This window comes from Pistacia vera, unplaced genomic scaffold, assembly GCF_008641045.1.
Source record: "Pistacia vera cultivar Batoury unplaced genomic scaffold, PisVer_v2 Contig343, whole genome shotgun sequence".
NCBI classification, from domain to species: domain Eukaryota; kingdom Viridiplantae; phylum Streptophyta; class Magnoliopsida; order Sapindales; family Anacardiaceae; genus Pistacia; species Pistacia vera.
This window is the reverse complement of record NW_022196161.1, coordinates 1,409,885-1,478,709: the sequence shown is the minus strand read 5'-3', so window position 1 is coordinate 1,478,709 and position 68,825 is coordinate 1,409,885. Positions and strand designations below refer to the sequence as shown.

Below are 68,825 nucleotides of genomic sequence, written 5' to 3'. Positions count from 1 at the left end.
CACATCTTTCACGCCAGGATGACATAGTCAAAATAATAAACATTAAACTGTTGGTTGAATGTGCTCATTCTGCAAATGATGGGGTAACTCAGAATCATGTATTTTCACTATTATCTGGAATTGCAAAGGTTGTTCTAGACAAACTATTGGAGCATATGTAAGAAATACTCGTTGTTAGTGGAGAATCAACAGTTTCTCAGGTTCGTTGATCTCTATATTTCAGTGAAGTTGCAATCTTGGTTTTTTATGAGCAAAAAAGTGATATTTTCAGTTATTTTTTTAATTTTAACATATTTGGTACTTTGATCTTAAAGCAATTTAAAATGTTACTAAACCCTAAAAAATCTCGTTTACGGATTATATCTGTTTGGCAGAAGAGTTAGGGAGTGTTTCTTTGAGCTTATGAAAATTAGCTTATAAGTAGTTAGTTTTTATAAGCTAATTTAAGCTTATAAGCATTTAAAATTTAAATAGTTATGTGTTTGGTTAAAGTGATTTATGAGTAGTTGACACGTTTGGTAAAATGTGGTTTATAAGTACATTTTATTATTAAAATAACTAAAAATGAGTAAAATGACCTGTTTGAAATATAAAATAAGGGTATAATACGGAATTTCAAAATTAAATAANTGCTTTAGAGAGCTTACAAGAATAATAATAGAATGCTTAGAATAATTTGCTAACCTCTCTCTCATCGTTTAAGGGGATTTATATACAAGTTTGTAAACAAGGAAAGAGAAAAATTATTGGGATTGCAATTACATTCGAATTGCAATTCTGATATTCTCGTAGTAGTGCGATAAGATCGTGCCATCACTGATATTGATATGATCTCTTCTGAAATATTATGGATCTGAGCTTATCTATGATTTGTCGAACAATTGCTAAATTTGGTCACGACTAGCTTATGCTGGGCCGAGTTATAGCTCTACGAGTTTATACTGGGTCGGACAAGTGTTAAGCCAAATTGATTCTGGATCAAACTATATCCTCGCGGGATTCTGACTTTTCCGAGTTTAATAGAAAAATCACACACAACAAAAGTGTTTAGTAAACATGAGACATATTAAAATTGTTTATATATTAAAAAATAATTCTTTTGAGTATAAAATATTGAAATCATAAAAAACAAATTTTGAACACCAGAGTGTCGAAAAGCAAAGTTGGCAACGCCCGTACAGCGACACAGCTTGTGTCATTATGGTCGGCTTGCGTAGATCTATTGGATTGGATCCCAGAAAAATCGTTGGGATTCAGTCACAATGTCTTTTTTAAGATTTAATATTTCATTAATTTTATAAAAATCATTTTAAAAGTTGTTTACCAAACATTTTTGTGGTTGTAGCTTCATTTAATTTGTTAAGCTACAATAATCCCAAACTCTCAAGAACCGATTTTCATTAAAAACGAAAACACTTGACAATCTCTGTAAATCACGACGACAATTACGAAGCCGTTTGCTAGCTAAGCAAACACGAATCACATGTTTTTTCTTCATATTTTAGAAACCTAGGTTCAACTTCTTTCTTCAAAGCCCTGTGACTATGATCAATCTCTATATATGTTTGAGAGATAAACTTTTGTTATTGAAACTATGCGTTTTAACCAAACGCAGAGTTTTTAATCTTCCAAACTAACAGACCAAAATAAAAGATACTACTCCCGTTAGCAGCAATGGAACTTTACGAACTCTGTAACACTTGTCGTTTGATAATGTCGTTAACCACTTTTTAACTAGCTTTCGAAAACATTGCAACCCAGTAACTCTATTTTAGAACTGAGAGTTTCAGTACTTTTAAGTCATCTGCATTAAAATTTCATTGAAATCTTCTAAGCTCGTGTCAACGTCGCCCCTCAAGCTGAGGGACGTAGTGAGCTTTAGCTTGTTATAGAAATCAATCTAAACTGCTTTAGCTTGTTCTAAAGCGATGAATCGAAACTTGTAAGATGTTGCAGTACTTTAAACAGCTGCATTAATTCTTCATGCACTCTTCTAATAAACTCGTATCAACATCGCCTTGCAAGCTGGACAACGCAGTGAGATTCAACTTGTTACAAAGAGCAATGAATCAATCTCCATGTGCTTGGTTTTAGCATGAAACATAAGATTGGAAGCCAGGGAACCAACAATAATGTTGCCACACCATAAGCCAAGAGCTGAATTGATTGAAACCTGAAGTTCTTGCAACAAATTTCAAATCCAAACCAACTATGTGGAAGCCTGAGATAAGGCTTGATATTAAGCTTTAGTGGAGCTGAGTGCTGCCATCATTTGCTTTTGTGATGCCCAATTGATGAGATTACCTCGAAGGAAAACACAATAGCCATCGGTGGATTTTCTGTCCATCCAGTCACAAGCCCAATCTGTATCTACAATTGGCGTAGCGGAAGAGATTCGTTGGAGGAAAAATGCTATCAAACAAGATATTTGCACTAGCAAAATAATCTTAAACTATTCCAAACACTAAGTGTAGGAAAAAAAATAACAATTGTTTATTCAAATAAGGAATATTTGATTACATAACTTTTAGGGACTATTTATTATCATGACTCTAACTACTTGATAATAACAAAAATTAAAATAGTCTGCTAGATAATGATAAAAATGAAAATGATAACTTAGAATTAAAAAAAAAAAAAAAAAGTCATCCCATGCTAAGTTGATGTTTATCTGTTGGTCTATGTTTATCTCATGCTACTTTGGTGCTCAGTGTCTCCTACTATACTAGCCCATGCTACATCACAAATTCTTCAAGAACAGATGAGAACTATGCTGAAATGAAAAACCAGAATCTAAAGAACCCGTTAATATATTTTAACACTCGTTTGCAAGCTAGACCATCTATTGTAGAGTTGGTGAATCCCTAAGTGATTAAAGCTCTTTTAAGCTTTTCAAACCAAGCTCGAGGAGCTTATTTTAGACCATGTAGTGTTTTATTTAATTTACATACAACATTAGGAAATTACTAATTTATAAATTCAACTAGTTGTGTTATGTACACAGTCTCAGTCAAGTCACCATTTCAAAAGTACATTATTAACATCAATTTGTTGAATTTTCTAATTATAGCAAACAACTAAAGTGAGAATATTATAAATTGTGCAGGGTTTAACAATGGGTGAGAATGTTTCAAAATAGTTCAAACCTGGTGTTTGTTGAAATCCCATTACAACTAACCTGACTTTGTGCCTTTGAACTAATCCATCAGCATTGAACTTGACTCTAAACAACCATTGTCATCTATTGTCATATTATCATCATAAGGTATTAAAGTCCATGTGTTGTTCTTCATAAAAGTGTCATACTTAGTTTCCATAGCTAATTTTCATTCTGAAGATGTAGGATTTTGCACTAGTGTTAATCCAAGCTCTACAATTTGCCTATGCTTCATTTTAGCTCTCCCATTTTGTTGAAGGGTAAGAGGACAAAGATGCCTAATTTGAATTCCACAACCAACAAGATATGAAAAAAATCTCCTATATTACCTCCCAATCTGATTGAATGCATTTGAGTTTATAATCAAATTGTTTCTTGCTAGTTTATGAAAATGTTGAAACACAATTTTGGTGTCAGATTTAACTTTAAGAGGAAAAAGCCATGTGAATTTGTTGTGATCATCAACAAAATTTACACAGTATTAGAACCCTTCAAAGCTGGTCCCCAAAGATTTGAGTGAACAAGCTCTAGGGGTTCAGATGCCTTAGATGAATATAAAGTATGAATATCTAAAATGCTAGAACTAGAAGTCCTAAAAACAACGACATTAGGATAGACTTCAGGAACATGATAAAGTTTAGGAGGGATAACTACATCAAGGGGACCCAACAGATGCCAATTATCGTGCCATAACGAAGTAAAATCACCATTTCCCAACTTGATACCAATGTGACTATGAACCAAATCTCTCATTTTAAGCAACTTTCGCAACACCAACTAGAGTCCTATGGGATTCTAACACTCCAAAAACTCCTACCCCGTAATCTAACTATGTGAATCCATTTCACCCAAAGAGAATCCATATTTGAAACAATACTCTAATGGTGATAGACCATCAAAGTGGTGTTCCAAACTTTCAAGGAACGAATCCCAAGCCCACCGTTCACTACAAGAAAACTGGCATTCTGTGTCTAGCAAAATTAGACGCAGAAAGTCGCATTTAGACGCTAAAGCCATTTTTAGCGTCTAAATTCGGTTGTCGCCTCTAGTTGCCGTAGGCTGGTCGCAGATCATAGCGCGTCATATTGGTTTAGACGCAAAAGTTTTTTTTTTTGCGACTATCAAAATAGTCGGTAAATGCTGGTCAAATAGCCCCCAAATTAGACGCTAAAAGTTGAAGGGTAATTTGGTAAAATTATATGCGACTAATCAATTAGTTGCAAAATGTCAATTTTAGTGTCTAATAATTTGTCGCGAATCCCACACAAATTAGACGCCAAAGGTGTAAGGGTAATTTCGTAAAAGGCTTTTGCAACTATTTATTAGTCGACGAATGTATCTTTTTGTGACCAAATTTAGTGGCTAATTATAACTCTTTTAGATGCTAAATGTGAATCCAAACGGTTTTCGCGACATTTTATTAGTGGCCGAAGTATCTTTTGGTGACCAAAATTAGTAGTTAATTATAGGAATTTTAGATGCTGAATGTGGAATCCAATAGGTTTTCGCGACTATTTATTAGTGGCGCGAATGTATCTTTTGGTGACCAAAATTTAGTAGTTAATTATAGTCATTTTAGACGCTGAATGGGGATCCAATAAGTTTTGTGACTATTTATTAGTGGCCGAATGTATCTTTTAGTGACAAAAATTTAGTGGTTAATTGTTATCATTTAGACACTGAATGTGAAATCCAAAATGTTATCATGAATATTTTTAGATGCTGAATATGGAATCAATTATACTAAATTACTTTTTGCTACTAAAACATTAATTGCAGAATGTGTTTTTTTAGAGCATTTCATTGACCTCAACGGAATGCAATTATGCTAAATGACTTTTTGCTACTAAAAAATTAGTTGCAGAATGTGTTGTTTTCAGAGCATTTCGTATTGACCTACATTATCATTCAACATGAACGAAATAATGGACACAATATAAAATCTGATCACTAAATCAAAAATCATATTTTCATACAATATATATATATAGTCCATACATGGATTTTATGCATGATAAGCATAAAAAAATCCAAAAAGCACTATCACATGTGCATAACCCAAAAGAACAGCATGCACCACAATTTCCTTTTCTCTATATATTTGCATAACTAACAAAAAAATGCCACCCATGTACACCATCTAACACATATATGCAAACAATCCTAAAAAGAGGTTCTACCCCCATGTCAAAATATCTTTTGTCATACAACACAAAAATAACCATCAAACCGTTAGCATGGCAAGTGTCACCAATTCCGGTATTTGAAATAGCTGTAGCTGATGAGGATGAGTCTTCAGAGTCGAGAAGGCAAGTGCTACGAGTTAGGCTTTATCAGATTTCTCTAGTTCAAGGGCTACAGTTAGTTGCTTCATCTCAACAGGACCAATGTTGGTGTTCAAGGCTTTTTATTTTCTCTTTTTGTTGATCAAATAAGATTAGCTGGTCCTCCAACTGTTTAATCTTATTTCTTGTTGTTGTACAATGCACCTTAACTCAGCTTTGCTGCAATGGATTGATGCTCAATCTGTGAAAATGCAAAATTCTTGTTAAATCCGGAAGCTTTACCCAGAAACTTCTCACATATCTGAGCTTCTGTTTTTTCACTTTCCCCTGCTTGTGTTTCCTCTTACAGCTCTATCATTTTCCTACATCAATTGAATGCATAATCAATAAGTCAACCAACAAACTAAATATTAACATAAAAGAATACTACAACAGCAAACAAAAATAAGTCTGATGGAGTAGAAGCAAGTACTCAAACATTATCAATCTAATACTAAAAGGAAATTTCTGACATAAAGTTTTTCTTATACACATATAAGCAACAGATACATTCACATATCCATGCATAAACATGCTAAGTAATTGGAAAGATAAGGGCGTTTGCATTTTCTCTAACACCATAATTCTGCAAGAGGCATATTTTAAATTGTGTTTTAATTCTGCAAGAGGCAAAACAAAGCATATGTAAAATTTGTACATATGCATTTCCCATTTTCAAAGTGTTTTAAATTGTACTACTATCAATTGATAAATTTGTACATATTATAATTGTACATATGCACATAAAGATGTCAAGAAATGATTTTTATAACCACATAGGATAGGAGTTTCAATTTTACAGAATATTGAAGAAACAAAAGATTATAGTTCCTACTTCCTTCCTACACTTAAACACTTCAGTTTGGAGAAAGAATATAAATCAGAAGCCCTCTTGATTGAAATCATCTATTGTATTGAGCTTCCCCATGAGCTAATAGCCAAGACAGAAGTTGAATTAGATGAAACTTTTGCCTTCCTTCTAAGCTCTAAAAGTGGAAATTATAGCAAGACATCATTGATGACCAAATAAAGTATGTTCAAAGTAAAATACCCTGATGTTTCTAGATTCATGCTTTATGTTCCTCTTTCATACATCTAGATGATGTTCTCTATTTGAGGCAGAAGGGATGTTCACTATCTTCATCATCTTTCAAGTCTAGAAAAATCAAAATTCCACCCAAAATTTATTAGATAAAACCAGTCTACTCGAACCTTATTTAATTTATTTTTTGCTCTAATTTATCTACATCATTAAATCCAGATGTTAAGTTCAATCCAAACAGATTATAAACCATGAAACAAGTTTTTCCTACTAGCCAACCACAGCAAAGTTATAAAAGTTTGGTAACACTCAGGAAAACTAAATGCCAATATCAAACAAATGCAGAAGCAGCAACATAATTACAGGTGATCAAAAGATGACAGAGAAATGCAATGAGACTCAAATTAAACCAAATCCAGCATGGCAATATGGAACAAGTTACAAAAAATGATCAAATACATATAGCTCTCTTGCTGTTCATTAATTACCCTTTCTCCGCGCTCCAACGAGTGTCATGAAATAATTGTATAGGACCGACAGATTTCCAACTTGTTGCGCCTTAACAGTTCATATCGTCATTGACCATAAATGAAATAAAATTTAGTAAACAGGACAACAATGTTGTATATTTGTCAGGTGAATCATATTAAATACCTTTTCCTTTTTGTGCTAGATAAAGTTCTTGGACCACCGCGGTGGTTACACCTCATCTTCGACCAGTTCTCAGTGTAAGTTTTGACCGTGCCTAACCCCACAAATCAGGAAATAAAATACAATACATATATAACAACATTAAAAGCCATGTGACCTTACCTGAAACTTTTCACTCGAAAAAAGGTCACAAAGTATATCCAATATCAGGATCTTTAATTTCTTCTGGTCTATTCTGTAATGCTTCCTCTTAGTAGCATATGCTTTGAATTTCTTGGTAGGGCACTCCGGAAGCTTGAGATCTCTTACACAATTTGTGCTTCAGCCATTTCAGTAATGGGGCTCCGTGACATCAAGTCAAACTTGGTCTAAATTCATCAATAATGTAACATGCATTAAACTTATGGGTATTATATTATTTTCATAAGGAAGTATGACAATATGGATAATGATATTAAACAATTACTGTGATCCGAGCACATTTGTTTTTCGACATCGTAGGGAACTTTCTTCCAAGTAAGCACTCTTACGGGGGCATAGTTCCTCGCAACTATTCCTACCTCAGTACTCCACTTTGATGCATTTACTCCAGTAGGTACTCCATCTTCTTTCAAGTCTACATGCAACTTTGACTACGCTGTTCTAGGAGTCTTTCACACAAATCCTCTACTCTTCCCTCTACGTTCTTCGCCACTATATTCTCTACAAAATCAAAATAAGCACCAACAGTTATACTATGTTATCACAAGGACAGTTTACATGTTGGTAAAGTAAAATGTATTCTTAAATTTTAAACAAACATTTTACTCGATATCTAAAATCCAAGTATAGATTTCAGTATGCTTATATGGACCATAATAAACTGTACCGTGATTGTAGCAATTTCAGGTGTCGGTACAAGACTATGATTCTTTGGAACAACATTGCACATCTAGCTAGGGTCCTCTTGTACCAGGAGCCATCTTCGGAATCTGCAAACATCAACATAAGGAAAACATACCAGGAAGATATAAGTCAATTTATACAATTAATCACGACATTAGATCATTAACTATATTTACATTCAGAAAATAGTAAAGAGTACATATAACATACAAGCATACCATCAGAAGTTGTTATCAGAATCACTCATTAAATCATACTTCATTATCAGTACAATAATCCTCAATGTATCATCTTCTTCTTCAACATCAGCATTGGCATCATCCCCACTACTTCAGCTCAAACATGTGTAATTGTTGCATCAACCAAGTCAGGATCAATATCATGTCTAATGAAATGTCCCCTATCAAAATCATTCTGAACAGGAACAATATCCTCCTCTTCTTCATTTGTGTTATCCATCTCTGGTACATCCCATAGGTTTCTATGTGAGTTTTGAACCACTTTCCAATTAGTCCCTAGTTTGTATCATCAACATAGAATACTTGTTGAGCTTGAATGGCAAGTTATAAAAGATCATTTTCATACCAACAATTTCTTCCCAAATACAAGTGAGATGATAATCTTTTTGTATCTTATTTTTTGCATCAGTGGCAAACCAGTTACACTTGAATAACATAACCGAAACCATATACATAATTTAGCTCTAACACACCAATAATTCACCATAAAAATCAATTGGATCACCATCATGCTCCCCTGGCACCATCACTCCACAATTTGTATAACTCGACAATGTGATTGTCATTGTTATGGAAATGCACCTCATTGACAATACAATTGTATAACATTTAACACGAAAAATCAGGACCACAAGATAAGAAGTACAGTTCCTTAGTTGTATATTGCACCTGTCAATATGCAAGGTGTTCATCTACACAAAAACATCAATTCCAAATCATTAAGCATAACCTAAAACATATTAAAACTTGTTTGTATGTTTTATAAATGATTAAGGCATACTTACACGATCTGCAAACCATTTAGGAAATAACTGTTCTTGTGTTTTGAATATGTTATCACAATTTAGGGCCTCCAACTCTTTTAAGTGTTCTCTGTTGTTACATAAAAAGAAAAGAGACAATTATGGTTATAATGCTCAACTATATACAGTTTAAAACATTTGTTGTCAATAGGTTTCAACTAAACTAAAAAAAGGACTCACTCTAGAAAAGGTTGCAGTTCTTCACAATTGTTCAAGACGTACCAATGAGCCTTTTACAATTCACTAGGGGAAGTTCGATTAACTTCCTTGAACCCCATGGACGAGCTTTTGATAGAAAACTGATAATACTCCTTCTGGCTGTCCCCTTAAACTGCTTTAATTGCACAAACTTTATATAGAAACAAAATTTGGCCTTGTTCTTCACTATAAGCATATAATAGCAATTTCATCAACAAAGTAATGAAACCCAATGATAGTTGTATCAAAGTGATGTATCTGTATTGATAAGACTTAAATTGGCATGAGATGCGATCATGAACTGCATGTTGTTTTGGCTTAGAAAAACCAAGCTATGAATAAGAAGGCAACAAACAGGGCATAAATGAATGAAAATTGCTTTGATTGATCCCATGTTCCTGCTACCTTGTTTTAAAGTCCTTTAAAGTGCTTAGTTTGAATTTATCACCCATATCCAAATGATTGACAAATTAACTGAAGTTGTTTGCAGCAGGCCCTTTGCCCAATCAGCATAAATGTAGCATTCAAACTAACAATACTAACTCACACCTTCCCAAATACTACCTCAAGAAGCACTATCGGTAAAGCTACATGAAATTTAAAAATAATAAAGAAACAAAAGAAATCTGGAATCACATTTCTTGCCCTGAAACTTAATAGAGATAACCCTTATAAATGCAATAAATAAATGCAGGTTGTGAAGTGCAGAATTGCAGTTTGTGCAGGGTGTTAAGCTGTTGATTGATTGTAGTTTTTGTAGAAATGCAGTTTGTGAAGTGCAGTTTTTTTTTTTTTTTTTTTTTTGTTAATTGAATGTAGTTTTTTTCCTGCAGAAATGCAGTTTGTGCAGTGTGGTGAAGCTATTAATTTACTGCAATTTTTTGTAGAAATGCGAGTTTGTGCAGTGTGTGAAGCTAATTTGTGCAGTGTGTGGAGCAGTTGATTGACTGCAGTTTTTGTGAAACATTTTGATGCAATTTTTTGTGAAGAAATGCAGTTTGTGCAGTGTGGTGGAGCAGTCAATTGACTGCAGTTTTTGTGAAGAAATGCAGTTTTGTGAATTGTGTGAAGCTGATTTGTGCAGTGTGTGTAGCAGTTGATTGACTGTAGTTTTTGTGAAAACATTTGTTGCAGTTTTTGTGAAGAAATGCAGTAAAATTATTAGCATCAACAAAAACCATAAACTAATTTTAATGCTATTAAACAGAACTAAGAATGGCAATGATCATATCATAAGTCCAAGCACGCGGCATTAAAAAAATAAAAAGTCACAATCTTTAACTTTGATACGATATTTGCATCAAACCTTCCAAGTGTTTCTACATCTCATTTTAAGATATTAGACACAAATCTAAACCTATTCAGGTCCTTAACAAATTAGGCTGTGATTAACATGCACCACCAACATGAATTAAAAAAGAAAAAAGAACTATTATTATATACTTTCCTTTTAGGTAGGATTGACTCCATTTTACTTGCCCCCGCAAGATATTGGCATTGCCAACTTCAAACTTGTGCGTCCTATTGGCAAAGGACTAGTCCACAAATGATAGGGATTTATTTATCTATGATTCATCGAATTTAATGGAAATCTCTATACAGTCATAAGTAGATTGAACAGAATTATACTTCATATGCATCACCAATCACAAATATGAAGAAGTTTCCAAATCTTCATAAATAAACATTGCCAACACATAAGAAATTGATATTTGCCTTGCGCAGATTAAAATGAAAACATAGGACTAGCTACAGTTGAACATGTCTATATATAGGGGGAGAGTGACCGAGAGTGCTCACAGTTAGGAATTACGCAAGGAAGAAACTTGTACTGATTAGTGTCATCGAAGTGGTTGCTGCATCACCCAGGATCACAAACACATTCATAAAAGAAAGTGCTATTCATAGAAGGTTGGCAATCTCCCGTCCACATTCCACTTCTTTGCACACACTATTGCACCCAAAATCAAAACAAACACACAAGAATAACATCGTCTTCAAAATCAAGATTGATCCAGTTGCTAAAAAGTAGTAATTTAATCCTTCAACTTCTTATCAAAAATAACAATATTGCAGTAGCAATTAAAACACCAATACTTCAACTTCTATCATCACACCACAGACTTCAATCTTCTTATCAAAACACAAACAACTCTAAGTGAACAAAGAAAGGACTTGTATAATAAACGAAAATCAATGCAAGTCAATAAACGAAAATACATCAGCTTCTAAAAATTTGAAATCCGATTCAATATACCATGTGAGAGAACTAAAGAATCAAAAATTGATACAGGAGGTTAGGGACTGCTTCGTATTGGATGAATGAAGGAAGCCAAGAAGATCAATTGAAAGATGAAGATGCATGGAGAAGAGATGAAGTCAGGTTCTGCAGTTCAGAAATCGGCCAACAGAGATTAAGATGAAAAAGCGTTAGATCGAAGAGATGAAGATGCATGGGGAAAAGATGAAGTCAGGTTCTATAGTTGGGAAATTCAGGCAACAGCGACGGCAAACATGCATTCAGAAGAGATATGAAATTGGGTTGTGCCTTTGGGAAATTGGGGAAAAAGCTAGGGCAAACATGCGTGGAGAAGAGATGAAATTGACAAAAATGCTTGCTTATATAGGTTAGGGTATTCTGTAAATAACTTAAAAACCTAAGGGTTCTAATTAGTTATTAATTTTGAAATATATTATTAGCAAATAAGTCAATTGTAACTAAAAATTTAGTCAATAAAGAATTAATGTTAGTTGCCTAATTTAGGTCTAGCGGGAACAAATAATTTGGAGGGAATATGAATTTTTAAGTTAATTAGCAACTAAATCAAATTTAGTTGCTGTATATACTTTGGGGCCCTTGTAATTACTGCCAAATATGGGATATTTGGTTAATTTCATTTTTCTACAACTAATTAATAGTTACTAATAAATCCCTAATTATTCGCAACTAATTTAGCTACTAAGGGATAGTTGCAAAAAGTGTTTTTTGTAACAAAAAATGTAGATGCAAAATATATATTTTAAATGCAAATTATCAAATTTTGGAGGGAAAAATCATCCGAAAAAAATTGCAACTAAATTATAGTCACCTAAAGCAACCGGTTCTGTGACTAACAAAATAGTCGCAAAAAAATAACTTTAGATGCCAAATGTTGGAACATGTGGGCCCCAAAATGTAATCCTCTTTGCTCGACTAATGTCAATTTAGTTGGTAAATGTAGCCTTTTTGCAACTAATTCTGGTTGTTGCTTAAAAATGGTTGCAAAATGTCAGTTTCTGTAGTGGTTACAAGAGCACATTCTTCCAGCGATTGACTTTTACACATCAACTAGCAAAAATGAAAGAGAGTGCATCAATTTTTCCATAGCTTTAGAGACTGAGCTAGGGAGAATAAACATTGATGACCCCTTGCACTATCCACACCTCACATTCCTATGGAGGAAGGAGGGGTAGAAGTGTCACCCCTTGCGCTTAGGTGAATTTTTACTAAGGATGTACAGCCATTCTTGGAAACAACTGAGTCCCTCAGCGCTAACTTGCTTTTACCATCTTTACGAGTCACAACCTTGAAGCCATCAATTTCCTTCCAATCCCTTTTCGGAACCCTTCTCATTGCTCCTAGCACCATTTTTAACTCGGACGACAATTCTCATCAAAGTGCCCAAAAACCTTACATTCCCACAACTGAGATGGTTTCCATTGGAAATCCACCCTCACATCATGGCCTAGTTCAAATTTTCCCTGTAGGCACCCTAACCCTTACCATATCAGGCAATTTTCGCGCTGCATCACCTTGAATTAAGACTCTGGCAAAACCAATTATACCCAATTGTTGTTACAAGTGTCTTCCGTGATCATGTCCATACTCAGAGGTTTCCTACCATATAGCAGTATAACTCAAAACCGGTGGGGCTCCAAAGGTCCAAAGAGACATCATGGAACTTAACCCAATAGGAATAAAGCAAGGGGATTCTTTGGTGAGAACCATATCGGGCTGCCATTTTTGTAGGATAATCGGTTTGTTTGGAACATCCGGGATCCTCTCTAAGCATTGCATCATATCCCCCTCATCCCCAAAATTGAAGAAAATGAATCCCTTGGCGTTAGACATAACCTCTTTAAGCCCAATTGCTGCTACATTTTCATTGCGAAATGCTGGACAGCGTGGAAGACGTTTTTTTTTTCAATAAAAGATCCTATCAAACATACTTCCAAAGCCACTACGAGGGGGGGGACGAGGTGAATATTCATCCGCTCATTTGTTGGTTCAAAAAACTGCATTTTTATTTTTTCCTAAGGCGTTTCTCCATTGCCATATTTGCCCATAAGCGATTCGACAATGTGATCACTTTTCTCCAGAGAAAAATGAGGTTCCTCAATGGACATCGAAGAGGGAGAATCGGACTTATCAAGCCCTTCAGGACCGCCTACCTGAGACACTCTATTTGCCTAGAACCAAACACTTTGCCATCTTTCAAACAAACCAATGGGTTAGTGACAAACCCTACCCATCCTTTGTAGCCCAAACCAAAGAGAATCCAACGAACCTCCTCCCCCTCAGACCCTTTGAAAAACTCAAACCAGCATCCCCAGCCATACCCAACCCCAAAGTCAGCATTCCTCCACCATCACCCCCTGACAGTTCTCAAGGGAGGGCTATGGGATCGATCTCTGCCCATTCTCTACATCAATAACTGTTACCTGGGCTAGAAGACAGGTTATCTCCAAACCTAGCAACAACATCTGAATCTGGTAGCACCACCACAATTCGAGTGTGATTGCGAATAACTTCAACGACATTATTTGGCTCCCTACCCATCGGTATTGGCAACTAAAGAGGACTTTACCCCTGTCTTCCCTAAAGGTGCACTCAAATCACAAGAGGCATCATTGAAGCCATGGGAGCCATCACAATCCCAACCATAGTAGCAAAAACCATCGGGTCATCGCCTCAGGATGGACCTCGATTACCAGAACCATCATTCGACTTCCTCATTGCCCAAAAGCTGGTCATTTGACCCCAAGACATCCCCATCTTGATCAGGTTCATAAGTTGGTGCGACCCAAAGAGTACTGCGGTGGCTGTGACAGACATAGGAAAAAACAGAGAAATTTCTTTTCTATCTCTATCTTAAGGGCCAATCTTTTTTTTTCCCGAACATGTGTTCATATCTGCCGTTTTCGCTTTTCTTTTCATTCTTGAAATTTGTGTTGTCACATCTTTCACGCCAGGATGACATAGTCAAATAATAAACATTAAACTGTTGGTTGAATGTGCTCATTCTGCAAATGATGGGGTAACTCAGAATCAGTATTTCACTATTATCTGGAATTGCAAAGGTGTTCTAGACAAACTATTGGAGCAGTAAGAAATACTCGTTGTTAGTGGAGAATCAACAGTTCTCTCAGTCGTTATCTCTATATTTCAGTGAATTGCAATCTTGGTTTTTTATGAGCAAAAAAGTGATATTTTCAGTTATTTTTTAATTTTAACATATTTGGTACTTTGATCTTAAAGCAATTTAAATGTTACTAAACCCTAAAAAATCTCGTTTACGGATTATCTGTTTGGCAGAAGAGTTAGGGAGTGTTTCTTTGAGCTTATGAAAATTAGCTTATAGTAGTTAGTTTTTATAAGCTAATTTAAGCTTATAAGCATTTAAAATTTAAATAGTTATGTGTTGGTTAAAGTGATTTATGAGTAGTTGACACGTTTGGTAAAATGTGTTTATAAGTACATTATATTAAAATAACTAAAAATGAGTAAAATGACCTGTTTGAAATTAAAATAAGGGTATAATACGGAATTTCAAAATTAAATAAGGTAATTAATAATATACTTGGTTAAATTAATTATAAGCAAAGTGCTTATTAAAAAAAAAAAAAAAAAAAAAAAAAAAAAAAAAAAAAAAAAAAAGGTACCTTCCCCCAACTTTTTTTTTTTTTTTTTTTTTTTTCTTATAAGCCTAACTTATAAGCCCAAAAAATTGTAACAACATTGTCAGCTTAATTTTAGAGCTTACAAACTAGTTGACTAGCTTATAAGCTTAGACAAATACCTCCTTAACTTGAACTATGATTGGACCTCATTTACTATATGTTGGATATGGCTTCTAATATTAAAACTTGTTTTATACCCCAGTGTATTGTTTAATGTTATCTACATTGTTCATGTTTGTCTATACAGAGTGACAGCTGCCAGAGTTTGAAAGAGAAGGCAAGAGAAGCATGACTATGCTGCCAGAATATGCCTAAGAAGAGAAAAGAGAAAAGAAACGTAGAGAATTTTGTGTGTATTATATTTTGTAAATTTTTACAATAGCCAATTATACAATTGTGTAAATGTAAAAAAGGAAAACAATAAATACAAAATCCCTGTAATTTGTTCCATCAATCACATGAATTAAGGTGATTGATTGAACCTTAATTTACTCCCTAATCTCAACCAGCATAGATCAAGGGAAAAGAATCATTCCATATTTCGTCACTCTCCCTCAAGCTTGTGGTTTGTAGATATCAAAAACTCCAAGCTTGCTAAGTAGATATGAATGCTATCTGCTGCATAATTTTTTGAAGATGTCTGCTGGTTGTTCAGAAGTACGAATGTGTAGAGTCTTAATTACCCTTTCTTGTATTTTGCTCTTAACAAAGTGGCAATCAATTTCTATATATTTCGTTCTTTCATGAAATACTCGATTTGTTGCTATGTCGTTTGCAGCTTTGTTGTCACAATATAAAAGAACCAATTTACTTACTTGCACTTCTAGATCTCTCAGTAACCCCAGAATCCAGATGATCTCACATGTCATCTTTGCCATGGCTCTGTATTCGGCTTCTGCTGAAGAGAGGGATATGGTAGTTTGTTTCTTGGTTTTCCAAGAAATAAGTGCTTCCCCTAGCTTTATACAGAACCTAGTGAGTGATTTTCCTGTCATTGGACATGTAGCCTAGTCTGAATCACAATGTGCTGTGATATCTAAGCCTTGTTACGAGGAAGGAGAAGCCCCAGACCAAGACACCCTTTTAAGTATTTCAATACCTTTATTGCTGCATCCATGTGAGATTGTTTAGGTTAGTGCATGAACTGACTGAGAATGTGAACCGCATAGTTGATGTCTGATCGAGTCATTGTGAGGTAAATTAGCGGCCAACAAGTCTTTGATAGTTTGTAGGATATTCCAAAGGTGGATCATTTTCTGAGGATGATGTCCCATTGTCATATCCTTGACTGGTTAACTTGGTGTTCTGTTCTACTGGAATAACACTTGGCTTGCATCTTGATAGCCCAGAATCAGAAATGAGTTCTAAGACATATTTCCATTGACCGAGAGATATCCCTACTGAAGATCTTGCAATTTCAATTCCTAGAAAATATTTTGGCTCTCCCAGATCCTTTATTTGGAATTTTCTGTTGAGATGTTCATTCCCTATAATGAGAATGTCATTGACATAGATAATTAGAGCAATAAATGTTTTACCTTTATGCCAAGTAAACAATGCATAGTCATGTTTGGACTGGACAAATCCCATGTTAGTGAGAGATGCTGTGAATTTCTCATTCCATTGACGGGATGCTTGCTTTAAACCATAAAGGGATTTTCACAGACGACATACTTTCTGCTCCCCCTGTCTATGAATTCCCGAAGGAAGATCCGTATAGATTTCTTCATGGAGGTCCCCGTGAAGAAAAGCATTACGAACGTCCATTTGATGTAGAGACCAGTCGCGAACAAAAGCAATTTTAAGAAAGGCACGGACAGTGACATGGTTGGCGACCGGGGAAAATGTTTCCTAATAATCAAACCCCTCACGTTGAGTGAACCCCCTTAGCCACTAAACGGGTGTTTGACCGCATATGAGTAACAAGTGGGTTCTCGGTCAGCAAAGATACGACTGATACAAACTCGGTGAACAGGAGAAAGATGATCATATGTCACATAATTAGAGGTAGGATACTAAGTACCTGAAGAATGTGATATAGTAAGACACTCATAATCAGTTGTCCAAATTGGTGGTTACGTCTAACGAGTAATGCGGCGAATGGGTAAAGGTGGAACTGAATCAAGAGACTATGGAAGAGAATCGGGAGGAGAAGAGTCTATTGGAATATTGTTAGTGGCTGATGAATCAGTATCAGAATCGGTAATAGTAGGTTGCTGAGAAGCCTCAGGAATAGGTATCATAGAAAAAAGAGGATCTGAGGAAGTGACAGCATCATCATGAGAAAACAGTCGCGGAGATGAAGATGAAACCTAGTTAGTGTTGGCAAAAGGGAATATGTCTTCATGAAACACAACATCTCTAGATATTATAAAACAGGCTTTAGCTGGATCATAAAGTCTGTAACCTTTCTAGAGTGTGGGATAGCCTATAAAGATATAACGGGTGGCCCAAGAGCCGAACTTATCATGAGAGCCAAGAGTAACAGTATAACATAGACAGCCATATACTCAGAGTTGATCAATAGTTGGCTGCTTCTTGAATAATAACTCATAAGGAGTTTTCCCATGAAGAACTCTGATCGGCATGCGGTTGATCAGATATGTGGTTATGATCACATATTCACCCCAGAATGAGACAAGAATGGTGGCTTGGTGTTTTAGGGCCCGGGCTACCTCTAAGAGATGGCGGTGTTTTCTTTCAACAACTCTGTTTTGTTATGGGGTATGTGTGCAAGAACTTTCATGAAGAATGCCAAGGGATAAAAATAGAGAAGAACAACTATGGTTGAAAAATTCTCTAGCATTGTCGGTTCTAACTCATTGGACTGATGTATGGAATTGGGTATTGACCATAGAGAAAAAAGTGTTTAATGTGGGCAAGTGTTTGGGTTTTAGATTGCATGAGAAAAGTCCATGTCCCCCGGGAAAAATCATCAACAATAGTAAGAAAGAATTTGGATCCTTCATGATTGAGGGTGTGATATGGGCCCCAGATGTCGAGGTGGATCAGGGCAAAAGGTTGAGTGGCGGTGGATATGCTATGTGGAAAACTAATTCTTGCTTGTTTAGCTAAGGGACATATTTGACATTTGGGATGAGGGATAGTGGCACCGTGACCTAATCTGTTATGGAGAATAACAGAAGTTTTATTAAGCATTGTATTACAATTGGATATTTTATTAGATGTAATACAAGGAGAAATAACTTTAGAAGATGCACTAGGAACCCAGTAGTATAGACCTCTATTAGCTTTACCCAAACCCATTAGTGTCCCAGTCGAAGGGTCCTGAAATTCACAGGTATTATGACAAAATTTCACAGTGCAACTATTATCATAACATAATTTTGATACAGAGATGAGGTTAAAATGGAATGTAGGGACACATAAGACATTTGTAAGTTGTAAATGTGTAGATAATTTCACGGTCCCTATATGAGTGGCTGGGGCTATGTTTCCATTCGGCATATGAACGGAGGTGGATGAGGTAGTGGATATAGTGGTGAAAAGTTTAAGGTTGCAAATAATGTGATCACTAGCCCCTGAATCAATAATCCACATATCAGTCGTAATAAAATTTAAGCAGTAAGAAATACTTGCATAGGATGTTGTGGGCGCTGTTCGGATTTTATTCAGCATTTGGAGAAAGTGGTGATATTGATTGGAGGTGATCAGAGGTGCTATAATTGGAGGTTCTGTAGGGATAGCACGACATGATTGACTGAAGAATTTCTAGTTTTGTCTTTGTTGGGATACCCATTTAATTGCCAACAACTGTCCCAAGTATGATTCCTCCATTTACAGTATTCACAAAATAGTTTACCCTTGCCTGATTTTGAATTTTCGGGGTTGGTTGACCCTGTATGCCCATTTGACCAACTATTGGGTTTGTTTGACCCGTGATTTGACCCAGAAGCCCAACTGCTTGGCCCATTTGACCCGCCTCATGATGTGGCATCCTGTGAGCCATTGGATGAAGTGAATGACACAACATGTTTCTGATCGTCAGATCCACTTTGACTTGCATATAAAAGAACATGTTTTTCTTCCATTTGCCCTAGCTGCCCAATATCCCCATTCGACCCTTCCTTCTCCAGAAACTGATAACCTGCAAAAGCCAACCCATGAGTCTGTCGATTTCTATCATTTACCTGTCGTTGATTCTCATCTTGAACGGCGAGTTGGAAAGTCCGCCGGAGAGTGGGAGGTGGTGATGTGGCCAGAACTTGGCTGCGAAAAGCAAGGAAATCATCGTTCAAACCGAGGAGAAAATGGCTCAATCAGTCACAATCGCAAATCCTCGCCCATTGTGCAAGAGTTGCAAGTGGCCCTTCTAGGGTTTCTTCTGTCACATCAAGCTCGTTCCAAACAGCGGAGAGTCGATTAAAGAACGAGGTTACCGAAGAGCTTTGTTGCTTAATCTTGGCAAGTTGTTGCCAGAGATGGAAAATTTTGGCTAGATCAAGCTTCCCATACATTTCCCGAATATTTCCCCACATCTCAGCCATGACTTCAGTCGGAGGAAGACCAGCCGCCACCTCTGATGACAAACAATTGCTGAGCCACGATCAAACCAGCATATTGCAACGGTGCTAGTGCAATTGAAGGTGGGAGTCAGACGGTGGCTGGGAGTTTGGATCAAAGAAGTCAAGTTTATCTTTTGTTATCAAGGCTCAGTGAAAATCGCATGCCCAACTGGAATAATTTTTGAAACCTGTTAAGGTGTTCTTGATGAGAACCAATTCGGGGCCATCAGAGGGGTGTGCATAGAGCACGTTGCCTGGGACAGGGCGATTGTTGTCGTTGTCGATGGTTGGAATCAGGTGAAAGGGAAACGAGTAGGGATTTGCGTTTGAACCCAGACCCGTTGGAGGTGTAGGATCTGGGATGTACCCCGACATTCCAAATGGGTGGGTTATTGGGCTTGGATCATGTTTAGGTTGGTGGTTTGGGTTGGAATGTTGGGCTTATGTGATTGTTGGGTTTGGGCCGTCTGTAATGTTTGGGTGTGGATTGTCTATGAGGATTGGGCTTGTGTTTGGGCTGTCTGTGATATTTGGATTTGGGTTTATCTCCATTTTGGAGTTTTGAGTAGTTGTAAAATAAAGAGGAAATCAATAACCGAGTATCTGTTTGTTTGCAGGGACAGAAGAAAAAAATGGCTAGCTGATTTGAGAGAATCCGGAAGCTGGATTCAGATCAGAGGCTCTGATACCATATCAAAGTTTGAAAGAGAAGGCAAGAGAAGCAAGACTATGCTGCCAAAATATGCCTAAGAAGAGAAAAGAGAAAAGAAACGTAGAGAATTTTGAGTGTATTATATTTTGTAAATATGTACAATAGCCAATTTATACAATTGTGTAATTGTAAAAAAGGAAAACAATAAATACAAAATTCCTGTAAATTGTTCCATCAATCACATGAATTAAGGTGATTGATTGAACCTTAATTTACTCCCTAATCTCAGCCAGCAGAGATCAAGGGAAAAGAACCATTCCATATTTCGGCCACAGCCATTCCCAACGTGTTTTTGAGGATCTCATATCTGCAGTTGTCCCCTGTTGACTATTGAAATCTAACAAGAAGGACGAATTGCTTCAGGTAATTTTATCAAAAAGTTTTTTTGTTACAAGCCCCTTGCTCCAATTGTGATAGTTGTTTGTGTTCTGATCTGCTTAATTTTATCTTTAGGTTTTTGTGAATGTGTTGCCTGATGTTGCTAAGCACAGAAGGCTGTCAATTGTTGTGTACCTATTAAGGTATTATTTGGACTTACATTTTAGTATTCCTGTTGGTTCTGTATTTACTACTAAAGTTAATATGCTTTTCTTCAGGACTTTGGGAGAATGTGATAGTTCGGCTTCATTGCTTGTCCTCCTTTTCCGATCCTTAGTTTCAAGGAAAGGATCATCTTGCCTTGGTGATGCACACAGTTCAGATAACTTTACATCTTCGCACAAAGAGAGTATGCTTTTGCTGTGCAAATATGTGAGCAATATTCTTGTGTCATATGGCTTCCTTCGCTTGTTATGATGCTTCAACAAATAGGGAGTGGTAATTTGGAAGTAGTTTTTATGGAATTGCTACTTGCAATTCAATTCGTTTTGCACAAAATGCAAGATCCAGAATTTGCATTTAAGCGTGAATTAACTGAAGATTCAGATAGCATTCAGGTAAGAATTCATCTGCTTCTGAATTATTAAACCTAGCATTTGTTAGTAGAAGAAGTTATTGGATCAGTTTCTGGAATTTTGTGGGTTAGGTATTTTTTTATTTATTTTTTTTTTTTTTCACTGAGGGAATTTGGTGATCAAATGTCATGAGAAAGCTGGGGGACTTCTTTATATAGTAAGTATAAGATTTAAAACAACTAGGGAACCACAATGCCATTTGACCCCTATAGTCTTGACATGTCCTAGGCACCTTCAACCTTGTCTTGCTATCCGTAATTTGAATTACTGGGTAGCAGGCAGCAAAAGCTGAACATGGTACATACTATGATGCAGTCATTGAAGTTAGGTAGTTCCAGGATTTGGTATTACTTTATGGTGACCAATACAGCTTTTACAACCAGTCAAAAGAATTTTGATTTATACTACCAACCTCAATGAAACTTAATTTTTTTTTTTTTTTTAACGAATTTTAAATAAACATGATGGAGTATATTTTCATGGGAAGTTGCATCGCCCTGATCAACAGTTGTTTGTCATGTATTTTTTTCCGGTGGCTGTATTTTGGGTACGTGAGGAGCTTCCTGGTTTTGTGGCGTCATCAGGTTTTTATTTTTTTGAGCATGTTTTTGTTGATTGCTTGTCTACTCTTCAAACTCCTTCCTTGTAAATCAACGTTCTTTTCGTACAATAGTTTTTCTTAAAAGAAAAAAATAAAACCTTGATGGAGTAACAAAAGTATCTCTTGCATGGTGGAATACGGTTTTTTTTTTTTTTTTTTTTTTTTTTTTTTTTTGAATTTGGTAAATACTTTGCTTTTCTTTTTCTTTTTTTTAATGGGAAACACACACACAGACATATGTTAAAAAAAATATTGGGCGAAGTGGATTTGATGACTTGTTAACAGTTGACACAAATAATCAACTGGTGAGATATCCTTTGGATCTTGTGTTCAGACTTCGAGAAAGAAATCTACTGAGTCTCTGTAAGCTTGCTGTACAACTGCATGCCACATTCTGTGGTAAACAGATTTCTTCTTTTACCTTCTGGATCCATATTACAGTATTACACAGAGCATAAATTGACTTATGAACGACGGAGAGATAATCTATGTTGCTTTCTTTTAGAGTTCGTTGTCTGTCCTTTTTATAGGGGTGCAATCATCAAGGTTACATATACATATTGCTATGGCCTGTGTGTGATCAGTAGGAATGCTGCAGCATAATATCTCAGTCAACTGTAATTTCGTTTATTTCTGAGTTTTAATCTTATGGGTATTTGACTATGCAGAGTAAACTTGAAGAACTTATGGAGCAGATTGTTTTCCTCTTACAATATGTTGACAGACGAAGCAAGCAACTAAGATGCCCTCTGCATACGTTTAAAGCATCATTAATTTGCTTAGGAATGCTGATGGCAATGTGAGAAAGAAGGTATGTGGTTTGCTTAATGCATTTTGTGATCTAACTTCTGTATATAAGAAAGGCTTTAGACAAATTTTTTAACTGGTTGATATGTTAGAAACATCAATTTTCGCTGGGGAAGTGTCTTACAAATCATTGCCTTTTACATGTCTCATGCACTGAATGCTATTACTTTTGGTTACACAAGTGTATACTCTACAAGTGGATGCATACGCTTTAAGGGATTTTGTTACTATTCCTTTTGTACCTATATTTTTCATATTAGTTCATTTTCAATGTAGAAAGTTTTACTTGTGAACAGGCTCTTGGGCTTTTATGTGAAACAGTGACGGGTCATGAGTCAGTTAAACCAAAGCACAGGGGGAGAAGAGAACTGAATCCAAATTCAAATAGTCATTGGCTTCATCTGGATGAGAATGCTTTTGAATCTTTCAATAGGATGTGCTTGGAAATTGCTCAAATAGTTGATGACTCCGTTGTAGAATCAAATGTTTCATTAAAAGTGGCAGCAGTTACAACTTTAGAGGGTTTGGCCAATAGGTTTCCTTCTTATCATTCTGTCTTCAACATGTGCTTTGCATCTGTTACAAACAGCATTAGTTCTCAGAACCTGGCTATCTCTTATAGCTTGGGCCAAAGGCATTGGTGGAGCTGCCTCGTATAATGGAGAATGTGATACAGAAGTCACATGAAATCTCTACCACTATTGACTTAAAAAATGATGCTGATGTTAACGTAGCTCTGAGAGAATTTCTGACGGCATCTATTCTTATCACCTTGGAGGTGGTGATAGACAAGCTTGGTGGTTTTCTAAATCCATATCTTGGAGATATTACAGAAATTTGGTGCTTCGTCCTGAATATTTGCTGGGATCAGATCCAAAACTGAAAGTGAAAGCTGATGCAGTTCGAAGGCTCCTCACTGAGAAAATCCCTTTAGGTATCCTCACAAGAATGTTGATTATTGACTTTCAACTGAAAGTTTTTTATGCATTCTTTGCAATTAATATAAAATGCTTGGCCTTTGTTCTAAAGGTTCAACTTGCTCTGCCACCTTTGCTGAAAATATAAGTTGGTGCTGTTGATGCTGATGATGCAAGCTTGGTAATTGCTTTCGAAATGCTAGGAAATGTTGTTGTGAGAATGGATAGATCATCTATTGGTGGTTTCCATGGAAAGATTTTTGACCAGTGCTTGATTGCTCTTGATCTTCGCCGCCAACACCGTAATTCGGTTCAGAACATTGATATTGTAGAAAAGAATGTCTTCACAACAATGATTGCTCTTACAATGAAATTAACGGAGACTATGTTTAGGCCTCTTTTTATCAGAAGTGTAGAATGGGCAGAGTCAGAAGTGGAAGACATTGTCTCTATGGGAAGCAAAAGTATAGAAAGGGCAACAACTTTCTATGGCTTTGTAAATAAACTTAGTGAGAATCACCGGTAAGTCAACTAATTTTATTTGTTTCTGTCATGGCATATGTTAGCTTTCCATATTTCAATGATCCTGATATTTGTTCTGGCTTAGCCTCATGGATATAGCTGAGAATTTGTTGGTTGAATTGTTATGGCCTAAATTATATAGATTTAGACAGCATGACGTGTCAATGACTGTATGTTTCTCAAAAAAAATGAGCACATTTTATAATTGGACAGAAGGTGGGATTTTATGACCTAGGTGTGCTGGGATTAAATCTACCAAAATCATTTATCTTACTATACAATTATACAGTGTGTATGTACACGTGTGTGTGTGTGCGGGCGTAAATTTTTCCCAGCTAAGTAGTAGTTATTCTATATTTTAGAAATTTACCTATTTCTTTCAGTTTTTTAAGTAGGAGCATAGCATTTTCTCATTGATTCATGTCACTTAAATGCTGGTCTTTGTTTGTCCCTTATTTCAAGTACTTACTTGAGGGTTGTGTTCGGCATCTTACTGACACTGGAGATGTAAACACTGCTAATTTGACTCGTAAAAAAAAGAAGGCTAGGACTCTGGAAGCAGGCACTGTAAAAGAGCAGAACAGTTCATTATCAATTAATAACTGGCAGCTCAGGGCTTTGGTTATATCGTCATTACATAAATGTTTTCTCTATGATACTGGGAGCCTGAAGTTTCTTGATTCCTCAAATTTTCAGGCTAGTCAATCTCTACCTATTCTGCTACATGGAATTCATTATTAATTAGTGTATGGCAACTAGTTAGAATGGTGCTCTAACTGACAAATAAAAATCTCAGTCCTCAAGCTTTTTGTGTCAGATTTTAATTGTTTTTGGAGCAGCTACCTGTGAAGTTGGATTTGCGGCCAAACTTCTTGTTATCTCAATATTAGATATTCCCTTGATGTGCTATATATTTTACCAGTGGTACCTTGGTGAATTGCGGCTTGATCCTTCCATTGGCAATCTTAATTTTTAAATTGCCTACTTCTACAAATTTTAATCAAGGGAGTCTAGTAACTTTGCATTAAGATTTGGGTTCATAATTTTCCTAATCGTTTTACACAATTAAGGTTTATTAACTGCTAACCCTGGTTTATCTACCAAGATTAATCATGCAGTTGATACTGAAAATCTGTACTCAAATTCCTAAATCCTTATAACAATTTGGCCAGCTGATTTCATATTGTAGAACCTAATATTCTATAGTTACCTTGGGAGTTACAATCTTATTGGTTATATATATTGTTTAGGGAGTATTCTAAATACTGAACTCCAGGGAAATTAAATCTTAATTATGCTTACTAAAGGAGGATCTTTTTCCTTTGTTACAGAATATGTTTCCGCTGTAAAATTTAAAAATTTAAATGTTTCTTTTGTGGGCCGTCTTGGTTTAACTATGGTATAGTTGGAGAGAGTTTTTTTTCTGATTTGTCTCTAAAAACTTTGTACTATTAACAGTGATGATTTCATACCGAACCTCTTAATCATAGTGGAAACTTAGTGCAGTCCCTCTTCTTGATTCTTTCGCCTTTTGTTCCTTGTTTTGCTTTTATTGAATATTGAAAGTGCTTTGTGTGTTTTTGCAGGTTCTATTGAAACCTATTGTTTTGCAGCTCATTGCAGGACCAGCAGCTGATCTGGAAGAGCATGTGAATGTACCATCTGTGGAGGAAGTTGATTGACTTGTTGGTCAGATGGCTGTTACTGCAGGAACTGACCTTCTGTGGAAACCACTGAAACATGAGGTGAGTTTTTGATATCTGATGTGTCTGTGCTCCTGTAGGGAGGTTAATCCCTCGTGAATTTTAAATGCCCTGATTTGATACTCTGCAATAAGACTTTGGGACCTTAACTTTAAGTATCTAAATGTGATCCTGAAAGTTCAGGAACTAGGAAGATATAACCAGCCATTACTGTCATTTGAAGCATAAGTATTGGGGCGGTTTTCCCTTGACGGCTCAGCCTTCAATACTTTTGGAATCAATTTCTTTACTTGACGTACATATTTTGCTTAATGTAGCTCTTATTTGCATTCAAAACCCAGTTTGATTAACGTGTCAAGTTTGAATATCTGGTTTTGTTGGCTGAAACAATACCCTTCCTTGGTGAATTGCTAGAGGATGTAGAGTTACCTGTCAAATCTCTAGCTCAAGATATTATAAAGGAAATGGAGTCAATGAGCGGCGAAAGCCTTCGACAATACCTCTGATGTAGTTTGTCTTTTAGATATTCAATTTTGTCATCCAAATGCGATAGCAGAGGCAATGTATTTATCTTCCAAGTTTTTGAGGGGAAACTGTAAGTTAATAGTCAGTTGTTATAAGTTTGTAGTTCCAGGCAAAACCAACTGTGCTTCAAGCTCGGTTGGTTCCGGTGTGAAACAGGCCCAGGGTTTTTAAGTGTTTATATGTATATTGTTGTAAGGATTTATATGGTTGGGATAAGTAAATACCAAATGAGGTAAAAATATAATATAAGAGCCAAACTATCATTCTTTCCTTGCTAAAACAGCAAATATAAATATAAATTGGGTGGTCATGATGACGATGATAATAATAAATGTTCAACCCCGTTTATGCAAAGGTGGATTCGGGGTGGCTAGAGCCAGCCAAGAAGATGATGATGAAGTTGAGGAGCATCCCCTTCTCTTCTGCTCACAATCCATTAATATTTCCTTTCTTTCACCTCCCACGGTTTGCCTCATAGCAAATGAAACAGCAGTGGTGGTCGTCTCATTTTGGTTGTTGGGAACCACATCAATGGGATGCCTCTCAGGCCGTGGCTTGACTAGGGATATTGAATGCTTTCCCATTTGGGAAAGGTCGGGAGAGAGGAGGTGTGGTGGTGACGTGGAGGAAGAGGAAACCGAGGGAGGTGTTGGGACCATAATGAGATCATCAAGAGGGATTACATCTTTAACCGATATTGTCATGTCTGGCCACATAAAACTCCCCTGGGGCTTGCATATCCTGAAGCCGCTCTTCAGTCTTTTTATTTTAGCGGCTTTGTCTTCTGGTATTATTACTTTCGTTGTAACGGCAGGTGATATTGTTGACCCCATTTGTAGTAACGATGCTGGGGTTGATTTTGTTTTGTTTGTTTCCTCCACGGATGATTTTAGCTTATCCATTAAAACCTGCATGATTACCATTAATTTAAGTCAATGTATGAAATTAGTTAAATCTTTAAACAAAGGCACCGTAAATAACCGATCATCGCTAAAATATTGACTAATTAATACTAACAAATGTTTACTAATGATGTCAAGTATTCATTAGTGCAGCATTAATCAGTAATCACCACATGTTTAAAATTATCGGACAAAGATTCAAAAGCAGATAAACATACTAGAAATAAAAGGAAACTCAGTAATTGAAGGTTTAATAATTGAATACCTCCATTCCACAAAGAGAACGTGAAACTTCCATTATTTGTCCTTCAATCTTAGCTTTCTTATTCACCAAATCTGTATACATCTCCTTCCAAAACAATCCAACAAATACCGAAAGAGTTAGATTAACAACACTCTGGGGATCAAGTCCCCTGTTCACTAGTTAATCATTTACCTTCAATGGAAGCAAGAAGTTGTCATGATCAAAGTTCTGACTCGTATTACAAGAACTTGGAGTGTTCACAACAGCCACATCATCCTCTTGCTTCTTTAACAAGAGTCCCTGCATGTTCCTGTTGATTTCCAAACAAACACAGATATATATCAGTATTATTCAACATCAATTTGTTACAAGGAAATTTACAAGCCTCAGGCACGTAGTAACCTTTCCATTTTGGCCATGGCTTCCTTGAGCAGCTTGAACTCCGTGGCACAAACAGGATCCTGAATCGGGTTATCACCAAGGCTCCAACCAGGCGGTGGAATCCAATAAGGATCCTCAACTCCGGCCTCTTTGCGAATAGTAACCAAATCAGCCCTCTCCAACCAGTACTCCATGGCTCCGTCGGCGTTATGCCTCCTCCGAAACCTCTCCTGTCCCCCTGGCGCCACCTTCCCCGCCACGTGTTTCAACAAATGATCCAACAGACCGGTATCACCGATCAGTTTCCTCGCCTCCATTCTCAACGCCGGCCTCAATATCGGCTTCCCAAACACCGCTTCTTTCTCCTTCATTATCTTCAACATGTTCACTTCAGCTATTTGATACCTCTCTTTCGACCATCTAGAACTTAAGTTGTTTGTCCCTTTCTTCTTCCTCTTCCTCTTCTTCTCACAGCTAGTAATAAATACGTGCGCCGCGCTCTTTCTCTTCCGATTCTCCTTCATCTCCTCAGGTGACCGATCTAACTTCACATCTTCTTCTTCACCGTCAAGTTTCTCCGTCTCATCATTTCTGAGGAACAGAAATTTCTTCCTATTACCCCAGTTGAGCACCCCGCTACTCTTAAGCTCAGTCAAGCAGTGGCCGTTCTTGGAAGGTTCCAATGAGACGCTCTTGTTTGCAAGAATCTCAACAAGTGATAATGAGAGTTCATGACCGGCTTCCTTTTCGTCCAGTGAAGCCATATTCGTCTTCAGCTCTTCTTCAAGGTTACTGTTAGAGTGTTAGTCTGAGTGTGTGTGTATGGGGAGAGAGAGATAAATGTGATTTCACTGATTTGTGTTAGTAGATATAGATATAGTGCTTGTCTGCCCAAATGCATCGTTTTTGCGGCGTCGTTTAAATAACATGATTTTGCAGCCTCCTACAAAACGATAAATATGAATTAATGAATAAAAATGAAAATTGAGAAATAAGAGTGCGGAGAATAAAACCAAATCGCGTAATAATAATTATGTTTAAAAGTGCTCATGCGGCTGCACGTAAAACAGAATCAAAACAAAACTGATTTGGGTAAAACAAAACAGAAGACGCGCTTGTACCGCACGTGAAGAGACAGAAAAATATTTCAGTTTGATGGGGCCTTCCGGCCTCGTGTCTACAGTCTAGGGTGGAGCGCGTGGAGTTTAATGAAGTGGATGGCCGTGGTTGTTGTGGGAAAAGGGCGTAACAGAAAAGAGAAAAAAAAAAAAAAAGTTGTGAGCGCTTTGGGTTTAATACTTCTATAGTTTTCCGGTAATCCGGTGGGCACTAGTAATTTCAAATTGGGTGTGTTTGTTTAGGAAAATAGACAAACCTAATTCAACTAATAATAAAAAATTTATAAATTGATAAAAATACTCTCACTCACCCATAATTGCTAGATTCTGGCCATCATCTTCAGAATCTGGCCAAAATCTAGTGTCATTGAGCATAATCAGCCAGATTTGATCGGTCGTGCGCCGTTATGGCCTTTTCTAATCAGATTTACGACGGATTTAACTAGAAAATGTCAGATCTACAATTGGATCTGGCCATTAACAACCAAATGGCCACATCTGGCCGTCAACGACGACCAAAGATATGGTCGTTGTTGATGAACAACGACGACCATATATTAACCATCATTGATGACCAGATCTTTAGCTGTGGATCTGATCAAAAAAGACCAGATTGGCGCACTGCTGGCTAGATCTAGCCGCTAGTACTCTATTACGTTAGATTCTGGCTACCTTCTGATGGTAGTTGTCGGAATCTGACAAATGTGGGTGGGTGGGAGTGTTTTTATCAATTTATAAAACTTTTTTGTTTGAAGTGTTTAGTTAAATTAACAAACTCATGGGGGTTTAAATAGTTGAATATTATAAAATATGATTTTGAGAATAGGAAAATAAACATGCAATTTTTTTCATGATAGGAATAAAGTATTTAAAAAAAAAAAAAAGGAAACAAACACAGTAAATTTAATTTGCTACTGTCAAAAAAGTTGTCCGAACTCAGTTTTCCTTGTAAATTAATTTTAATCTTTGTAAATCATTTCCTTGTAAAGTATTATTCTGTTCGCTTGTAACAGTCTTCGCATGTAATCTTGTTCGTATAAATGTGTTATCATGATATCAGTCTTGTTCCAATACTGTAAGCAATCAGAATGTACTCGTGTATAATAAAGCGAACAGAACTTGTAAAAACAAAATGTATTTCATTAATGCAAAGAGCACAGCAGGCAAAATGGTACAACTGTTAGCCTTGATCTAACTCCTAGAGGAACTACCTCATCATCCTAAGGCTGGTCGGCTGTGGGCTTCTTCGAGGCATGTCCCGAACCCTCTGTCTGATCAGATTTTTAGGCGGCCGCCGCTGCATCATCCGCCCACACCATGGACCTAAGAGTTTCCTGCCAATCCTCCAGGAGGTCGGACATATCAATATGCGAGTTCTTCGGCCGCAAGGCATAGATAGACTCGATTGCCCACTCGGCAGCCTTCTCCTCGACCTCCTCGACCTGCCTCTGCATCTCTTCGATCAGGGAAGCGACCTTTCCCTGACTTATCTGAAGTTCGGCCTCGAGAGCTTGCCTTTGCTTCTCGAAGGCATCCTTTTCTTGTTCTGCTCACCATGCCCGTAGAGAGGTCGCTTTGAGCTCCTGATCCTTCTCTCCGACCTCCTTGGAGAGTCTGGCTATGGTCCTTTGAAGCTCCTTTATTTCCTCCCCATGCTTCTCGAGCTCCATTTTGGAAGTCCACCGTGCGAAAAGCCACGTCCCTTTCGTTCAGGTACTGGTTCGCCGACTCAGATGACAGGTTTCTCTCTGTTTCGGCATATTCTAGGCTCTGCTTGAGCGTTGCGTTCTCTTCCTTCAGAGTGACCTCTCCCTTTGCAGCTCCTAGCCGAACCTTCTCTAGGGACACTTGCATGGTAAGCAGGGCCTGTGAACAAGAAAAAATAGCAAGTTTATCAAAAGAAATTAAGGGAAGTCCTCGCCAAGGGCAATTCGTTTACCTTGCTTAAGTGCTGGACAAATGTGGACATTAGGTCCATGTCGCTGGAGCCTACAGACTGCTCAAATGCCTCCGAGAGTCTGCACTCTAGCAAAGTGTAGACTATCGGCTGTAGGTACTCCGGCAGGTTTCCCAGTGAGTCTAGCACTAGGGTATCCTCCACGCTTTTCGCAGTGGTCGTTTCGCCAGTCGGTTCCTTACCCGACCTCCTCCCAACATCTGGCTGCAACCTCCCGGGTAGATCGCCCTCAGATTTGGTCTCAGACTCTTCGACTTGAATTTGCCTTCTCTTCTTTGGTCGCTGAGCCGTTGTCTTTAGCCTCAGGCGAACTGTCGATGGCTGGGAAGCCTTCGCGGTTCGGATTGGTGCGTCAGGTTAGGGCTGGGAAGTTCCAACAGGTCGCACTGGGGGGCCCAGTGTGACACCTTCAGCCGGGGGATCGACAGGAGCCGCATCGGTCGCCTTGGCTTTCCTTGATCGAGGAAAATTGATTTGCCTTCGTCGCGACTACTCTGGCTTCTTCGGAGGCATGGTCGCTGCATGCAAGCATCATTAGCAACAATATTTCACTTCACGACCATAAAAGAACAAGTTAGCTAGACATACTCAATGGGGGCTCTAAAGACGCGTTTGCGTTGAAAAAACCGTATTTTCGTAGATTCGCGGTCGTCACGAGCTTTTTCGTGTCGCGGCTGGCTTCGGGTAGGAAGCCGAAAGATACAATCCTGTCCGGGTCGAAGAGCAGCCCTAAGTCGGTCGTCTTGTTAACTGCCAGAAAAGAAATAGGTCGTTAGAAAGAAAAACGCATTCCGAACTTAATGAGTTCGCCAAGGGAAAAAAGCCTCCTCGGGTCCTGAAAGCGGCAATGGCCATCGTAACGAAAGAAGAAAAACTTCGTTTCGTAAGCCCCCGCGTTGCTAGGGTAGCTGTGTATCCCCTCGGCAATAGTAGGTCGCCTGGACAAGTAATAAGAATCCTTGTCCTTACTCTTTTTCAAGAAATACGAGCAGTCGAGCTCCGCAGCGGTCAGTTCGCCTAGCCCGTTCTCACGACAAGCGATGTACATCGCGACAGCAATCATATACGCGTTTGGAGTGAGCTGTATCGGCACTATCCCGAAGTGATCCAATATCGACCTGACAAAAGGGTGGAAGGGGATCAACCCCCCACCCTTGATGATCTCTTCGGAGATCGTGGCCAACCTACGGGATGGATATCGCGATGAGTGTCCCACATAGCGGAAAACTTTCACCTTGATACCGTACTGTTTTATTACCCTCTCGAGCTCTTCCCCGGTAAGTACCGAGTAGACTTCGGAAGTGACACTCCGAGCATCCTGCGAGGACGAACCGGTTCCTTCCTCGGATCTGGTCGTTGAGGGGTCTATTCTATTAGTCTGCAAAAGCGACAAGCAAGGGGGGTCATTTAGCCATTGTACGCTACTCCGTACGATGACGTGGAAGGGAACTCTCTAAAAACCTAGAGAAAACCCTAACATAATGATTCGAGCCACCATTCATGGCTCGAACCCGACATGAGCGTCTTGTCTCCGATGAGTTACCGGGAGACTAACGCCATCTACCAACCACGGGAATAAGAAAACAAAAAACAGAGAAAGGTTCTTACCTCTCGGAGTACGAAAATGGCTTCTGCTTTGAATATCGGAAAAACTCTGGTTTGGAAGGCCAAGACTCCAAGCTTGCGAAAATCTCTTGCTCTCTATAAAAAAGACAGTATGGTGACATTGGCTGAGAAAGATCTGAGTTTTATAGAGCGCGAGACAACATTTTTTTTTCTCGGAATCAAAACGACGTTTAGGCGACAAATACTTCTCACCGTTGATCACTGCCACGTGTCACAGATCAGTGAGGAAGAGTGAGCGCCACGATTGAAGAAGATCAAATCTTTATCTTTTCCGTTGAAAAACTCAAACGACGGCATTCTCTCTCTCTCAGCATTAATTACGCCCCAATCTGCATTTAATGCTCAATAAGGGGCGTCGTTTCGGCATGTCACGCATTTAATGCTCTGATAAAGTGATACCGTGTTAGCATATAACGCATTTAATGCGCCTGGCTGGCGCTTATCACACGCAAGACACGTCTGTCAGAGCAGAGACTGATTCATTAAATGCACCCATACTAAAAGCACGACGGGTAACGTCTGACGAAGTCAGGTCGCTCATCCTTAGCAAGCAATGACCATGCAAGGTCATGTTCGCAAAGAGTGCTACCCCGACCTCCTTTCAAACAGGTCGGAATCGCCAGAATTTATAGATCATCCAATCGCGGCATGACTTATAGTTTCCAAGGTTCGATTTTCAAACCTTAAAAACTAGGGGACTTCTGTTATGCCTGAAAAATATAGGGCTGACGTGAGGTCCAGTCAGCCTGCAAAAATCAGAACATGGGTACACCCGTAGCCTGCTTCTATCATAATAGTGGGCGCGCGCCAGGCCAGCCAGGATCTGTGGTGATCCCACGTGTCCAATCCGTGCTCCAAATCGCGCAAATCACTCTAGAAAGTGGGTAATGTGACATAAAGAAGGATTTGCACGGATAATCGTACCAACTCACAGATCCAGTAATTATTTCCTCAAGGTATCCCACTATAAATTGAGAGTTCCTCTCTCATTCAAGGGATTCGCACATTTTTACTCTTAATTAGCTACTCTCTCTCTATAATTTATAGCATTCACTCGCTTGTACAATCATTTGTAAGTTAGTCAGCTAATGCGACCTGACCCCTATCATTAATAAAATATCAGTGGACGTAGGACTTGCTACCTTAGCATCCGAACTACTTTAAAAGTTGTCTCCATTGTATTTAATCTCATTTTCCTTTATATTCACATGTGTCTTCTAGACCAATTCAGCATTTCACACGTGCGTTTCATTGGTGTAAAAATCACGCATCAACATATTTATTTGACAATTTGAGAGTTCACCGGGCAGGCAAGGAAGCTATAATGTTTTCTGGGAATTTCATGTTCACCCCGTTAGAGAGTGTAGCATCTCGTCCATTGAGAAAGTAAAATGGAAGGCACATACTAAGAATCCATTAATGCATAATGGAGATTATGTTGAAAGCATTCTCGCAGAAGGAGAATTTATAATTGTAAAGTGGGTGCATTGTCATTTGAAATGACTACTTCATCATAAGCCTATATTCAAGTGGTTTTACGATAAAAGAGAAATATACGACACTTGAATTCTATAATAAGGTGGAAGAATGGTGCATTTAGTAATGTTATTTATTTCAAATTATAGCAGCTAACTGAAACAATGTCCAATAATCTGTTTCATTTTTTTGGTTTTTTACTCATTTTATGGTCATTGGTTCCTCTTAGATTAAATTCTTGGCAGCGAGTGGCTGAATACTGTACTCATGCATATGAATATATGTACAGCCAGGTGATGCATTTTGTGTCATTTTTCTTGCCTACAATTGTGAGCAGCTCGTTAATCAAATGGTAAAGAATCTGGTTTTCAACCTTTATTATATTTACTTACACACCGGTAAAATATACTTATGTGATGTATGGGCTGAATTATATAAACACTAATTATATCATTCATGATTTTGATCTATTATTCCTAACAAAAAAAAATTCTTACAACTATTTCAAGTTAAATAATTAAAAGAAAATTATCTATTTAGTTCCTAATTTTCAACACCATGAAAGGAAATATATAGAAAATTGGAATGATAAATGTAAAAATTCTAAATGTTATAAAAAGTAGTATAATACTTAAACACGCAATATTGAGAAACAATAATACTATAATTACAAAGTTACAAAAATTTGCATACAAAATGAGATACAAAAAACGAATGAAAGAGTGAAACAAAAAGTCAAACTCATTATATTCATTTTTTATCACATCATTTTGCATGAAGATTTTTGTAAAATTTATTTATAAGTATAATATTACCCATTAACGATGAGCTATCAATGTCTGAAGTTGTTTTGGTGATAGAGCATCAACTAATTTCTAATTCTAGAAGAGATGTTCTTCACTTTAATAAGAAGCCTTCGAAGCAATCAACCGCAATATCGTTGGTCCATATGACTAATGGATCAACTAATTAACCAATTTTATTATCTAATTTTCTGAAAGGAGATGCATGTGAATATGGTGCGAGTGTTGTTGCGCGCTTTCATAAATATTTGCAGCCCTGAATTGAAGGTAAACTTAAGTTTATGGAAACAATACATCGATTCCTTCATGGAGCCAATTTTGCAAGTGCTGATACTGATCCAGGAACGGTACGCAAGTTGTTTAAATCAGATTAAGTCTAATTGAAGCAAATTATTACGTGATTATATAATTTAGTGTATCACATTTTTCCGGTAGTAATTGGTTGACCGTGCTTGAAACTATAGATTTTCAGCTTAACCTTGGAATACAGCTTAGTTTATACAAGAATGTGACAAGTTTGTTCAAACAACAACTTGGTGCGAAAATACTAATGAACTCAGTCTACCTAGGAAATATATAAAAATTGGAGGAAGGAGGAAGGAGATTTGCATTTCAAAATCTTGCACCCTTGGGTTGCTTGCTAGAAGTGAGACAAAATTACAATCTTACCAGCATCCAATGTGAAAAAGTAAAATCAGCATTAGCAAGATCACACAACAATGATCATGGAAGTGACTGTGGAGTGTTGGGAGAATATGAATTATGCAATGATCCTAATGAGTGGTGACCATCCTACTCTCAGTTTTTCTGAACTGTTATGGAGTGGAAGAAGCACTAATGTTACATCGCCTCTTAACTTGAAGCAACTCTTTGAACTTGAACCTGAGATTCACAACTTTTTAGGAGAAGATGATTTGTTTATTGATGCATAAATTAGTTTACCATTTCTATCTTAATATAATTTGCAAGTAACAGCGTTAGCTTTGGATACCATTAAGGCAACGCTCAAATAAAGAATGGTTCATGTACTCATGATGCTTTAAGCAGCCCAGGAGATTTGAATATTCATTGGAATATTTAAATATACCCTTAAGAATAGTATTTGATAGAAATATTGATTGAGATGACACAGAAATGAATAGTAATAAATTATATTTTTCTTGCACTACTATTGATCAAAATCCCAAACAATTCTGGTAAATAACACTGAAGTCCATGGCCAAGTATATTTTTCTTCCAATCTGAAGTGGTCAAAACTCAAAACAAGAGATGTAGATTTACATACAGAACAAAACAAAAACTGGGTAATCTTTGGTTCATTTTTCAGACAGGAAGTGAGTGCTCCTCCAAAGTAGAGAGCTCCATATTTGAAAAGCCAGTCCTTGAGCTGAGGGACTGAAGTGCCTTCACAACTTCAAACATCGATGGTCGTTTTTCTGGCATCACAGAAGTGCAACGCAGAGCAATTTCTAAAGCTCCTAGCATTTCTTGTTGGAAAGAATTCGGTATTCTCGGGTCTAGAACTTGAAATACCCCATTCGTAATGTTGATTTTCCTTCGAACCCACTTCACGATATCAAGAGACTCTTCTGGTTCTGCTTTCTCAGCTTGTCGACCAGTTATGAGCTCTAATAGCACAACACCAAAGCTGTAAACATCCATCTGTTCAGTAGCTTTCTTACTGTATCCATATTCTGCAATCAAACAGAAAAGCTTGTAAGTATTTCAAGATAATAAATCACAGAACATTATCGCGACATGTATATGGTTCAGGCATGTAGCCATGTCTCATTTACCAAAATCATGACAAGTGATGGCATTGTGAGGGAGTGGCTGAGTTTCAAAGGCACTTGGAAGTAATAAAATTATGTAAGTTTGCAGTAAAAATTTATTGATGACTTCGATTAAAGTTCCAACTTCTGAACAGCAATCAATAACATTAACATGTGAAACTAGTTTGGCTACTGAAAGAATCTCCCAAGAAGAAACTAGGAAGCAATAGCCTATGCAACAAGAACCCATTTAAGTCATCTGTAACACCAGTGAGTCCAGAATTCAAAACAGCAAACGGATTTCAAATTAGAAAGTAAAAAAGAAAACTCAATTTATAAGTCAAATTCTTCTTGAGAAGTTTGTCAAGAAGGTATAGAACTCCACTCCTCTAACATACAAACATATAAAATACAGAAAATTTGCAGTAATTTGAGTAAAACCTGAGTGGACATGTTGTAAGTAGTACACAACTATGCAGGCACGCAGCTAGAAAAAAATTATGTAATGATTTCAATGAGCTTCAATCAGATCATATACCTGGTGGGTTGTAACAGGATTGTGCAGATTCTGAAGCCATGGTTGATAGAAATGCAGTTTCTCCCACAATTCGGTCGAGAGCAAAATCTGAGAGCTTTGGTTCAAAATCTGCATCCAGGAGAATGTTCTTTGACTTGATATTTCTGTGAAGTAAATGTGGAACATAATCCTTGTGAAGGTATGCCAATCCCTGAGCAATCCCAATGGCAATCCTCAATCTAACACTCCACGGCAACTGAAAATCCTGTCTGCAAATTAAATCCCCTAAGCTCCCCTTTTGTAGAAATTCATATATCAGAAAGATTGACTCATCTGAATGGAAAAACCCCAGAATTTTAATGATGTTCTTATGCCTGATCTTGGCTAATGTCTTGACCTCAGTCTTCAAGGTTTTTGAAGATTGGCACCCAAAATTTACCAGCTTCTTAACAGCAATTAGTTCACCACTTGGTAGGCTTAAAATGTAAACTCTACCAAAAGGTCCACCATTTCCTACAGCACTTTTCTCATCCATTCCAGAAACCAAATCATGTTCAGTGACTCTAAGCGGATAAAAGAACACCGAACGCCAAACACCTGCGTGAGATTTCTGTTTGGAATATCGACGAAACACAAAAAAGCCAGCAGCAACCATTAAAGTTCCAAGAGCAAATGCTATAGAAATCATGGCACATGTCAATGTAGTAAGGCCAGCACTATGGTGTTTTGGCTGGTCATCATGACAAGAATTTGGCAATCCCGGGCCACAAAGCCCTGGATTCCCTTGCAGAAACGAGGCAGGGAGACCTGAGATGAGGGAATAAGGAACTTCACCGGATAATTGGTTGAAGGAAACATTGAAGAGGGCAAGCTTCAAATTTTGAAGCCCTCGTGGGATTGGACCGGTTAGATTATTATCCGATAGATCAAGGTAAGTTAACACCGGCAATTCAGCTAGGGATGGGGGGATTTCTCCAGTAAGACTATTGTCTGCCAGTGACAATGAGACCAGCTTCCTACACTTTTTCAGCTCTGGAATGTGACCCGAAAGTGAATTTTGGGAGAGATTTATGATACTCAAAACAGGTGAATCACAAAAATTGGGTGGAAGCTCACCATAGAAACCATTCACAGAAGCAGAGAACCTATATAAGCTCTTGACCAAACCAAGACCCTGTGGAATTTTACTAGTGAAGCTGTTGTTATCTATCTGAACTTGCTCCAGCTGAGCCGCCATTGATATTGAATCTGGTAGTTCTCCAGAAAATCTATTGTTTTCAGCTCTAATGAGCTTAATTTTGGGGAATGACCATATTTTATCAGGAAAATCACCAGAAAAGACATTGTCTTGAACCTGAAACCTCTCAAGATTCAAGCAGTTACTAATAGAGGTGGGAATAGAACCATTGAAGAAATTTTTATGGAGACTAAGGTTTGTAAGGCCTTTAGCATTGCAAATACCATCTGGGAATGAACCTGAAAGCTTATTCAGTGAAACATCAAAAGACACTAATTTCTTGAGAGAAGAACCAAGTGTCCGAGGAACCTCACCAGTTAGATTGTTCTGTGAAAGGTCCAAAAGGGACAAACTTTGCAACCCCACAAAAGAACCAGGAATTTGACCATGAAAACCAGAGCCTTGCAAAAAAAGCTGCTCAAGCTTCTCAAGCTTGCCAATATCAGTAGGTATCTCACTCACCAAATATACATTTTGCGACAAATCAAGAACAACAAGCTCACTAAAATTTCCAAAAACAGAAGGAACACTACCTGAAAGTAAGTTGCTTCCCAAGTTGAAAATTTGCAGATTCACTAATGAGCCAATGCTGTCTGGGATCTTTCCTTCAATATGGTTTCTGCTTAAATCGAGAAATTTCATAGAACCAAACTGAGAAATCTGATCTGGGATGGTACCCCAAATGAGATTGTTACTTAGATTCAAATTCTCCAAAGAAGTACACTGAGACAGGTGAAGTGGTATAGGTTGGTTAAAGAGATTGTCAGCAAGGTTCAAATTAGTAAGACCAGAAAGTTTACACACTGAAGATGAGATTTCACCAGAAAGATTCAAACTTTGAAGGTTGATAGAGGTTACAGTGAGTGAAGAAGCAGAAATGCAAGTGACACCAGTCCAGTTACAGTGGTGAATACTTGAGGTATTAGACCAGCTTGAGAGAGAGTTCTTGGAATCAACAATGGAGGCCTTGAAGGAGAGAAGAATATCAGCTTCATCAGTTGAAACAGAGATAGTAGTGAAGAATGTAAAGCACAACAGAGACAAAAGAAATGAAAATGGGCAGAGTTTAGCCATTGGAGGAGACTGAGAAAGAGCTTGAGGTCTGTTCTTTTCAATCTTTTCTATATACCAGTGAAGTGAGCCTGTGAGACTGTGGGAGTGTGACTTAAAAGGCATCTATACAAAGTTACAGAAGATTCATCATGACTTTTGTTGATTTTATAGATAATTTATTCTACAATATAATATAATATAGATAGCAAAGTTACATGATGAAGAGAAGTGATTTTATCACCCAACATGCAGAAAATAAAGTAAGTACATATACTGTATAGAAATCAGTGTATCTTATATAGATTAATTTGTCCATCAACTAATTCATTTTGCTAATAATTTGTGTTCATTAATTACCAGATTCCTTGCTTCTGGCCTAAAGACAACATTCATTTATTTCTCAGTGAATACAAAATGATTTGACAAATCACCGACCAAATAAAGTCTCTACTCTTCAACTTTTTTTTATTTATTTATTAATTAAACAGAAATATATCTTTGTTTTTCGAAAAAAGAGATCAAGAACATATTTTGAATATAAGCTGGAAATTAAAGGAAAAAGAATAATGCAGAACTCAAAAAGATCTCGTGAGCTAAGTGATGACAAAAGATACTGCGAAAGACAAGACAAAGCCCGAGCCTGAGCCTGAGCCTGAGCTTCGAGAAAGGAAAACGACTTTTATTGACTCATCGTACTGTTATTGTATCATGCATTTATTATTTCCATTTTATTTTATTAAATAAATACACTATTTTGTAAAACTAAAGAGAATTAATCCTATAGTTTAAGTTGAGGACACCCGCTTTTACCGCTGATGTTCCACAGAAGTGAGGTCTACATTTGATTGGATCAGAGAGGGATGATGGTCACGGACCACTTCCCTCATTCTGACGGTGGAGATCTTGTCATCTCAAATCTCATCCCAATTGCCATTTCTTTTAGATGTGTTTTTTTATAAATAATAAATAAAAATAATAAAAGAGGTATAAAAACGACGACGTCATCATTCCAAACAAATCCAGTAAAGAGGTGGACTATTTCATATTCCAATCAGATTGCATGAGAGAGAGCAATCATAAAAAATCAACCAATTTAATATTGTATTTGTTATCTCAAATAATACACAACAATTTCACATATTTTAATTAGTTAAAAGTAATGGGATACAACCTATAAATATAATAACCCATCATTAACATATTATAATTACTTTTAACTATTATTTTATCTCTACTAACCCAGCAATCATTTTTACTGCTAAATACCCAACATTTACCCTTAAAACTATTCAAATTCTCTCTATTACTTTATATAGAAATCAATTCAAATTACAAAGATATGAACCCAGTCCCAGTTATTAAAAATATATACAGAAATATAGTTAAAGATTGGCTTTTATCAGAAATGGGTTCAGATTAGAGTGACATGACATGTGAAGGCTGTAGTCCACTGGATCCGCACAAAGTCATTGGGGTTGGGGTGAAAATGTCAATTTTGATTTTTGATACTTTTATGCCAGTTGACTTTACATTTAAATGTTTTGACTTTTACAGCCAAAGCGGGAAAGTAAAGGGCAACCATCATTGCTAACTTCTACCATCAAATATTTTACCTCTGCTTATGGTCATGGTTACTCATTTCTCTCTCTAGTTCATCCTGTACAAATTTTGGGATTCTCATATCCACTAAATACCGGGGATTAGTGGGTAGTTTACTAACCCTTGAGTTTTGTTCTTTTAGAAACCAAATTTAAGGATGAATAATATGCAATTGGTTTGTACGATATGTATTAGAGCCGGACGGAGTGACCTGAGGAGAATAGTCACCCGTAAGTGGGACCTTGGGAGAGCTACTCAAGCTGCCACACTTGAGATCTAGTTAAGAAAATGGATCACCATAGGCATCAGCGGATCTTACATCCATTCAATATGAGGGGTAGTTTACTTAACCCTTGGACTTCCTTCCCTTATAGGTTATCACATATTCATATTAACATTACTGAATCATAATTCAAGCAAACATGGCGAGCCATTAAATTATTGATCCAAGGGTATTATTCTCCTGGGTTGGAGCAACATAAAAGATCCTTTACTAGCTACAACTTTTAGGCAACACCATGCTACGACCCTGGTGATGTTACCAAGGCAAAATAGCAATTAATCCTGATAAATCTAACGGTTGTTATTGAGTGAATAATATTATTGGATCAATACATAATTATCAAACTTAAAAAGTATGTGACCTCGAAGAGTATATATATATATATAGCAAATATTAAATCACAAGCTCGTTTAGTTGATAGCTTAAGGAACTCAGAAATTGAACATGTCAACCACTTGAAAGAAGTTTTCAACCCTTTTATCGTTTAATGAATATTTTACAATTAAAAATGTCACTTTCCGAAAGTTTTGTACTCGTTCAAGAGTCAACTTTTTAGATCAAAGAGAAAATAAACAAAGTTTGGAGCATCCAAGGGAATTGTTCTTTTCCCTTTGGCAATATTCGTGGAATATTTTTTTATTCCATTGAATAGATAATGCACTGTAATTGTATACATGTGTAGAGAAGAGATAGTCATGGGTGTTTGCGCTATAATTTGTTAGCATAATTCCCTAGATAAAAGAAAGAAGTAAGCGAGTCCCAACAAAGAATTTTTAGGTAGCCCTTTTTGTCTTCGATGATGAAAATACAAGACATTAAGCAATGGCATTATCAAGTTTCACTTATTGCGTTGAAGAAAGCTAGATGAGNACATGTTATCACATATTCATATTAACATTACTGAATCATAATTCAAGCAAACATGGCGAGCCATTAAATTATTGATCCAAGGGTTATTATTCTCCTGGGTTAGAGTAACATAAAAGATCCTTTACTAGCTACAACTTTTAGGCAACACCCATGGTGATGTTACTAAGGCAAAATAGCAATCAACCCTGATAAATCTAATGGTTGATATTGAGTGAATAATATTATTGGATCAATACATAATTATCAAACTTAAAAAGTATGTGACCTCGAAGAGTATATATATATATATATATAGCAAATATCAAATCACAAGCTCGTTTAGTTGATAGCTTAAGGGACTTAAAAATTGAACATGTCAGCCACTTGAAAGAAGTGTTCAACCCTTTTGTCGTTTAATGAATATTTTAATAAGAAAATGTTACAATTAAAAATGTCACTTTCCGAAAGTTTTGTACTCGTTCAAGGGTCAACTTTTTAGATCAAAGAGAAAATAAACAAAGTTTGGAGCATCCAAGGGAATTGTTCTTTTCCCTTTGGCAATATTCGTGGAATATTTTTTTATTCCATTGAATAGATAATGCACTGTAATTGTATACATGTGTAGAGAAGAGATAGTCATGGGTGTTTGCGCTATAATTTGTTAACATAATTCCCTAGATAAAAGAAAGAAGTAAGCGAGTCCCAACAAAGAATTTTTAGGTAGCCCTTTTTGTCTTCGATGATGAAAATACAAGACATTAAGCAATGGCATTATCAAGTTTCACTTATTGCGTTGAAGAAAGCTAGATCAGTATATATATATATATATATATATATTATTCATTCACTTACTTTCAACGCAAACAACCATTTCTTTCTGGAGACGGTGCTAAGTGGGGACGCTTATTTATTGATTTTGCTACCCACCTTCCTCAACAAGTTTCAATAATCATTTCTTTTGCTTTCACTGTGTCGTTAGTTAGGGAAAATATCATCCACAAAATCACTCCCATCAGAAACAGCATGAGCTGTGAATTGTGATGACTTACCAGACAACAATGCAATGGAGGACAATTTACAAAAGTCTTCACCCATTGGCGTTGAAAAATTACCCACAATAAAAACATGTTTTCGATTTTCATATCCCATTGCCAACTAGACATTACTGCATATTTCATTGCTGGCAATAACCCAGCGTATGATGATTATATTACGCACAAAATAACCAAATCAGTACTGAAATTGATTTACTGCCAAATAATTACAGAATCAACGTCTCCCATTGTTTTCCAATTTTAAACTTTACTTGAAAGAGTTTAGAGCAATTTTGAATTATTTGCATAATTCCAGGCAATGGATTGATCGTTAGATATAATTTCGCCAACTTGGGAGAAAAAGATAAAACCACTCGGCCAAAACACCAAGTTGTTCAACTAGGCTCACCATTGTCAGTATTGTACTACTGCATGCTCAATGAATCTTAGGTGAAAATTTCACACCCTGAAACTACAGTTACTCTACCACCATCTACTCCTTAAAGTCAAACACTAGTTCATTCTCCCTTCTGCACCAATTGAAGACCCAAGGTTAAAGAGAGAAAGATTGAACTCCTATGCTTGTGGCTCAGATTATCAGAGGAGTTCAAGCCATGCCATACTAGGTGTTATAGGTCACCTTGTCTTGTGACCCATAATACCAACTTCCCTCTATCAGTTTAAGTATCAACCTCACCACAATATGGTTTGTATTGCAATAAATTGTGAACATTAGCAACTTCTTCATATTTTGGAAACTGCATTAATAAACTTTAACATATTAGTCAGTTTACGATAAGTGCACAAACCACATAAAAGCAGACCATGGACAGATGACTAACCCCTTATCCATATATAACAACTGGAAACTAATCCAACAAATCGATGAAGAGGCAACACAATGCAAGTGTAGAACACAACATAAACTTATAGAAGAAAATTGAAATGAAGAATGGCAGGATAACACAGGAAGTGCGATTGTTGCAAATACCAATATTTCATTACCACTAGAAGAAATGCATACCAACCAGAAATCACTACTATAAAGTAACCACAAAGATATCCATCAAACCAGCACAAATCGAGACTTACACGCTGGAGCCAACAACGGAATTCTCCTTGCCAATTAACAAGAAGATATAACTGCAATGATGTCCTAAAAATCATTATCTAAACAATTTATAGCAACAAAGGACACCTAACAAGACAAGCAGCCAACTTATATGGAGACGCATGCATAGGAAGAGAAGCATTGTAATTCATTACATAAACCTTAACTTCAGATCATGGCTACTAGATCTTATCAAGCTTCTCTGTCTTGACCACAGGGTTGGCTTTAGCAATTGCTTCCCTTGCAGCAGTTCGATAATCAAAAGGACATTCATGCTTGTCAGAGTATCGGTGAACAGCACAGAAGAGATTCCCACACCTGCAATTGAACCCTGTTAAACCAACCCGCTTTCTACAAGAAGCACACCTGTTAGGACCCTCCTTTGGCTTCATCTCCATATTCTGGCCAAAGGATGAATCACTGGATGGTTTTGTTGATAAGATATTAGTCTCCACAGGTCCAGCTTGTACAGCCACATTACCAGCAACAACAGGATCCTTTTCAGTCCCACCGGAGCTGCCATTCACAATGCTCCCAATGGATGATGCTGCAAGTTGAGCTTGTTCCTGCTTCAGGATCATTTCCTTGTGGCACTTGGAGCACATATTCATGGTAGCAGCACTTCCAAAGAAGCCACAGTTGTTAATGCATAGAATGGGACCTTCTGGAGCTTGGCATCCTATCTCATCATGTGAGTCCATCTTTTCTTTTCTCCTGCACGAAAATCAACTTACCATCTACATTACAATATACAACTAAATCACACAAATAATGTACCACTTAACAAATATAATCCAACTGTGGCATGCATACAAATACTATTAAGACATGCATACAGGCAACAAAGTATAAAAACTGATGCTCTCAAGTGTTCCCAGAAGAAGAAAATAATAAAAGTAAAACGAAAAAGAAATGAAGTAATCCGCATAAACCAAATTTAATTAGCAATTTATCACAATAAATCATGATTGTTTTTACCTAGGAGCGTGGGTGATCTACACAGAACAAGACTGACCAAGTGCCCTCAGGTTAAGAGTGCTCTATACAGCACCTGACTTAGCTGATATCAACCAGAATAAACGAGATAGCTTAACAGAGTGAACTTGCTAAAACACTTGGGAGCAAGAAAGCCTTAAGAATGTCAACAATAAAATGATATACTACACATATACAGTTCACACGCATCAGCAAAGTAGAAAATGTCAAACAGGAGGTCAAGGAATCATAAAAGAATAGCACAAAAGTCCTTCAGTGTGACAATTAAAGGGAATATCATCCTCAACACCGGAGATTAGTTTGAACCTACGTGAATATAACTGAAATTATGTTCATAAATATCCATGTTCATGACTTAAATTCATAGAGAGACAATTTTCGATATTGGGGAAAAACAATTTGTTACCGATTTGCAAGCTTGCAGATGATTGACCAGCCTTATATAGTCTCTAAAAAGAATCAAACCACACTTTTCAGACCAAAGACAAACAATAATATACACAAGTATTAACCATAACAAGTATATTATTCATCATATTAAACAAACCAAATCCATAACAGAAATTCCAATAACTCAAAATAAATATACAGAACACTCGAAACAAATACAAATATTCTGTTTTATATTCAAACCTCAACACTAATTCACATCATGAACAAACACCCTAACTTCCTATTTCTATCAATTCCATCTAAAATAAATCTCATCATAGTTCCAATTTTGCATCCAAAACTCACGCATCAAAATAATCAACAATAATAAGTGAATTACATAAACAAACAAACAAATAAATTCCCATAATAAACCTAAAAATAAAAAATAAAAACCCTCACCGGTTTAATTTCGTCGGATCTTGATTTACAAAAGAGAACTGGCTTATTCCCTGCACGATGAACCAAAAATCAGTAACAAATATTAAGGTTTCGTTCAAAACAACATAAGAAAAGTAAAAGACGATGTCGAATTGAAAGAGACAAGAAACGAATCCATACCTAAATCGAAGATATAATGGTAAAATATAATACAAAAGAAATCGAAACCGAAGCCGAACAAGAGGAGAGAAAGATTATTATTAGGTATCGTTTTGATTTTTTTTTTTTTTTTTCTCGATTTTGTTTGTTTTAGAGTTGTTCTCTATTTAAGACTTCACTTTTAATCTGCCAACCAACGCTCTCCATGAGTCGGTGAAGTTAAACTCACTGCCCTCAATAAACTTTCTATTTACTGTTTTGCCAGTATTGGTTCATTACATGGCGGCTTTCGGTTGGGTGGGTTACTGTTACCGACCTTGCTGTTGCGGTACAGATAGCGTTGGGCTGGGCCTCATTCAACTTGTATTTGTTTAATCATTAAGGTTTAGGATTAGGATGAATGTAGATTGGCTCAGTTACGTTACGTCTCAAATATGCTTTTCTTCTTCTCCGATAAATATCAAAAGAGCTTATAAAGATTAATACCGTATTTACTTAATAAGAAAATTATATAAGATATCACTCTTTAAAATGATAATTTAGATTGTTTTACTCAATTTTGAAAAGGCTAATATTACACATACAAATTTACTTGCATGATAATTAATTTAGTAATATTGTCTTAATTATAAAATAATTGCATCACACATACATAGAGTTTATATAAAGTCTTGTATATAAAATAACGTAATATTACTTTTGTCTTATCATATCATTTACAATCATTTAATATGATTTTTATTAACTTAATTTTTATATTAATTTATCCAATTATATCCTGTCATATTATTTTGTATATGTAAATTATTTGTTATAAAAACATAGAATAAATAAAATAATTTACCAAATTAATTGTCACATAAGTTGGTATACGAAATTGAAAACTCAATTTTGTAGACATAAATAATTAGTATGAAAATAATAAAAATAAAATTATTTTGACTTACGTTTGATAAATTCTATTTTTAAAATTGTTAAAAGTTTCAAAATTATAAATTATTTTTCATATTATTATTAATGAAAAATAAAAAAACAAAACAAAACTTATGTAAGTTGATGAAAATGATGGCCAGCAGCTGTTACCACCAGGACCAACGCGAGCAAATTTGTCAAAATATGAAAATCTAATATTCTAATGGAATCAGCGAAAAATCCATCGTCTTTTATGATCAAATGCCGCTTTAGAAGATGATGGATCATATTATTCAACAATGTTACAGACATCGGGGTTTTTACACTGAAATCTTGTATCGGTTTATATGTCCTGTGACTCACACCATTCAACACATTTTACATTATTAAATTTTTTTCTAGTGAATGGTCGTTCATCAAACATGGATTGTCGTTCACTTACATGGACCCTCGTCCACATTATATGGACGGAGGTCCATTTACTAAGGACGGACGTCTTCATTTAAACGATGTCTATCCATCAGTAAATAGAATAAAAAATATAAAAAAAAGTTAGGGACGGCCGTCCATAAATATTGGACAGGCATTCATATGTTAATGGACGCCCGTCCATAAACAATCATTTTTAAAAATTAAAAAAAATTTAGGGACGGCCATTCATTAGTTATGGACGGTTGTCTCTTAATTTTGGACGAGTGCCCGCAAATAAAGGACGCCCATCCATAATGTAAATATAAAAATTTTAAAAAAACTTGGGACGCTCGTCCATAAATTGTGGACGGGCGTCCCTAACGTGTGGACGGGCATCCGTAAGGAATGGACGCCCGTCTATAATGTGGATTTAAAAAAATTTAATAAAATCTTTGGACGCCCGTCCATAAATTGTGGACGGGCATCCCTTACATGTGGACGGGCGTCCGTAAGGAATGGACGCTCGTCCATTATGTATGGACGGCCGTCCGTAAGTAATGGACGCTCGTCCATTATATAAGGATGATCGTCCGTAAGTAATAGACGCCCATCCATAAGGAATAGACGTCCATCCATAAGGAATGGACGGCCGTCCTTTAGTTTTGGACGGGCGTTCGTACTGTAATTAAAAAACGTATTAGGTTAACAAAATTTGGGGGAAGTTTTTAAAATTAAAACAACACAGCCGCAGTCTTCATCTTCGTCTTCCATCTACGCTCTTGTTCTTCGTCTTCCTCATCTGCCATCGGTAATTAGACACTTTCGTTTTTCAATTTTTTTTTTTTTTATGTTGGATGAATGTGTTGGATTCTACATTTGTGTTGAATGGAGTTGAGTTGATAAAGAGAAATTCAATCAATTTGATGGGACTGGTTTGTGTGATTGATAAATAGAAGTATTATGTTTTGAGTGTTTTTGGCTTGGAAAAAGCTTACATTTTTGTTGGTTGTGTGATTTGCTCTCTTTGAAGGCCGTTTGTATAGGTTGTTCGAATGCTCTATCTTATGCCAATCAGAGTTATAAACAATCAGAGTTGGGAGCTTGAACTACCAATTCAGGCTTAAACATCTGTTTTTGTCAATAGACACTGTAATGCAAAACATCGGTTTTTTTTTTTTTTTGGTTGTTGTTGTTCCTAACTGATTGAGTAAGTTGGAGATTAGTTTAAGCTATTGCAGGTTTGAGATGAGCTGCAGATTCGGTGCTTCTAAATATTGGTTGATGAGTTGCAAGTTTAATGAATGAGTTGAAGTCTATTTGAACTACAGGTTAATGCAGGATTATAAAGCATTTTTGCTGAAAGTTTAATGTTCAAATTTGAAGTGGATTGAGTTGAGCTGCAAGTTTAATAAGTTGAGTTGGAGTTGATTTGAACTACAGGTTTAATGCAGATTTTATAATGCCTGATTTGAGGAGTTGATTTGAGCTGAAAGTTTAATGTGCAATTTTGAGGTTGATTTGAGGAATTGATTTAGGCTGCAAGATTAATGTGCAATTTTGAGGTTGATTTGAGGAATTGATTTAAGCAGCAAGCTTAATGTGCAATTTTGAAGTTGATTTGAGGAGTTGATTGAAGGTGCAAGTTTAATGCAGATTTTATAATGCCTGATTTGAGAAGCTGATTTGAGCTGCAAGTTTAATGTGCAAGTTCAATGCAGGTTTGAGAAGCTAATTTGGGTTGCTTCTTATTGCTTTTTTTTTTTTTTTTTTCTTTTTTACTCAGATTTAATTTTAATATATATTTTCTGAACAAAATGTATGCACCAAAATTCAGAGTCTGTTATATACTTATTTTTCAGGCTATACGAGCATGGTGCAATAGAAATATTCTTTCTCGGTTCATTTTTGCTTGACTTGTCATTTTAAAAAGACTAGTATGGGAAGAACTGGGGAGAAAATATGTTGCCATTTTGATAAATTTCTCTTTCGATTGTCTGCAATGTGATTGATTTCGATAGTATGCTTTTAAAGTAGGATACATGGTTATGTTGTATGTGCTTTAAAGTTTATGCTTAAGATTATGGTTGTGATAATTGTGAGGAAGCTTTTTGGCCTTTGGACTTTGCTAGTAACTATGCTTTTTCCTATTGCAGAGGAGGATAGATGTGTGATGTGCTTGATTTATTTGTTAGTTTTAGGAGAAAATTATGTGCATTAGAGACAATGATAAAATGTCTTTCTACTTTCTAGTTCATTCAAGTGATGCCTAAGTTGGATTGGTTGAACCACATATCTTGGATGTAATATTGGTTTAAAAGGGTACAATCTGGTGGTCTAATGTCATATATGTTTTGTCATATAACATGAATTACTTATGGATATGTTTTTTTTCCAGGAAGTTGCTGGTTATAGAAGAAAGCAAAAAATGGTAAGAGCTAAAAACACAACCACTCCAGGTGGAGGCACATCGTCATTTGGAGTCCAATTTCAAGATGTGCAACATAAAAACAATACAAAGAGATGGCGAAAAGAGATATTTGTCTTGGAAGAAGTTTGGATTTAGCATTTATAACTAGATTGGGTTTAGGTGATGAGATTAATGGTTGGATCCGTAATTTGAAATGGGACCAGTTGGTGAGTATTAGATATGACGGATATAAGCATTTGATTTATCAGTTTTTTAGTAGTTTGGAAGTTGTGGAGACAAGTACTGATGATTTTATGGCATATACAATGTTTTTTAGATTAAAGAATCAGAATTATGTAGTGAGGCCACAGGACTTAGCAAACTGAATAGGGATTGATTTTGAAGGTTTGGAAAACGTATCAAGAACGTGGGATTCCAAACAAGCTTGGACGGATGTTTCTAGAATAGGGGTTTATCATCCACATAGGTGTAAATCTACAAAGTTAAAGAATCCTGTCATGAGAGTTTTTCACAGATTTCTGACATTCACATTTAATGGCAGGAAAGAGACAAATGAAAATGTGACAGTGAAGGATTTATTGTTGATGGAAGCAGCAATAACAGGGAAGCAAGTAAATTCAGCAAAGTTATTGATTAAGAAGTTGGGAGAGATTAAACCGGAAACAGGTGACATTTATTAGGGGATGGTTGTTACGCTAATATGTGAGAAGTTGGGTTTTGAGATCACCCCTTCAGATGAAGCCAATAAAATAACATTTTCTGCAAATAATTTGTTGGGGGATGTCACATTGTCTAAAATGGGTTTGATTAAAAAGAATGTGTCAGGAGAATGGTTGCTGATTAGGGATGAAATGGAGGAAGAGGCAACGGTTCAGGAAGGTGTCCATGTTCCAGAAGGGGAAAATGAAGGACGAGTCTATGTGCGCAAAAGAAGGAAAACGAGTATTGAACCTAGATCTTCTCAGAATATAAAAGAAATGTCTTCTCAGACCTTAGACGAAATAGTAAGCAGAATTGATCGGATCGAAAGGTTTCAAGAAAAGAGTTTTTCACGTATTGAGAGGAAAATGCAGGAACAACAAGATCAGTTGTAAAGTGATTTCAACTCGTTCGCATCAAGAATAGAAGAAACAGTTGACATCCTTAGGGAATGCATGACAGAAATATCCAACATGATGAAGAAATTGTCACCAGCCTCGTCCTCCTCTAGTCAGCCTCCATCCCCTACACTAGGATGAAGAACTATTGAACAACCTCCACCTTCTCAACATCTTTGGGGAACGCACTATGAATGTTAATTGTAATTATGTGTAGTTCAAATACTAAACTGTATGTATGCAAATATGTTAATTAATAAAGTTTGATTTCACAATATGTTCTCAATTAGCTGAACTTCTCCAATATCATATGAATATTAATTCTCAGTATAAATGTTATGTACGAAGATTATATTTGCCACAGTATCATATCATTAATTATTGTTCAATACATATCTGAATGCTCATGTATATGTAATACTAAACATACCAAAAGACATATCAAAATTAAAATCTGAAATGAAATGTAGAATAATATATACTGAAATGTGACGATAATATATACTGAAAACATTCAGAATAAGGATAATATATACATTTACGTTATTATTATGAATTCAGCACCCTACAACCAACAATCTACTCTTACCCAACCAGCAACAAAAATAATAAAAATAAAACAACTGATTCAACATATAGCTCAACTGCATTCGTCAAAAATTAACCACAACGCGAATAATTTCTACCGAATACATATGTATATGCTTTAACCGGTTAACGATATCAAATCTCTCCCAACAAAACATGTTCATCATTTACAATTTTTTATTTTTAGCCTTACGTACAATTTCGTCAACCTTCGATTGCTTTCTTTTGCATGGAAGATGACCTTTGCTGCGAGCTACCAGTGGACTAATAATTAGATTATTCCCCTCTTTCGGAGGATTGTCCCCCTCTTGACTACCAAACCCTCCATCACTTTCCTTCTGCTCCAACTTATTTCTCACACCAGTCATCAATTCCATCAACATGTTACAATCTTCCTCATTGTTTGATGCCATATCAGCTACTGTCAGCATTAGATTAGACAACTTCTCAAAACGCTGTCCTTCAACGTTTGTGCTCCATCTATTATAACTTACCTTGATTTTCGTATGACATCTTTTTATGTTTTTCCTCTAANTATCCCTTATTAATAAAATTTTAGGACAATAATGCCCTTATTTTTAAATTTATTTACATGAATATGGCTTTTACTATTTCACCCCCAATTAATTAATTTTTTGGACAAAATTACCCTTGAATTCAAAACAAATTAGCTCACTCAAGCCACCACCCCTAGCCACCTGCCGTCAGCAACCACCGTGGCGGCCAGATGCCATCACCGGAATGGCGCACGGAAGGCCGAAAATGGCCGTCATGCGCCTATCTGGCCGTTGATTGCCAAATCCGTAATCAATCTGGCCGTTAATGGCCAGATTGATGGATCTGATCGGAAATGACCATATCGACGCACGACAGCCATTTTTAGCCTTCCGTGCGCCATTAGGTTGCCGGCAGCCGGTGGCCTACCGTGGTTTTTGGCGGCCGACAGTGGCTGGGTTGGTGGGGGGTGTTTTGTTGATTTTCTAAACTTTTATTATGGGGTTGTTTTTACTAAGTTTTTAAATGTAGGGGGGTTATAGTAATCCAACTAATAATAATATTTAATTAGAGGACAATTAAGTAATTTAAATAACATACCCACTAATCTATTCATTCCAACCAAATATATTAATATAACATACTCACCAATTAACTAAACACATTTTCCTAAAGATTCAAGGTAATCTATCTTTCCAATAATCTAACATTCTCTGAACCAAAGTTGTTAAGTCCAAAAAACCTCTAACAATTTTTTAACAGCAATGCTACAGACACCGGTGTTTTTACACCGAAATTTTGTACCGGCTGACGTGTGTGCTGACTCAACCATCCAAATCGTCCCACGTGTTTTGACGTTATTGAATTTGATCTAATGAACAGCCGTCCATAACATATGGACGGCCGTTCACTGATATGGACGGGCGTCCTTATTTAGAGGACGCCCGTCCATTGCTAAATAAAAATTAAAAATATTAAAAAAAATTAGGGACCGCCGTTCACAGGTCATGAACGGCCGTCCTTTAATTTTGGACGGTTTTTAAAATATAAAAAATTAAAAAAAATCTGGGACGCTCGTCCACAAATTGTGGACGGGCGTCCCTAATTTTTGGACGGCCGTCCGTATAAATGGACGCCCGTCCATAATTTTGTTTAAAAATTTATAAAAAAATATTTGGACGGTCGTCCCATTCCTTAGGGACGCCCGTCNAAAGGGTTTCTTTAGAGTTAACGACATGTTCCCACAAAAAAAATGGTCTATTACCAAATTCATACCCTCCCACTTTTAAAATACCTTTTTACTATTAGAGCGGAAATCTGTTAACAATTTTCATTGTGATAAAGGGTAGTATGGTCATAAGACATTTGTAAGTAAAGGTAAAATGGTCAGTTGACATTTTGCACATAAAATCAAAATTTCAAATTGTAATATGGGGAATGGGGCAATGAAGGTGTGCTCTACATTGATTCCCCATCCTTCATTGACCAACTCAACCCCGATTTGGTCGTTCCCATCGCCGTTGGCCTTCCCCGACTCCACCACTAACATCCCCACCCTCCATTGACCAAAACCCCCAAGGTTCCCGCCTATCTCCTCCCACCGATCGCCGGTTGCCATTACGTTAGGGCTTCAGATTTCTTAGCCAAATTCTGGCCGATTCTGACAGCCAAAACTACCCTCGCCACCACTCTTAGCATCACCAGTGCCTCCTCTTCAAAACCCCTATAATCCCACCTCCTGGTAACTCGCCGATCGACGTCTATGACAGCATCACCTGCCATCACATTTGGGTTGTTTTTCTTAGTTGTTTTGGCTTCATTTTGACTGGATTGTGGTTTGATTTGGAGTTTGTTTGTTTGTGTTGTGGATTGAGCCCTGGCCATTTTCCCGGTCGTCAGAATCACCTCATTAGTCCCCTACACAATGCTCACCAACTGTTCGACCATTTGCCCCAACTAGTCATGTGAACACAAATCTAGTGGTAGTCGGCGATTGGCTAGAAATATTTTTTAATGTAAATTGTTAACAAAATTTTTGCTAAGGGTACTAAAAGGGTATTTAAAAAGTGGGTGGGTATGAATTTGTCAATGGACCATTTTTGGGGCGGGAACATGTCATTAACTCTTTCTTTTTATAGTGACCACCTACTGGTTTTAGTGTTTGATCTTCTTTGTAGTGACTCTAGTGAGCACTCGCTGATTTCGGAAATGTTTTCAATTCAACCTTCAAATTTATTAATAATTTCATACATTTAACCTTTAAAAAAGTTAATTAAAATTTCTCAACTTTGTTAACAAATTTTGAATGTTAGATCAATTGAATTCAGGTGAATAGTAAAAATGTTATTTCCTTCAAACTTAAATAAAATAACATAACAGTCCATAAAAGATGGGGCTTAGGGTATCAACAATGCTACAGACACCGGGGTTTTTACACCGAAATCTTGTACCGGCCTATTGTCTAGTGACTCACACCATTCAACACATTTCACATTATTAAATTTTTTTCTAGTGAACGGCTGTTCATCAAATATGGACGGCCGTTCACTTACATGGACTCCTGTCCATATTATATGGATGGGGGTCCATTTACTACGGGCGTCCCCCGTCCATCAGTAAATGGAATAAAAAATATAAAAAAAAAAAATTAGGGACGGTTGTTTATAGGTTATGGACGGTCGTCCATAAATATTGGACGGGCGTTCATATGTTAATGGACTCCCGTTAATAAACAATCGTTTTTAAAAATTAAAAAAACATTTAGGGACGCCCGTTCATCAGTTATGGACAGCCGTCCCTTAATTTGGGATGGGCGCTGGCAAATAGGGGACGCCCATCCATAATGTAAATATAAAAATTTTAAAAAAAACTTGGGACCCCCGTCCATAAATTGTGGACGGGCGTCCGTAAGGAATGGACGCCCGTCCATCATTTGGTTTTAAAAATTTAATAAAATCTTTGGATGCCTATCCATAAATTATGGACGGGCGTCCATAAGGAATGGACACCCGTCCATTATGTATGGACGGCCGTCCGTAAGTAATGGATGCCCGCCCATTATGTAAGGACAATCATCTGTAAGTAATGGACACCCGTCCATAAGGAATGGACAGTCGTCCTTTAGTTTTGGACGGGCGTCCGTACTGTAATTAAAAATCGTATTAGGTTAAAAAAAATTGGGGGAAGGTTTTAAAATTAAAACAATACAGCTGCAGTCTTCTTCTTCATCTCCATCTGCGCTCTGGTTCATCGTCTTCCTCATCTCATATGCGCTCTTGTTCTTCGTCTTCCTCATCTGTGCTCTTGTTCTTCGTCTTCCTCATCTGAAATTGGTAATTAGACACTTTCGTATTTCAATTTTTTTTTTCAAATCTTTTTTTTTTTTTTTTTAATGTTGGATGAATGTGTTGGATTCTATATTTGTGTTGAATGGAGTTGAGTTAATAAAGAGAAATCCAGTCAATTTGGTGGGACTGGTTTGTGTGATTGATAAATAGAAGTGTTCTGTTTTGAGTGTTTTTGGCTTGGAAAAAGCTTACATTCTTTGTTGGTTGGCTTGGAAAAAGCTTACGATACAAATAAATTAAGCCTACAAAATACTGTCAAGTGTTATAAACAATCAGAGTTAGGAGCTTGAATTACCAATTCAGGCTTAAACATTTTAAACATTTGTTTTTGTTAGTAGACACTGTAATACAAAACATCTGTTTTTTTTTTTTTTTTTTTAGGTTGTTGTTGTTTCCAAACGATGATTGAGTAAGTGGAGATTAAGTTTAAGCTGTTGCAGTTGAGATGAGAGCCAGATTTGGTGCTTCTAAATATTGGTTGATGAGCTGACGATTTGCTGCAGGTTTAATGAATGGTTGAAGTTGAATTTAAACTACAGGTTAATGCAGGATTATAAGCATGTTTTGCTGAAACGTAATGTTCAAAATTTGAAGTGGTTGAGTTGAGTGAGGTTTAATAAGTTGAGTTGGAGTTGATTTGAACTGCAGGTTAATGCAGATTTATAATGCCTGATTGAGGAGTTTATTTGAGCTGAAAGTTTATGTCAATTGAGGTTGATTTGAGGAATTGATTAAGCTGCAAGATTAAAGTGCAATTTTGAGGTTGATTGAGGAATTGATTAAGCAGCAGCCATATGTGCATTTGAAGTGATTTGAGGAGTTGATTTGAAGTGCAAATTTAATGCAGATTTATAATGCATTGATTTGAGAAGCTGATTTGACCGCTGCAAGTTCATGCAGGGTTAAGAGAAAGATTCAAAGACTGCAACAATGGCAGTCCAGTTCAGATAGTTGAAAAGTAAACACAGTTTGCTTAAGGGGTCATTTGACTTTTACTGAACCAAAAAGTGATGTCGGTTACATTGCTACTTAACATCCCACCAGTCTGTTTGGTATGTAACATTTTTTTAATCTATTGCTTTCTATGCTTTTCTTGTTGGGCTGCTGCTTCTTATGGTTTTTTTTTTTTTTCCCTTTTTACTCAGATTTAATTTTTGAATATTATTTTCTAAACAAAATGTATGCACCAAATTCAGAGTCTATGTATATACTTATTTTTCAGGTACTACGACAGGGCAATAGAAATATTCTTTCTGGTTTATTTTGCTTGACGTCTATTTTAAAAGACTACTATGGGAAGAACTGAGGAGAAAATATGTACCCATTTTGATTTATTTCCTCTTTCGATTGTCGCAATGGGATTGATTTGATAGTATGCTGTAACGTGGGATACATGGTATGTTGTATGTGCTTAAAGTTTATGCTAAGATTATGGTTGTGATAATGTGAGGGAAGCTTTTTGGTTTGGGACTTTGCTAGTAACTGTGCTTGTTCTTATTGCAGGAGGATAGATGTGTGATGTGCTTGATTTATTGTTAGTTCTAGGAGAAAATTATGTGCATTAGAAGACAATGATAAAGGTCTTTCTACTTTCTAGTTCATTCAAGTGATGCCTAAGTTGGATTGGTTGACCACATATCTTGAATGTAATATTGGTTAAAAGGGTACAATTTGATGGTCTATGTCATATATGTTTTTGTCATAACAGAATTACTTTGGATATGTTTTTTCCAAGGAGTTGCTGGTTTTAGAAGAAAGTGCAAAAATGGTAAAAGCAAAAAACACAACCACTCTGGGTGGAGGCACATCGTCATCTGGAGTCCAATTCGAGACCGCAACATAAAAAGCAATACAAAGAGATTGCAAAAAGAGATATTGTCTTAGAAGAAGTTTGGATTTAGGATATATAACTAGTTTGGGTTTAGGTGAGAGATATGGTTGGTCCGTAATTGAAATGGGACCAGTGGTGAGTATTAGAAATTTAGGGGTGAGCGGTTCGGGTACCCTCCATTTTCCAGGGGAACCGGAACCAGAACCGCAAGTGCAGGTTCCTAAAAAAAGGAATCGGAACCGGAACCGCACAGTGCAGGTTCTTAATCAAGGAACCGGAACCTAAAATGCAGGTTGGTCCTTTCCGGGGTACCCTGTAAAAAATCAATTACCCTATTAGTTTAAAAAATGACAAAAATACCTTAAAAGTTTACAATACACCCCTAACAATTACTATTGGGGTAGGGTTAATTATAATTAATTAAATGTAAATCATTTAATTAAGTATTTTAATATTGTTTATAATAGAATGTTATAATAAATAAGTAAATCCATAAATAATTTAAGTAATGTTATAATTAATAAATTCTCACATTTAATTAAGTATGTGTGAAATTAGTAAATTAATTACTAATATTTATAATATGTCATAATTAATTAAGTAATCATTTAATTATGTAATGTTTATAATTATATGATCATAACTATAATGTATAATGTAATGGTATAAGAATAAGTATCATACTATAAATCTATAATTAATATTATAATTAATAAATTCAAATCATTTAATTAATATACTAATGTTTATAAGGGAATGTTATAATTGATTAAGTAATCATATTATAAAATAAGTAATGTTTAATTAATTAAAGTTTAATCGTAATTAAATAATGTAATAATATAGTAAATTACTAATGTTTATAATAAATATTATAATCATATATATGTAATAATTAACTATATAATGCTATAATTAGTAAGTGATTATATAAGTAATATATAATATTATAATTAATTGAGTAATTATAATTATAATGTAATGCTTAATTAATGGTATAATGAAATGTTTATAAGGTAATATTATAATTAATTAAATTTCTAATCATTTTAAGTATTGTACTAATGTTTATGTAAATAGTTATACTAATGTTTAAAACATAATCTCATAATTTATAATATAAGTATATCATTAATTAGTATGTTATAAAAATATTGATCATCTATAAACGTTTAATGTATTAGTTGATTAAGTAATCAGATATAGATCTTTAATGGATATTATAATTAATAAAATTAATAATTTAATTAAGTAAATAATAAATAATAATGTAGTAAACTACTATATTTTAATGGGATGTTATAAATTTTAACTAATTAAAGTATCATTTAACTATGTAATACTATAATTAATTAAGTGATCATAATATAATGTAATTTAATAATGTTTAATTTAATTAAGTAATTTTAACTATAATGTAATATTTAATTATTAAATTCTAATCATTTAATTAAGTAAGTCATATTATTTATAACGTAATGTATAATTAATGTTTTTTAATATAATGTCATAATCAATTAAATAACATCTAATTATGAATGTTATAATTATTATGTAATCAACTAATTATACATAATGAAATAGTGAAATGGTACAATGAATTAAGTAACATACATAAGTCTTATTAATATTATAATTATTATTTATAATAGAAATTATAATTAATAAGTAATCATTTAATTTAATATAATGTTACAATTAATTACATCTAATAGTACATAAATTATAATGTAAATATGTATAATTAATTAAATTTCTAATCATTTAATAAGTATTATGCAATGTTTATGTAGTAAATAGTAATTACTAATATTATAATATAATGTCATAATCAATTAAGTAATCATTTAATTAGTATGTTATAATTAATTATATAATCATACTATAAAGTAATGTGTAAGTGGATAACTATTAAGTAATCATACTATAAATTTTTAATGTAATTATAATTAATTAAATTTTTAATCATTTAATTAGTTTGTATATAGTTTATAATAAAATGTTATAATTGACTAAGTAATTATACTAAAATCTATAATGTAATGTTATAATTAATTAAATTTTATATTAATTAAGTAATATACTAAATGTTATAACTGATAAGTCAATTAATTAAGTAGTAATCAATTAATGTAATGCTATAATTAATTATACTATAAATCAATTAAGTAATGTTATAAAATTATAATTAATTAAGTAATCATTTAACTATAATGTAATGTTATAATTGATTAAGTATGATATTTAACTAGTAATTAAATTTATTAATGTTTATCAATTTATCATATATAATTAATTAATTACTATGTTATTATAGATATACTTAGAACTTGATAATTGAAGTAAATAACTAAATATATTATTACTCAATCAAATATACTATTTTATTCAAAAATAATTCTTATAATAACATTAAAAATGTAAAACACTTTTAATTGGATCATAATTCCAATTATTCACTTAATAAATCAAAACTTTAATATTAATGTATTATAATATATTAAAGCTTTTAATATGGTGTAATATATATGTAATAAGTATAATTGTATTAGTATATTTATTTAATTAGGTTATTCTAAAAATTTAACTTTTTCTATTTAATTTTTTTTATAAAACAATAGAAACCCTCCATTATTCATATTTCACAAATATTTCATTGTAGTCCAGGTTCCAAAACAGGTTCCAAACAGGTTCCAAAACAGGTTCCAAACAGGTTCCAAAATAGGTTCCAAAAATCGATTCTAAACTGGGTACCCCCTATAGGTTCCAAACAGGGTACCCTTTTTATAGGTTCCGGTTCCGATTCCGATTCCGGTTCCTCCACACACAAAAACAAGAACCGGAACCGGAACCGCACAGTATCGGTTCCAAAAAATTGGAACCGGAACCTACCCGCACAGTACCGGTTCCGGGTAGGTTCCGGTTCCGGTTCCGTTTCTATCCCCCGGTTCCGATTCTACCCGCTACCCGTGCTCACCCCTATTAGATATGACAGATATAAGCATTTGATTTTTGAGTTTTTTAGTAGTTTGGAAGTTGTGGAGACAAGTACTAATGATTGAGCGCCGTATACACGGTTTTTCAGATTAAAGAATCAGAATTGTGTAGTAAGGCCACAGGACTTAGCAAACTGGATAGGGATTGATTTTGAAGGTTTGGATAACGTATCCAGAACGTGGGATTCCAAACAAGCTTGGACGGATGTTTCTGGAATAGGGGTTTATCATCCACGGTGTAAATCTACGAAGTTAAGAAATCCTGTCATGAGAGTTTTTCACAGATTTCTGATATTCACATTTAATGGTAGGAAATAGACAAATGGAAATGTGATCGTGAAGGATTTATTGTTGATGGAAACAACAATAACAAGGAAGCAAGTAAATTCAGCAAAGTTGTTGATTAAGAAGTTGGGAGAGATTAAAGCAGAAAAAGGTGACATTTATTGGAGGATGGTTGTTACGCTAATATGTGAGAAGTTGGGTTTTGAGATCACCCTTTCAGATGAAGCCAATAAGATAACATTTTCTGCAAATAATTTGTTGGGGGATGTCACATTGCCTAAAATAGGTTAGATTAAAAAGAATGTGTCAGGAGAATGGTTGCTGATTAGGGATGAAATGGAGGAAGAGGCAATGGTTCAGGAAGGTGTCTCTGTTCCAAAAGAGGAAAATGAAGGACGAGTCTATGTGCGCAAAAGAAGAAGAACGAGTATTGAACCTGGATCTTCTCAGAATATAGAAGAAATGTCTTCTCATACCTTAGACGAAATAGTAAGCAAAATTGATCGGATCGAAAGGTTTCAAGAAGAGAGTTTTTCATGTATTGAGAGGAAAATGTAGGAACAACATGATCAGTTGCAAAGTGATTTCAACTCGTTCGCATCAAGAATAGAAGAAACGGTTGACATCCTTAGGGAATGCATGACAAAAATATCCAACATGATGAAGAAATTGTCACTAGCCTCATCCTCCTCCAGTCAGCCTCCACCTCTTATACTAGGATGAAGAACTATTGAACAACCTCCACCTTCTCAATATCTTTGGGGTCAAATACTAAACTGTATATATGCAAATATGTTAATTAATAAAGTTTGATTTCACAATATGTTCTCAATTAGCTGAACTTCTCCAATATCATATGAATGTTAATTCTCAGTATAAATGTTATGTTCGAAGATTATATTTGCCACAGTATCATATCATTAATTATTGTTCAATACATATCTGAATGCTCATGTATATGTAATACTAAACATAGCAAAATACATCAAAATTAAAATCTGAAATGAAATGTAGAATAATATATACTTAAATGTGACGATAATATATACTGAAAACATTCACAATAAAGATAATATATACATTTACATTATTATTATGAATTCAGCACCCTAGAACCAACAATCTACTCTTACCCAACCAACAACAAAAATAATAAAAACAAAATAACTGATTCAACATATAGCTCAACTGCATTCATCAGAAATTAACCACAACGCGAATAATTTCTACCGAATACAAATGTATATGCTCCAACCGGTTAATGATATCAAATCTCTCCCAACCAAAACATGTTCATCATTTACATCCTCCTGTCCAGTACATAAATTACTATTTCCTGCGAGATTCTAAACCGGACCAGTGGACAACTGTCAATGTGTAATAACCACAATTTAGCACATGTTATAGAAAACTTAAGGTTTTTATACAACATACATAACACATACCTGAGTAGCAACAATATCATTTGACAATACTTGAGTTCCCGATACACTTTCAACAATGTTGTCTCACTCTGCTGATGATTCTTTCCCTATAAAGTAGCATAACACATTAATAATCAAGTAAATATTATTATAAACTTCAAATAAGTAAATAATGTTTAAAAAACAAATATCATGTCAGAATGGGTGTATAACTCATACCAAGTCTTTGTTTTCGCAATTTTTTATTTTTAACCCTACGTATAATTTCGTCAACCTTCGATTGCTTTCTTTTGCATGGAGGACGACCTTTGCTGCGAACTACCCGTGGACTAATAATTAGACTATTCCCCTTTTTCGGAGGATTGTCCCCCTCTTTACTACCAAGCCCTCCCTCATTTTCCTTCTGCTCCAACTTATTTCTCATGCCAGTCATCAATTCCATCAACATGTTACAGTCTTCCTCATTGTTTGATGTCATATCAGCTACTGTCAGTATTAGATTAGACAACTTCTCAAAACGCTATCCTTCAACGTTTGTGCTCCACCTATTATAACTTACCTTGATTTTCGTATGACATCTCTTTATGTTTTTCTTCCAACGCCATAGAATTTACTTATTTGGAATGTGTGAAACCCTTTTATGAGTCAACATAATAATGGCATGTCTGCATAAAATCCCTTTGAACTCAAACAAATGACAATTACAACAAATATCATATGAACCAAACATCTTCTAAAACTTGATACTCCTCATACGAATCAGACTTTTTCAAAAAAGATAATTCACAATAAATCTTCCCCGCAATCTCTTCTTGAAATTCTTTAAATTTTGCATTTGTGTATGCATTTTGAAATTGTTTCTCAATGGGGTAATTAGTTATGCATGGTATCCAAGACTTGAAAGATCTAAAATCAGTCTCCCTTTCCTTTTCCACTTTATCTCGCAATGCATTATCATATTGTTCCATAAATTGTTTCACTGTTGTTTTGGAATTTACATATCCATCAAAAAATGCATGCATACTTTCACTACGTTGGGTAGTAGATATACCTGCCCAGAAAGTATCTTTAAGAAATGCAGGCACCCAACGTACTCTTTCTTTATACAATCCAAATAACCATTCATTCTCATGAAGGTTATACACATCAATGAATTTGTTCCACCGTTCTTCGAACTCTTCACATGAAAACGAATCATACACAATATTTTGTAACGTAAACTTTATAGTTTCATATTCGTTATACCCTCTTAACTTCTCAGGCAGTTTCTTCATTATATGCCACAAACACCACCTATATCTTGCACCGGGGAAAACAATCTCAATTGCATTTTGCATGGCCTTATCTTGGTCAATGATAATTTCATTAGGAGCAACATCCATGCACTCAAGCCAAGAACGAAATAGCCATACAAATGTCCATGTGTCCTCCTGTGAAATTAACCCACAACCTAACAATGCCGCATGTCCATGATGATCAACCCTCATAAAAGCAGCAAATGGCATATCATACTTGTTCGTTAGATACGTTATGTTGAAGGTCACAACATCACCGAAATCTTTATATGTGGCCCTACATCTAGCATCAACCCATTTCACATTCTTTAATTGACTCTCTTCATCTACATCAATCATGTACCAGAAATTTGAATTCTCCTTTTGCATTTTCATAAAATACTCTAGTACTGTCGAAGCATCTCCAACTCCAAGTCGTAGTCTTCTAACTTTTTCAATGTAATTCCTACAATCTCTTTGTAGAAATGTCAAATTCTCTACACCTCCTGCCTCAACTGAACACGATTGAAAATTTTTACACGGTCTAATCCCAACCTGATCATTAACTTCAAGCCTCATTTTCACAAAAGGTTGTATCGTTCGGTTTACCTTGAAATATCTTCTTTTCATCGGACTTGTAAGATTATGGTTATGTTTCAAGCACAACTGATTTAATTTCCCATTTGTATTCACCATTCAAAGCTGCACTAATCCGACTCTTACAATCTGTTTTTGCAACAGGTTGTTTTTTCAAGGTATTTCTGCATTTACTCCTCTCTTCTCCTCTCCTTCCAGAACAAGAACACGCCACTGTCACGTATCTCATCTCCCCATCATCTCCTTTCTTTGACGTACGTATCATTGCTTCAAAACCCATTTTATTCCCATACGTTCTGTAATACTTCACCAAACTATCAACTAAATCAAACACCATTCCAATATGAGGCTCCACTTCTTCCTCTACACATCCCTTATCTTCTAATTCATCACATTCATTTTCCTGATTCAATGGCTTTATAATAAAGAAAATTAGAATGTGCTAATACAACACATCATAATAAACAATACAATACAGCACATTTAAAAAAGTTTCAAACACAATTTACCTCAACATCATTGAAATGAGGCAAACTGGACTCTTCAATATTTCGTTATTTCATGCACAACTAATACTAGTTTTCGCGTTCACGAATCTAGTTCACAACAGTCGCCAACAAATATTATCTATCAAACATATAGTCAATCCAAAATAGAATATGAAACTAAATGAATATATAAAATAAGTCAAAAATTATTTACCTTAACAAAAAATTCCAAGCTTTAAAAAATTTGATATTTATTTTTGTTTCTCGGTTATCTATATGAAAAGAGGTATTGCTGCTGGTGCTTGGCTGTTGAGGAAGCAACCGGCGTCAAAGCAAGGAATCACAACACGCAGACGAAGGAGAAGCGAAGAAAAACAAATGGCGTAGACGAAGAACAGAAGAAAAACAAATGACGGAGATGAAGGAGAAGGAGAAGAGAAGAAAGAAAATTTGGCGTTTACAAATGAAGCGTATTAGACAAGCCATTCATTAATATTAATTAAACAAAATATTTTTTTCAACAAATATGAACAACATTCCATGAAATGCAGACGACCGTCCAAAGTACATGGACTGACGTCCATACACAAGGAACAGTCGTCCACACTAGATGGACTGACGTCCATGTGTAAATTAAATTTTAAAAAAAATAAAAATTTCACAAACTGGGGACGACAGTCCATCTAGTGTGGACGACCATCCCTACAAGATGGACGACAGTCCATCTAGTGTGGACGACCATCCCTACAAGATGGACGACCGTCCACAACAGATGGACTGCCGTCCCCATTATATTTTAAAACAATTTTTAAAAAAAATTCACAAACGATAGACGGCAGTCCATAATAACTGGACGTCTGTCCATAGAATTTGGACAGGAATCCATTGTTTTTTTTTTAAAACAAAACAACTTTTTATGGACGATCATCCATTCCACTATGAACGACCGTCCAGGATGTATGTATGGACGGTCGTCCGAAATCGTTGGACGGCCGTCCATTTATGTCAGTATTCAATCGTCAAACGTGGCGGTCTCCACGTGTTTCAGTGCAATTGTTCGGTGGATATAGCATTTTTGGTTAGGGTATTTCTAAAACCAATGGGTGTTCATTGCACAGAAGGCAAAACACTCAGGGGTTAGACGTATATTTTAGAATCCAACAAGTGCTCAATAAAAAAAAAGTAAAACACACTAAGGTTTACTTTTAAAAAAAAAAAAAAATCCTAAAAATAATTAAAAAGTAAGGTTACGTAGAGTTATGAGTTTTGTTTTAATTTAAATTTTTGATGGCTTCATTTCCAAGTCGTTCATTAAATTCATAGATTTAGAGATAAAGCTAATGTCAAAAAGCTACGGAGGACAATAGAAAGGAATATAGGGAAAGGGAAAAAGAGAGACTTCTTGCCGAGAAATACGTCGATGAAAACAAAAAAGTGAAGGCATTTTGATATGAGAACATTTTGAAAAGAAAACACTTCTCCCACAGTTAAAAGGTGAGTTGAGTATGGGTCTCCCAAAGTATGCTTCTTTCTCATTTTACAATTTCCCATATCAAATATTTTAATTATTTATTTTTATAATTCCTCATGAGCCCAAAAGAAGTCTTAACAATCACAAAACATACTTTCTATAACATACAATTATACATTAAGAATTTTACTAGAACAAATGAATGACATGAATTTGCATACAATGGAATTGATATATAGAACAAATTACAGAGGCCAAATACAACAACATTAAAGAGGCCTAAAAAAACAAGTGGGATTCTTCTAAACAAGATCATAAACCAAACCCATAAGCCACTGCAATCAAAGCTGTAATGGCATATGGCCATAGACGATGGGGTTGATGCAAATCATCGACACCACTGCATTCATCGTTAGCGCCGCTAAAACATCCAGGCCTTGATATTTTAGCCACACCATCCTCAAAAAGAAAGCTTGCATTATGTTTGCCATTGCTAAACAAGACACACCAGAAATAGGGAGACCCACCATCGGTACCAGTCACAGCAGCCCCAACTTCGGTGTGATTCTTACTGTATAGAATATCTAAGCTTTTGCTGTTTTCCATCAGGATATCCGAAAAAGCTTTAGAAGCATCGACATAAGATGAGTGGCAACCTAGAAAACGACCAGTAATTTGAGAGAGGGATGACGCAAGAACACCACAGTTGGGGGCAAAAGTGTCTGCAAATGAAGAATCAGGAGGTTTCTTGGCATCTGTCCCTCCTACAGCACTACAGTCGCCTTCATATGCTTTTATATACTGCAAAGCAATGCACGCCAGGCCTGGATTATCATAGAGGGATGACTCCTTGTGTGCAGTTCTATTTTTGTTGAGCACAGCCACCAACTCATCAGCAGGGTTGTCGGTTACTTTTGCTGTAGTCATTTGAAATGTCACAATAAAGATGTGCTCGGCATAATGACACAATTAAATCATGGATTTGGAAGAAGAAATAGAATCGTGCCATCATGACAGACAACTATAATTGTCATTCTTTAGGTCTGAAATATCTAAGTTCATACTGCTATCCCAGAATTACGGGTTACCAGTTAAGTGCCATCTAATCATTATTGAAAAAATCATAGAAATACATCAAAGATATAAAACTTAAAGAAGTTAGAATAGAAAAAGAAGAGAAATGCTTTACAGTTTTCAGTACACTAAGAAAATGATGCATAGTTTACGACATAATTTGATTTCTGTAACTCATAAAATCTCTGGAGTACTTAAATGTTTCAGATGTTTCATAGATTCCCAGTGACAGTTCCTAAATCATGAGATAAATGTCCAAAGGCCGAAAAAGCGCTGAGCAAATGTGATCTAGGAAGCATAGCATAGGATTAGGATTCCATTTCATAAGCTTACCGACTTCAATTGATTATTTAATATGAGTATTAGTTCTCTCCGTACAGGCTATATATTTCTCTCTTAGCTCTTCTAACTCTTCTGGACTTCTCCTTTTCCTACTTATTCTCCTTGATTCTATTCTCCTTTTTTCTCTCTATTTCTATATTCTTTATCTTACTCTTCTTCTGCTCTTGAGCTCCTCCATCAAAAGAACTTTAGAAATATCCAGGGAGACTTCTCCAAAGCCAACTTCTTTCAGTAAACTTTGACATCACTATGTTAGTGAGGGCTTCATTCTGGTTTCAGTTCAATAATGGCTTCAACTCTTTTTCTTAAATTAACCCAAATTGATTGAAATAGTTATTTGTGACAACCTAGACCGATGGAAGAGTGGTGAACAACTACTCTTCATCGCATGGTGATTGGTGAATGAGTAAAAGTTTTGATGCTAGCAACTCACTAGTCTCCAAAATTACTTTTCCCCTTTATGAGGTCGCATCAATCCTCTGAGTCAAAATATCACATTAGGAGAAATGCTAAGTATGATCTATCATAGACATTGTTGTTCACTCTTTTCTCTCATGTTCATATGTGCCTATCAAACTTTTATCATTGGCAAATAATTTAACCATTATCCTGTACCATTGCCCTATCAACATGCCATTGTCAAAATTAAATAACAAAAATTAATATATCTGTCAAAATAAGGAGTAAAAGAGTATAGGAGATTGGTGTTAGCATTACAATGCCCTATCACTGTTCAGGTGTTACATTAAAGTCCTCACATTCGCAGATGTGGCTTGGTTCTCTTGGCTACATAACTATAAATTGTGTAGGAAAAACGAAAAGAGTGATAAATGTATTAATTGCACAAAGGACAGGAACTGCAAAAAGCACAAGGACGGCTTAAATCTAAATCAAATGGTGAGAGGCAGATAGACAGAAATAAACCCCTGAATAATTCAAAAATAGAAACAAAGCCTTTCTCAGTATCCATGAACATAGGCCATGGCATTTTTAAGTTTCCTTGTTAATCACTTTCCAAAGACTGAATCAGATTGAAAAGATTCACTCTGTCAAGCAAAATTCCTAACTCAAACATGGAAACTAAAACACTATCCTGTCGTTATGCGAAGTAAATGTGTGTAATACCCACACCGTCACACTGAGCTCTTCAGAAAGATGCTTTAGGATACAGAACTTCGAGAGTAAATATGACAACTGTCCCAGGCATAAAGGATGAACGATATAGCATAATATCTCTTCTTTCTTCAACTCTCTCTTTAGTCATCTATGCTGCTTATATTTTGCACAAATTGTGCTCCCTTTCACATAATGTGCTTCCTTCTTTAAGCAT

The 68,825-nt window shown here is 35.8% G+C and overlaps 4 protein-coding genes, 2 long non-coding RNA genes and 1 pseudogene across 8 annotated transcripts; 3 read left to right on the top strand and 4 right to left on the bottom strand.

Annotated features, from left to right (window-relative positions):
- The first annotated feature begins 19,435 nt into the window (after nt 1–19,435).
- LOC116138735 lies at nt 19,436–22,771 on the top strand. Its single transcript, XR_004129337.1, has 3 exons — nt 19,436–19,446; nt 21,206–21,412; nt 22,700–22,771. It is a non-coding gene; the product is annotated as an uncharacterized LOC116138735 (long non-coding RNA).
- On the top strand, nt 20,778–21,201 carry LOC116138736. Its single transcript, XR_004129338.1, has 3 exons — nt 20,778–20,840; nt 20,931–20,998; nt 21,074–21,201. It is a non-coding gene; the product is annotated as an uncharacterized LOC116138736 (long non-coding RNA).
- A 1,926-nt stretch (nt 22,772–24,697) lies between the features above and the next one.
- Nucleotides 24,698–26,322, top strand: LOC116138687 (annotated as a pseudogene).
- A 518-nt stretch (nt 26,323–26,840) lies between these two features.
- Nucleotides 26,841–28,796, bottom strand: LOC116138686 (protein DYAD-like). Its single transcript, XM_031424373.1, has 4 exons — nt 28,054–28,796; nt 27,844–27,961; nt 27,673–27,756; nt 26,841–27,413 (listed from the first exon to the last, which is right to left on the bottom strand). The coding sequence occupies exons 1-4, from the start codon at nt 28,794–28,796 to the stop codon at nt 26,841–26,843; spliced, it is 1,518 nt and encodes a 505-aa protein (XP_031280233.1).
- A 7,355-nt stretch (nt 28,797–36,151) lies between these two features.
- On the bottom strand, nt 36,152–39,732 carry LOC116138756 (probably inactive leucine-rich repeat receptor-like protein kinase At5g06940). The gene is made up of 2 exons (XM_031424442.1): nt 37,323–39,732; nt 36,152–36,706 (listed from the first exon to the last, which is right to left on the bottom strand). Exons 1-2 carry the CDS (start codon nt 39,712–39,714, stop codon nt 36,336–36,338), a joined length of 2,763 nt encoding a protein of 920 aa, XP_031280302.1. The 5' UTR covers nt 39,715–39,732; the 3' UTR covers nt 36,152–36,335.
- A 4,602-nt stretch (nt 39,733–44,334) lies between these two features.
- Nucleotides 44,335–46,546, bottom strand: LOC116138726 (zinc finger A20 and AN1 domain-containing stress-associated protein 8-like). 3 transcript variants are annotated; one of them, XM_031424411.1, is made up of 4 exons: nt 46,457–46,523; nt 46,298–46,347; nt 45,446–45,527; nt 44,335–45,181 (listed from the first exon to the last, which is right to left on the bottom strand). In XM_031424411.1, the coding sequence occupies exon 4, from the start codon at nt 45,166–45,168 to the stop codon at nt 44,650–44,652; it is 519 nt and encodes a 172-aa protein (XP_031280271.1). In that variant the 5' UTR covers nt 45,169–45,181; nt 45,446–45,527; nt 46,298–46,347; nt 46,457–46,523; the 3' UTR covers nt 44,335–44,649. The 3 variants fall into 3 exon arrangements, with proteins under 3 accessions (XP_031280271.1, XP_031280268.1, XP_031280270.1); XM_031424408.1 differs by lacking the exon at nt 45,446–45,527 and having other exon boundaries at nt 46,457–46,546; XM_031424410.1 differs by lacking the exon at nt 45,446–45,527 and having other exon boundaries at nt 46,298–46,353; nt 46,458–46,487.
- Nucleotides 46,547–66,247: 19,701 nt separating this feature from the next.
- On the bottom strand, nt 66,248–67,565 carry LOC116138731. Its single transcript, XM_031424417.1, has one exon. It carries the CDS (start codon nt 67,004–67,006, stop codon nt 66,392–66,394), a length of 615 nt encoding a protein of 204 aa, XP_031280277.1. The 5' UTR covers nt 67,007–67,565; the 3' UTR covers nt 66,248–66,391.
- Nucleotides 67,566–68,825: the final 1,260 nt, after the last annotated feature.

Excerpts from the sequence above, each read along its gene's own strand:
- LOC116138686 (XM_031424373.1), bottom strand. The coding sequence starts at position 28,796 with ATGGCTTCACTGGACGAAAAGGAAGCCGGTCATGAACTCTCATTATCA. Across the intron at positions 27,757-27,843 it reads ACTTCTTGCTTCCATTGAAG|GAGATGTATACAGATTTGGT; the intron begins GTAAATGATTAA and ends TTGTTTTGGAAG. Across the intron at positions 27,414-27,672 it reads GTTCTCTTTGTGGAATGGAG|GTTTTAATGGATAAGCTAAA; the intron begins GTATTCAATTAT and ends GTAATCATGCAG.
- LOC116138756 (XM_031424442.1), bottom strand. The coding sequence starts at position 39,714 with ATGCCTTTTAAGTCACACTCCCACAGTCTCACAGGCTCACTTCACTGG. Across the intron at positions 36,707-37,322 it reads ATCCTGTTACAACCCACCAG|AATATGGATACAGTAAGAAA; the intron begins GTATATGATCTG and ends GTTTGATTGCAG.
- LOC116138726 (XM_031424408.1), bottom strand. The coding sequence starts at position 45,168 with ATGGACTCACATGATGAGATAGGATGCCAAGCTCCAGAAGGTCCCATT.
- LOC116138731 (XM_031424417.1), bottom strand. The coding sequence starts at position 67,006 with ATGACTACAGCAAAAGTAACCGACAACCCTGCTGATGAGTTGGTGGCT.